The 72,089-nt window shown below is 35.0% G+C and overlaps 3 protein-coding genes across 7 annotated transcripts in view; all 3 read left to right on the top strand.

Annotated features, from left to right (window-relative positions):
• Positions 1-10,038, top strand: part of LOC131151889 (uncharacterized) — a 10,825-nt gene extending 787 nt beyond the window's left edge. Inside the window, exons 4-14 of one of the 3 annotated variants that reach the window (XM_058103353.1) lie at positions 223-369; positions 3,226-3,362; positions 3,484-3,553; positions 3,762-3,852; positions 4,256-4,325; positions 4,482-4,577; positions 4,695-4,794; positions 4,894-4,980; positions 5,090-5,181; positions 5,335-5,495; positions 9,827-10,038. In XM_058103353.1, coding sequence (XP_057959336.1) covers positions 223-369; positions 3,226-3,362; positions 3,484-3,553; positions 3,762-3,852; positions 4,256-4,325; positions 4,482-4,577; positions 4,695-4,794; positions 4,894-4,980; positions 5,090-5,181; positions 5,335-5,495; positions 9,827-9,860 — 1,085 coding nt within the window. In that variant the 3' untranslated portion in view covers positions 9,861-10,038. Of the gene's footprint in view, positions 1-222; positions 370-3,225; positions 3,363-3,483; positions 3,554-3,761; positions 3,853-4,255; positions 4,326-4,481; positions 4,578-4,694; positions 4,795-4,893; positions 4,981-5,089; positions 5,182-5,334; positions 5,496-5,590; positions 5,766-9,826 lie in introns of those variants that run through there. The other 2 variants (XM_058103352.1, XM_058103354.1) reach the window with 2 other exon arrangements.
• A 2,435-nt stretch (positions 10,039-12,473) lies between these two features.
• Positions 12,474-21,135, top strand: LOC131151888 (ATP-citrate synthase beta chain protein 2). 2 transcript variants are annotated; one of them, XM_058103351.1, is made up of 17 exons: positions 12,474-12,845; positions 13,693-13,811; positions 13,923-14,025; positions 14,252-14,317; positions 14,399-14,522; positions 14,706-14,840; positions 17,598-17,658; positions 17,755-17,831; positions 18,444-18,599; positions 18,697-18,825; positions 18,957-19,089; positions 19,191-19,318; positions 19,494-19,599; positions 19,723-19,799; positions 19,901-19,971; positions 20,077-20,361; positions 20,724-21,135. In XM_058103351.1, the coding sequence occupies exons 2-17, from the start codon at positions 13,712-13,714 to the stop codon at positions 20,797-20,799; spliced, it is 1,827 nt and encodes a 608-aa protein (XP_057959334.1). In that variant the 5' UTR covers positions 12,474-12,845; positions 13,693-13,711; the 3' UTR covers positions 20,800-21,135. The 2 variants fall into 2 exon arrangements, with proteins under 2 accessions (XP_057959334.1, XP_057959333.1); XM_058103350.1 differs by having other exon boundaries at positions 12,644-13,111.
• A 3,840-nt stretch (positions 21,136-24,975) lies between these two features.
• On the top strand, positions 24,976-69,959 carry LOC131151728 (phytochrome B-like). Of its 2 annotated transcripts, XR_009135752.1 has the most exons (5): positions 24,986-27,430; positions 28,924-29,731; positions 30,875-31,168; positions 68,986-69,259; positions 69,493-69,959. XR_009135752.1 is itself a non-coding variant. In XM_058103120.1 (4 exons), exons 1-4 carry the CDS (start codon positions 25,366-25,368, stop codon positions 69,203-69,205), a joined length of 3,387 nt encoding a protein of 1,128 aa, XP_057959103.1. In that variant the 5' UTR covers positions 24,976-25,365; the 3' UTR covers positions 69,206-69,959. The 2 variants fall into 2 exon arrangements, 1 of the variants encoding a protein (XP_057959103.1); XM_058103120.1 differs by having other exon boundaries at positions 24,976-27,430; positions 68,986-69,959.
• The last annotated feature ends 2,130 nt before the right edge of the window (positions 69,960-72,089 follow it).

The raw sequence follows: 72,089 nt of genomic DNA, 5'->3' as shown, positions 1-72,089 counted from the left end.
CAAAAAGGGTTTATGAGTAGTGTATTCTCCCTCCATTTCTGTTCATTTCTCTGCAATTATTTTATAGAGTGCAATACAAACAAGTTTCTCTCCAAATCACACAATCCAAAGGAAGTGTGAGCAAATAGTTTGTTATTTTTCTTTTTGTGAACAATTGATAGTAGTTGATTGCATTGACTGCATTTTGATTTACCCCCCTTTTTTATGACCGATTGTCTGCAGTTGATTGCGTAGACTGTGCTGCGGATGCAGCAGTGGTGAATGCAGTGAACCAGGGAATTGAAGCAGCAAGGAATATTGTACAACTTCGGAGGCCTTGGGTAATGATCAGTGTTAGCGATGATGAAGATCTTCACTTCCGTAAAGCTGGTAATAACTGCCCCACCTCTCATTTGTTATACGACAACTGATGATAATGGTAGCATTACTTTTTTATCTGGTAACACTTTCATAAATTGAATATGCAGAGCAGTAAAAAAATTTACAATCATTTTCGTCCTTCAGGTGAAATCTCTTGAAATATTGTCACTAAAGCTATTCTGCACAATGTTGCATACTAGTAAAGAAATGACATCTTGGCAAGATTGGGTGATTTTTTTTGTTCTGATCCTATTGTCCTTCCTTTTGCACCTCATGTAACAGAGAAAAATATTTTTAACTACAAGATATCTTTGTTGAAGGGGAGCCTAGGTGCAACTATAAAGTTGTCGCAGTGTGACCTTCAAGGCATGGAAACTGAATCTTGCAAAAATGCAAGGTAAGGCTGCGTACTATAGACCCATTGTGGTCCACCCATTCCCTAGACCCTGCATACGCAGAAGCTTCTGCACTGGGCTGCCTTCTTTTAACAAGATATCTTTGTTAGATTACCACTTCACCTAAAAGCTCAAGTTATTAGGTTGTGGGCCAATAATGTATATCAAGTCTTAACACTCCCCTGCACTTGTAGCTCAACAACAAGTGGAGAGATAAACAACACCCATATAGGGAATAAGATAATTCTTAACAAACAACAAGACTAGACCCAAGACCTCCTAGCTAGGGGTGTGCAATTGGCCGGTTCAGCCAATTCGGTCAATTAACCGAATTAACTGAAAAAATTTGGTTAACTATTCATCATAACCAAACCGACCGTACTACCCTTCTTACTTGACCGAACCGAATTTTTGGTTAATTTGGTTAACCAATTTTAACTGAAGCGAATTATAATTAATTATGGGGAAAAAATATGATTATATGATTTAAAAATTCTACTTTTAACAACTTGAGACTTTAACTTTGAGAGGCACTTAGGTGACGGTCACAGGCTCACGGTGAGGGCTAAGGCAACGACATGGCGATTGGCAACAGCTAGGGTGACGACAAGGGCCAAGGGCGAGGTGACTCAAACTCTCGAAGTCTCTACTCTCGATCTCGAAGCCAATTAGTCGAACGATGGGATGGAAGTTTGGATTTGGAGTAGGGGTGAGTAGTGAGCACAACGGACTGATGGAGTGGTCACTGATGTTTGGATTTAAAGGGCCGAAGGTTGGCTGGTTGGTGTAGTCGCTAATGCTAGAGGGTGGAGGCTGGTTGGTCAGCAATCGACATGGAGGCTCTCTAGAGTTGGATGGCTGGACGCTGGAGGGCATGGAATCTGGAGGCTTGAAGTCTCGATGGAGTGATGGACGTTGATCGCTCATCGCTCGATGGTTGGAAGTTGGAATGGTTGAATGGGAAGTTGGGAACCCTAATTCCCAAAGGCAAAGTGTGGAACTGGAATCATGGAATCTGTGGAGTGGACTCAGTGGAGTGCCGAGTGTGGAGTGGACTGTGGAACCCTAATTATAAATTATATAATTTATATTTTATTATTAATTAATTATGTAATTTGGTTAAATTGGTTAATCGAAATTTAATTTCTCCATGACCAAACCGAAAACTAAATAACCGATTTTACCTAAATATAAAACCGAACCGAATCAAATTAAAATTAAACCGAACCGAACTGGCCAAATTTGGTCGATTATTTCAGTTAATTTTGTTTTCACTTAATTATGCACACCCCTATTTCTAGTAACCAGCTCTGATACCATGTTAGATTATCACTTTACCTAAAAATATAACCATTTGGTTGTGGGCCACTGGGCCAACAATGTATATCAAGCGTTAGCAATCTTCTAAGAATAGAAAATATATTCCCCAATAAAAGAAAGTAACTTTCCAAAAATATAGGCATAATATTGTACATGGCAAACGAACAAAGAAAAATTGAGCGTAGATTACTTTTTTTTCTGTTCAAAAATAAATTTCCTACTGTTGAAAATATTTTTCATTCAATTACATGGAGCCAATATGATAAAAGCTGAGGGTTGGGTCAATGCCTTTATCTTGCTATAAATCTATAGGTGCACATGCACTTGTATAGAATCGAATTGAGCTTAGCCAGGATATTCAATTCTATTTTTTCATTTGGTGGTTTAGGTTGCCCACGCTTATTGATATTGTTAAGGTCTATAGCCTGTTGACTTCCTAGTAAAATTCTCTATTTGAGCCCTGTGATGATTTTTTTTTTTGGGTCTTTTTGTTTCCTTCCCCTATCTTCTTTTTTCATGATTGTTAATTCTAAAGTGCCCCTAACTTTGTTATGTAGGTTAAATTAAACAGTTATTATTTTGTAAATTAGACCAATTAGTTACTATGGTAGTAGTTTGTAACGGGGTGGTAGCATCACATACCTCAGGTATAACCATCCCAGGTAATGTGTTGATTTTATTTTATATTAGGCCTTAATTGAAGTCACAGAACCCATCTGTTTAACTAATATCATTAGAGAACTTGGATTAATTCAATTAAAAAATTTTACAGTCGTAAACAGAAAATGGGAATAATGAAATTCTTAGGTTATGTTTAGTTTACAGAATGTCTATTCTTAGTAATAGAAGTAGCTATAATAGAAGAATTTGATAGTTTGCATTAAAAATATGTTTAGAAAAGCCATTTCCATTTTCTTACCCATTCCTCTCTCTACCTCTTTCCAAAAGCCATTTCCATTTTTGTAGTTTTTGAAAAGAATTGAGTGGCATACATGCATTGTTAATGTCAATTTGCTGTTAAGGAATTCGACAGTAACTGATGAGAAGGTCCAAAACATAAATGCATAGTTCTAAGTTCAGAAGAACAAAGATAAAGTTTAGTTTTTTTTTGCTTTTGGTTCTGTGCTGACTTTGAGTAACACTTGAGCAGAATTTGATCCAGAGGACTGTCCACTAGATTGCTCAAGACCATGTGAGATTGTTTGTCCTGCTAATGCAATATCGCTGGAGGAAGGGAAATCTACAATAGACCTTTCGTATGGTATCAGCACGCCAAGCATATTGAAGGTTTTTTTATTTTATTTTATTTATATATGCGCATTATATTATTAAGTTTCCAAGTTAACAGATCACCATGTTGTTCGCAGTACTCCACATTTCAAAGTTTGAAATTTACATTGACATGCAGGGAGGAGTCATAACTGAACGCTGCTATGGATGTGGACGTTGCTTTCCTGTTTGTCCATATGATAAAATAAGTGGGTATTGTTTACTTCATGACACGCTGTATTGTATCTTGTTTTAGCTCTTTTTCTTATACATATTTCCTTCTTTCTAAAGCATGGTCGATGTTCTGACCACCTTGCATTTGAACTCATAAATTATATACCACTTATTACAAGCAGCAAGTGTTGAATTTTTAATTCTATCTTTTTAAATGATGTTTTTTTTTACCAATTGATTTAGGGATAATTACATATGTAAGAGATGCTGCCACTACAGCTGAACTCCTTAAAAGGAATGATGTTGATGCTATCGAGATACATACAAGTGGAAGGTGGCCATAAAGTTCTCTAGATGTTTATGATTAATAAAAATAGTATACGAAATTCTGTCTTCTAGTCCATGCTCCCATTGGACAAAGGGTCTCTCTCTCTGTTCCACCACAAATAAAAAAAAAAACAAATTGTTGCACCCTGTTCCCTGTAGAATGAAACAATTAGAAAAGGAAGGAGTGTTATCTATCCTTCCATGAAATTCTAGACATGATCATAAAATTTTATAAGCTCATCTCAATTTCTATTGAATGATATTGATTCATGACAAATGCTTCATGAGCCATAATGGGGATTATTTTAATTCCTGTAGTTGATCAAGATGCTTGTGTGTATATGTATATATATACATCCAGTGAACATAACAAATTGAAAATGAATGAACATGGCCATGGTTGTTTGTAGGCAGACAGATTTATTTAGAGAACTTTGGAATGGTCTGGGAGATTCCATCAGATGTTTGAGACTGGTTGCGGTGAGAATGGAACCAAACCAACCCTTAATATATGGATATTTAATGGGTACAAAAAAATAAATCTGTTAGATGGCCAGTATTAGTCATCAGATAGTATTAGCAAGATTTTTACACATTTATTTACGGGGATTTTGATATAACCTTTACTTGTTCCAGGTTAGCTTACCCGATGTTGGGGATTCAACTGTATCTTCAATGAACAAAATGTATTCCATCATGGAACATCATCTTCATTGCTACAATTTATGGCAGGTGCGCCTCATGTTGCCTAAAATTTATGAAGATTTGAAATTCTAATGACACGTGTCATCATGATTCAAAATTAGTTCTCTGACAGTCCATTTATGTGACATAATCTGTGAATCGAAGTTGGATGGCCGTCCTATGAGCGGAGACATTGGAAGAGGTGCCACAAGGCAAGCAATTGCATTTGCCAACCGTTTGGCTGCTGAGAAAGGCAGACCTTTTGGTTTGTAGATGCAATCACAATGTTCATAAGAATATATGTGCAAGCTTTGTACTTTGAATTTGGTTCCCTGAAGTTCTTTACTTATTTGTCATGTGACAGGTTTTCTTCAACTGGCTGGTGGCACTAATGCACACACTGTTGATGGGTTGAAGAAAGAGGGACTTTTTAGAACAACATCCACAAATAGTAATTCTTTTTTCTGCATTTGAATTGCTACTCTTTGTATAGTCTTTTTTTTTTTCGTTTTTTTCTTTTTTGGTTTTAATTCTATTTTTATATTTTTCTCTTCTTCTAGGGAACTTGAATGATGAAACATCAGCAACCAAATCATGTTGTTCATCGGATGCTTTAATTGGTGGGGTTGCATATGGTGGCTATGCACGAAAGGTTGGTCTTACTTCTCATCATTACCTTATAGTGTTACCTCTTTGCCATTTTAGGTCCATCCATATTTCTGCGCACTAAAAACATTTCCCATAGAAGTGAGTGAATGTCATATCGTTTGATAATTTTATCGATACTAAATTTGTTGAAGTTCAGATTGTTGGTAGGATTCTAAGTTCTGTGCAGTCCCAACACGGACTTGCCCATATTGAGGATTATCCAGAATATCTTCAAGCAGCAGTTAAAGAAGCGCTTGGCTTGGTTGGAACTGTCAAATGTTATGATCCATTTATGATTCATCATAAAATGAATGAGAGGTAGGAACATGGTTGTTAAGATGATAAGATCACTCTCTAGTTTGCAGGATTGTGCTATGATTCTACTTTACCAAAACAAACTTGATCCTATGTAGAGTTGCAAATCAGTGGAATCGGAGTGGAGCAATGGGACAGTAGGTTCATATAGGATTATGGTAGGATAGTAAGATCCTGCAATACAGTAAGCAGACAACCTAAGAAGTGGCTTTTGTTATCTAATATCAGCAAATTATAGACTCAAAAATTTATATGTAGATTGACATTCATTAAGGCTTTGTTTGGAACTCAGAAAATATTAGGGGAAGGAAAGGAAAAAACATCAAGGAATCCACATTTTGATGTTTGGTTGTCAAGGGAAGTGAGAAAGAAAATAAAAAAAATATATTAAATTTATAAACACAATTTTGATTTTACACATCATTAATAGTTACTCATAGTAAAATAAACTTTCATTTTTGATAGTATTTTATATAGAAGGAAAATAGAAGTGAAAATAAGTTTTCTCTTTATTTTTCTTTTCTTTTTCCAAATAAAATCCTTGATCCAAACGAGTCACTTAGTGGCTCAATCTTCAAACATCTGAGGATATAAATGATATTTAATACACTACTGCATTGACAATGATTTTAATGATAGGCTTGATGATGAACACTAACCATGATGCTCTTTGCAATACTGGGGAGCCAAATAGTGGCTTGAATGACAAAACAAATATATTAATGAGCAAGCTTGGTAGTTTGGTTTTTATTATTTGCTTGCTATTTTATTTATTTATTTATTTTAGATGCTTATGTGATAGAGTTGTTTGATAAGGAGTTTATGTTACTATTTGTGTTTTTTGTCGACCTAGTTCTAAGCAAATTTGGGGATGTATTAGGAGACGAATTTCATACTTTGCAAAATTTTAAATATTTGTAAAAAAAACCATAAAGCTTGATTTGGGTCTAAGCAAACTTAATCTTCGAGACGCCAAAAATGCAACAGCTTCCATTTTTTATCTCGATTTTTTTCAGTCCATTTTAAATTTTGCATAATCATCCTTTTATGTTCTCTCCTGTTAAATATAATACAAATGAACAGTGGATTTGTGCAACTTAGCAAAGTGAAAATTTTAAAATGCACCTAAAAGGTCAAAATCCTAAACAATAAAAAAAAAAAAAAACTATTGTTAATTTTTGTTGTCAAAGCAAATTATAGAGAAATTATAAATTTTTTTTATAAACTAATCAAGACTTGTGTGATACATGGTACTTTAAAATCAATTTTCTTTCATTTATTTTTGTCCATTCAATTTTATATTTAAAAAAAACAAAATATGTTATCGTTTAAAAAATATTTTTATTGAGCGTATTATTATTTCTTAGAATGAGTAATACTTTTTTTCATATGAAACATACTACATTATTATCTATCTATATTTAATAATATGTCATATTTAGTAATTTAGGGCAGAGAAAGTTTTAGAATATATTTCAAATAATCATATGATATTGAATATTTTTATGAGTATTTAAGAAATAAATAAATATGCTAATTTGTCTATGAAAAATTAGTTTAGTAATTTCATAATATTTTTATTAAATAAAAGATAATTTTTTCAATGCACAACAAATGAATCTACTAAAACAACAAACATCGAACTCAATTCTGTCATTAAATAATTACATTAATTATGGATTTTTTTTTTTTAATTTTTATGAAAAGGAAAATTAATTATGTACTTTTTTGATTTGTTTGGGAAAGAAATTAATCATGGTTTGCTTTTGGAAGGAAAATTAATAATGATTTTTTTGTTTGTAATTTTTATAGGAAAGGAAATGAATAATTAAATTTTTATTTATTTTGGGAAAAACAAATTATTATAATTTACTTATGCAGTTCAATGTATGAGACTACTTTATTGAGTTATAGAGGTAGTTCAAGTCAAGGATTTTGTTTGAAGGGAAAAAAATAAATAAGCAAGAAGCAAATTTATGTTTCATTGTGTTTTTTATTAATATTAAATTCAATTAAAAATAAAAAAATTATTTTAATGTTTTTAAAAATAAGAAAAATGAAATGTTTATGATGTATAAAATTAAAATATTATTAAAAAAAAATTTCCTTCAGCTTGCCTAGATAAACGAGCATGAAAAAGTGGTTGTTTTTTTGTATTTTTTTTCCCTAATATTTTTCAGATAATAGGCTAACCTATTACGACACGTTCGAATTTTTCATCGTTATGTTGGGGATTTGAAAATGAATTTGTGTGAATTCTCACAAATGTAAAATAAGATTGTATTAAATTTCTTTAAAATATGTATAAATCTAAATTTAAGGTTCAAAATTTTATGTTTCCAAAGATTAGGCCATAACAAATCATCAAAGGTATTAAAATTGTTGATTTTCTATGTTTTCCTATATTTTTTTGTCCCAATTCTATACACACAATGACGGGTAATTAGAATTAAAAATTTTGTCTTTGCCTTACTTTTGAAAAGATAATAGTGTTTTATTTGGACATAAAATTATTTTGATTTTTATTCAATTTCAATTATAGACATTTAAATCTGAGATCCAAACTTACTGATACTAAATTTCGATTTATGTGAATTTGTATGAAATTTAAGACAATTTTATTCTCCTTTTAATCTAATTTTATATAAAATTAAAAAGTAAGATTTAAATTCAAGTTTTAAATAGATCATAATATAAAATTATAAATACTTACGGCCTATATAGTTAGAAAATGTTTTTCATTTTTTGTTTTTAGTCTTTTAGAATTATAAAAAAATTATGTTATTTTTCATTGTTGCAACAATTGTATAAAAAATTCAAAAACAATAAATAAATTATTATCATCCACTTGTAGAAATTATAATTTTTTTATCGCAATCTAATTCTCAAATAATTGCAAAATTGTGACTTTTTTTTTTTTGTTTCAATTTTTTAAGTTTGTCAGTGTAATAAAACTAGAAACAAAATAATCTTATTGTTTTCCAATTGTCTAATTTTTTTTTTTTATAATTTATGGATTGTTATAAAGTATTTTTTAATTTTTATAATTATTTTAAAATATAAAAAACAAACTAAATCCTCTATTTTATATCTTTTCAATAAAAAATTAAAAAAATTTAAAAATAAAATTATACATTTTAATATATATATATATATATATATATTTCACAAATAAATAAGTCATTAAAAACTCTGGTTCTCAATTTCTCCAAGATTGCTATGGTCAAAGGTGGCTGATAACTGGCAGCCACAAACTAGGTTAGGCCAAATTAATCAACATACATAGTATACTGCCCAAATAAAGTATAGGTTCACATTCAATGCTTGATGTGATTTGCGCACATTAAATAAGGTTATCAATTTATCACAGGTTATTAAAGTATTAATTGTAATTACTTTTCATCACTTTGAAGTTAATTATGACATTTCTTCACCTTATTATAATATTTTCATTAGAGTGATCCACACTTAGGATTAGGATTATGAATGAGTTAAGCTAATTTTACCATTCTCAAACATTTTTATTAAATCTGTAATCGAGTTTGGGTTAAAAATCAACACGAATTAATGAATGTTTACTGAGCAGTGAGCCGAGGTAGTAATTGATCCTTTGGAACATCGTAGTAGGAGGGTTTTGGTTGCTCTTATTGAGTCATTCTAATTATTTTAAGCATTGAACATATCACTTGATTCATTACAGAGTTTGAGCTAAACGAGTGCACGTTAGCTCGTCGTTTATCAACAAGTCTCAAAATTGAACTTGAAAAATCACTCATTTTATGTAACGAATGAATTTGAATGAGATTTTATAGAACCAAGCTCTCAAGCCACTCATGAACGACTCGATTCGTTAGGAATTCTATCCATACCTTTGTGCAAATGAACACGTACGTAAATTATATTAATATTTAATTAAATTTATATAAATTTAAATTTAAAATTAAAAAATAAAATAAAAATATACGGACAAATGATAATGTAAAAACTGAAATTTTTTAAAATTGAATATTTTGCTTTATATATACATATATTCAGTAGCAGCCTTTTTAAGAAGTGGAGAAGGTTTCCAAGCATGCAAGTCAATTTTTTTCTACTAAAAATTGTCGTTCAATGGATCACATTTTTGAAAAAGTGACCCGTTAGGAGAACTGTTCCACAGTCGCCATATCATACCTTAGTGTTCCGTTTTGACTTTGTAGTCCTCTGTATTTCCATTCCTACCCTAAGGTCCCTCTATAAAGAAATAAATAAATAAATGAATTGATATAATTTATTTATTTTTTTATTCCCTTAACAATAGTTTCTTTTTTTGGTTTTTTGTTTGTTTTTTTTAGGGCTCGAGGGACACGAGGGGCACGAATGGAATAAAAAATTTAGAAATGCAAATCAGAATAAGCGGCTGCTTACACTACCCACGTTTAATTAATTTTTTAAAGGTGGCTATAGTACACTCTCTCTGTACGCTTGCCAGGTAGTGCAATTATGACATTACTGCCCCCCCCCCAAAAAATTCTAAACAGGCATGCTCCGCTGCTGTCGTCTTCAATCTTGACTGTTTGGCTACGGGGCCTCCTCTCTCTCTCTCTCTAAAAAGTTAAATATATGTATTTATAAATTAAGCACCTTAATGATCGTATTAATAAATATTTTTTAATTCTTAATTTTAACAATTTAAAGTCGAAGTCGAATTTTTATTATTATTATTAATATATTTGACCGAAAACATATAATAATATTTTTAGACAGTCTATAAGTTTTTTATATTTTTTATTTGACATTTTAGTGAAATTATATATTTTTAATGTCACAAATTTGGACTTGAAGTGCGAGCACTTCCAATGACATAATTCATTTTATTAAATTGAAAGCTCATAACTCCATTTTTTAATTACGGACATTTATTGAATTGAATTGACTCGAGGGGCATTACTTAAAAAAAAAAACTTAATGGGATAAATTAATTATGCCACTTCAATTTTATTTCTTCATTCCTTCTTTGAAATATGTATTTCTATTTAAGTTGCATTTTGCAACACCGACCAAGTTAAAAACTTACAAGTATAAATTATAATGAAATGAAATACAAATGCACTGTTCAAATTCAGAATTTTTAATTGTGAATTCTTAGAAACGAAAGTATAAATTCTTTAAGATCTCGTTTGGAACTTAAAAAATATGAGGAAAAAGAAAGAAAAATATGAAAAAATTCACTTTTTTATATTTGGTTATCTAGGAAAATTAGAAAGAAAAAAATATTAAAATAATTAATAAAATTTTTATTTTACACTATAATTTCATGTTTTTGTGCTTGAAATTTGCGATTAAAATATGATTTTTTTTTTTTGTAAAAAATTGAATGAAATGCAAAATTAAATTATATTAATTTTAGTTAAATATATAAAATTCTGAAATCTGAAATATTGAAGTTCATAAATTTTTGTCGTAATTGGGGAGCTGCCCTCAGAATTGAACAATTGATGAAGCAAATGTATTAAGGTAGAAAAGATTAAGGTTAAGCTAAGCTCTCATTTGGTGGTGTGCTAAATTTCGTTGGTCCATATTGACTTCCGGCTGAACTCCCTCACCCTCACTGACATTGATTCAGCTTGAAATGAATAAAAATAAAATCATTTTATTTTTCTACCTTTTCTGTTGTTTTCAATATTCCCCAATACGCAGACGTTTTGAATAGCCACTTTCCTTGAATTAGTGCAGAGCATTTAATCGCACAATTTCACTTTGCTTACGTGTATGAGCCAATTCAGCAGCCAAGAAAGAACCAGATGGACCATAAAAATGGGAATGGTGACTCTCGACTCCACATCACTTTCATCCTACTACTTCAAAACTTTCTAAATTTTCGTAAATCTTACTCTCAAATTTTGAACTCATTAACTAAATAAATCGAGTTCGAATGGATCTATACTCAACTTGTTAGACTCACGAGTTGACTCGTTTAATAATTTATGAATCGAATTAATTTATCATGTTATCTACTGATACATTTACTGGTTCATTAATAACTTGTGAACTAATTTGATATTAAGTTCGTGAATTAGTTTGATATCAGGCTTATAAATGAACTTGGTACTAATCGCACTAACTATTTAATATTAAATTTTTTTATTTTAAAATATAATTTTTCTCAAATCATGTTTATTAACTATCAATTAGTTTAATTAGTTTGTAATTTAGTTCGTTTATTAGTTTGAAACGAGTTTCCATCAAGTTGAGTAACTCGATTAATTTATTAATGTGAAATGAGCTCTAATCGAGTCGAATTCGATTTATCTATATACTAAATGAGTCAAATCCGGACAAAAAACTTTAAGCTTGAGTGAAACTCAATCTCAATTCGAGCTCATTTTTAAAAATTATTATAAAAGTGTTTTAAATTAAAATTTTTTTTTCTAATTATGAAAAAAGCCCCACAGTTTACAACTTATTAAGATAAAAGAATTTTTTTTTATACCGTTTACTTGTAAAAGATAAATTTTTAAAAAAATTATAAAAATAATCTATTTATATTGTTTAACATCGCACATGTTTAAAATTTTGAAAATATAAAAATCTTTTAATTATGAAAAATAAATAATTACAAAAAAGAAAATCTATTTTTTAATTTCTCATTATTTAGAAACATAAAATAGATCATACATATAAGTTTTGTGTTGAATTTATATAAAATTGACAATAAATTTTTTACGATATTTATGAAAAGGTTAGGAATTAAGCATCAAGGTTGGTGTTTTGAAAGACTACTTTTAGTGAAAAAGGTAAATATTTTGAATTAGTTTATGCATGTGAGTGGGGATTTTTTTACTAGCCTTTTAAAGAAAGAGCTAGAAAAGAAAATACAATTCTTAAACATTTCCATTCATGAACGAAGCAACTAACCGGGAATTCCAAATCCACCCTCAAGGAAAATGACAGTCATTCATTTTTTCGATTTCCCTTTCCCAGTTAAGTCGGGCAACCAGAAAATTCCTGGAATTCCAATTCTCGGGATACGTAACAACTCGCCTGGTGAATTAGATTATCCACCTCCGGGTCAAGCCCCACCTAACCACCAACCAGTACCCGTCTTCTCTCCCTATCTCTCTTCATAATTTGTATATCAATCAAGTGTGAGCTAACTAACGTGCGCCACGTGACCACCTCTCCCTTCTCCTCTTCTTGTCTGTTCCCTCTCTCTCTCTCTCTCTCTCTCTCTGGGGTTGCTGGACCGTCTTCCACCCTCTCCCCTCTATATAAGCTCGTATCGGCAATTCCGATTTGCGATCATTTGGTTTCTCTCTCTTTTTCTCTCTCTTCCTTCTGATTCCACGAGGTAGACTCTCACCGCGGGTTCAGGTACACGTTTGCTCTGTATTGTGTTTCGATTCACCTGCTTGTGATCTGGATCTGTTTGATTGTTCGTCTGCGTTTCCGATTTGTTTCGAATTCGAGGCAGTTTGCGATTTTCCGCCATTTTCGAGGTGAAATGCTTTGATTTGTCGTGTGTTGGAAAGCTTGAAGCTTTTGATTGTGGCTGCATTATGTGCGAGTGAGGGGGTTTGTTCTGTGGAATTGCTAGGGGCTGGCGTTTTGATGGATATTGAGAGTTTAGGTGTTTTACGGTACATTTGCTTTGATTTGGCTTGAGATCCGCTGCGTGTGTTTTTTTAGTGCTTTTGATGATGGAAGAAAATAGAAATAATCTGTTTATGATTACGTCTTTGTTCGTGTTAGGATTGCGGATCTGATTTATTAATTGATTTTCCTTAAATTTAAATGCAATTGATGCAGTCATTTGTTTGTTTTCCTTTTTTTTCAGTTGTCCAATTTTGACTTGTTGCAAGCAACTGCACAAGTAGTGATGTAATATTAGGAACAGTAAAGTGTGGGCATAAATGATTCTTATGTCAGTGGCAAATACCTTATCTTTTTACAGCTTTAAAAGCAGTGATCATCTCTGAATGGTGATTTCAAACATTTTTTGAAAAGATAAGTTCTAGGATTAGATTATTTGGGCTCACAATAATCGAACCACTGCAATTAATTGTTGACAGTTGAGCCTATCTAGCTCATAATATCACTTATTATCTCTTAAATATTTTGGAGGATGTTTGTGGCTATTCTGAAATTCCAGTTTATTTCTTCTCACTCCTCTAGCAGGGCATTACTCTGTATTGATGAATATTATTGTACATGCTCACAGGTATCTTTGAGTCTACATCATGGCCACAGGACAACTATTCTCCCGGACTACACAGGCATTATTTTACAATTACAAACAACTTCCTATCCAACGGATGCTTGATTTTGACTTTCTTTGTGGTGCGTACAGCTTTCCCGCCCATTTTTCATGGAAATAACCAGTCAGTGCATCTTTGTATTTGTTGAGCCGGTGTTCAGTATTAGTTTACTTATTGTTTTGTGAATTTCCAGGGAGGGAAACTCCTTCGGTTGCTGGTATTATAAATCCTGGTGCTGAGGGTTTTCAAAAACTCTTTTTTGGACAAGAGGAAATTGCCATCCCAGTTCATTCAACGTGCGTCTTTCTAACTGATTCTGTGTCTATATTCATTTTTCTATGATTTGATACCAAAAAGGTTTCTCAGACATGTTTCTAATGCAATAAAATTTATTTGGTCATGTTTGGAATTTAAAACATTTTAGTTTAACGTGATCCTAACACCAACCAGTGTATCCAAATATATATTTGAACTTGCTTTTTTCAAGTGCTTAAAATTTCTTCATTTGGATAATTTCTGCAGCATTGAAGCAGCTAGTGCTGCACATCCTACAGCTGATGTTTTTATAAACTTTGCATCGTTTAGAAGGTAAGTCTGCATTTGTTTTGTTATATGTTGTAGAAGTTCTTTTATAACAACTGCTCAACCATTACCTTGATGTATTTGCAGTGCTGCTGCTTCATCAATGACTGCTCTGAAACAGCCAACCATTAGGGTGGTGGCTATAATAGCTGAAGGTGTTCCTGAGTCAGACACCAAGCAGTTGATTGGGTATGCACGGGCAAACAATAAGGTAAATAAGCGATTTAAAGGTATTTGAGTTACAGATAATTAGAAAATGGAGGAATGACCTCGCCGTAGTTTCTTAGTTCAAAATACAGGAACTGTTTGAGACAGCGTTGGCATCTCCTTTGAGGATGTACTTGGTGTGTCTAGTGCAATCATGTATATAATTTTGTGCTAATGGTGCTTGCAGGTTGTTATTGGTCCAGCAACTGTTGGAGGCGTCCAGGCTGGGGCATTTAAGATTGGTGACACTGCTGGAACAATTGACAATATAATTCAATGCAAGCTCTATAGGCCGGGATCCATTGGTTTTGTCTCCAAATCTGTATGTTGCTGTTTTAGAACATCTTTATCTTCCTGCATTGATAATTTTATACATCATATATCAGTTGTAATTCCTGTCAATGGTTTTGAAATATTTTTCGCATAAATTGTAGACTTTCTTAGAAAGGCTTAGATTATTTTCATCATTTTCTTTTTAGTGGATGGATACTTCTGTATGATGCATTGACCATCCTTAAGTTTTTCCTCTTTCTTTTCAGAAATTGTTTAAAAAAAGAAAAAAAAAGGGGCAGCCCGATGCACAAAGCTCCCGCATATGCGGGGTCTGGGAAAGGAGCGGACCACAATGAGTCTATAGTACGCAGCCTTACCTTACATTTTTGCAAGAGGCTGTTTGCACGCCTTGAACCTGTGACTTCCAAGTCACATAGCGACAACCTTATTGTTGCACTTAAGCTCCCCTTCTCTTTTTAGAAATTGTGTTTAGCATAAATTGTAGAAGTGATTCTCCATGGTTGAATGACTCATAGTGAGGATAGAAACCAAGCTCAATCCACCCTCAATGCCCTAACCATGGGGCTGAGACAACATTGACTTAACCATTAGTTAAAAACCTGAAGGGTTTGAGGATGAATTCAAGTGTTTGTGTGTGTGTGTTTTTAAATATTTAGTTATTTCATTTGCATTTGTCCTAATAAACTGTCTTTTTTTTTTCCCCCTTATTTTGAGGTAGGCTTTTGTTTAGTAGCCCTAGATGCCTATAGATGGAGCTAGAACAATTTTTGTTAGTACATGCTTTAAACCCTATAAAGTTGGAAAAAGATTCTTGTTCTGCTAACTTCCATAATCCTCTTTATTAATATCTCTACTGATTAAAGAATGACCAGGAATTGAAGTTTTTTCTTTCCTATACCATGAACATTATTATTTTAAGAACCTACTCTTGCAGCCTGTAGGGTAATTGTTATGTGGTGGCATAGTTGTCAAATCAAGATTCGAATCATGAATTGAAATCCCCATTTCATGAATCGAGAATTGAATTGAATTGTGAGATTTGATATAAATTGAAAAATCAATTCCAAATGACTTGCATATATGTATAAGTAAATTAGTAAAATACATTGAAATTTCAATAAATATGGATCAAGCATGTTGATAATTAGAATGCTGCTTGCCTTGCAAGAAAGTTTTGTAGGTCTAAATCCTACCATGATTTAATACACTCAAAACATATATAAAGGGAAAAAACTTGCCATAAACAAGATATACCATGATCTAACATTCCACCTCTATCAAGTATAAAGGTAATCTAGTTTCTATGAAACTATAAAACATGTGCTATGCGACTCAAAACTAAAGCACCAAGTCTAAGAGTTCAAGATGCACCAAAAAAAATATATATATATAAGGACCCATGAATATTTTTTTTTATAAAAAAAATTTAACTCTATGTTATTGGTAATAGTTTACTTGTTTAAGAATAAGAATTCATGTGAAAAATAATAAGGTGAAAAATCAAGAAAAAATTAATGAAAAATTGAGATTTGTAGTATTTAAGGGAATGAAGCAATAAAAAACAAAATATTATGGTGTTCCATAAAAATAGTCATTTTTAATTCATGGGCTTCTCTAACAACTACAACAAGAAGAAAAAGCAAATAAAAAACATAAACAGAACTTATTAAAATATAAAAACTAATAAAAGTCATATTTTAAATCTGGAGTCTGGAGAAGCCAGCATGCCAGCCAAAAGCTCGCCCACCTAGTCAACTTTGGTTTTCTTCTCAAGATTTTTTTCCTTCTCTATTTCTTGTTTTCTTCTAATCTTATCCAAATGCAGAAAAGAAAGGTGAATGAGAAGGCCAAAAGACTTCTTTTGTCTCTTTTGGAGGACATAATTAACCTAAAAAACAAATAGAACACCACTGCAACAAAAAAAAAAGTTTAAAAGTCTTTAAGTTGAGTTTTAGAGGAGTCAGACCCGAATCTTACAATTCATACAATTCGATTCAGTTCATCTATTCACCAGGTGAATATGATTCACCTGGATTCACATCCCTCTTCTATTCTCCCGTGAACAGATTTGTGCCTTTCTTGGCACGAGTCATATGATTCAAATGATTCTAACAACCATGTGTAGAGGTAACACTCTGAACCGTGTTTGTAATCCATCCTGTTTGGCTTGGTTGATTACTAAAGGATTTAGCTTCAAATTGCATGGCCATGTTAGAGGTAGAGGTAGTTTACCCTGCAAGCGTACTGAAATAAACTGGACAGAAAATAGACTATGGAAATCTAATTTGCATTTGAAGAGAGGAAATGAAGAAACTGTAACTAACACCTTATGTTATCTTTCATTCATGTATGTAGTATTGTTGAAAAGATTTATAATAACTAGTGCCACTTTTCAGTGTGTATTGTTTTGTTAGGGGTAATAGAGATGCTATGATGCTGTAATGTGTATGGTATTCAATTTGTATAGTGTTCAATGTTGAGAAAATTTTGGATGGAAATGTCTATTTTCTGTTCCAGTATGAAAGTCATGTGCAACTTTAATCAGCAGAGCATTCTGTAACTTAAAACCATACTTGTGTAGCTTGGAAATTTTTACTGTTCATGAAAGAGATCATCTTTCACGATTTGAAAATGAGAATTACAATTGTTTCTGCCCAATTGATGATGTATGCTCTAACTTTTAGCAGAAATTTACTTTCTTAACTTAACAAATCCTGGAAAAAAACTTGTTTAATCTTTTGCATTTAGCGCTGATAGTTGTTACTGTTAACTTTTTCATTTGCAGGGTGGCATGTCTAATGAGCTGTACAACACAGTTGCCCGTGTAACAGATGGAATCTATGAAGGTATCCGTTCATGCTAGCTTCTTTGTTTTATTTTGCCTTCATAGCTGTTTTAATTCATGTGCAGTTAGGTTGAAATATTGTTTGGAACCCATGTAGGTATTGCCATTGGGGGAGATGTGTTCCCAGGTTCCACTCTTTCTGATCATGTTCTGCGATTTAACAATATCCCACAGGTATATCATTAATTTCATTTTGCTCCCATCATGGGCTCCATGTAATAGTTTCATCATATACTTTAGTTTTCGTTAACATTAACAACCATCTATATTATGTGTATCAACCTGTACGGATATCCTTTATACTTATTAATATGCATCATGAATGGCATAAAAATTTAAAATTTGTTGTGTTTCTCAGGATATATTCTTTAGAGGGACCAAAAAAAAGATAGCCATAGTATTGTACTATTTTGCTTTGCAATTTCTATGGTGAAGATAGATCATAGATGTAATTTAGACCATTCTGAATTTCTGAGTAGACTGCAGTTAGTAAAAAAATATTGTTTGTTTCTTAAATTCATAGCACCAATGTCTACCTTTGTGCTTTATAATCTTAATCATCACTTAGATGAGGTCCAAAAGTCCAATTTTTGGCCTTGTTCCTACTTTGGAATTTAATCATGAATGTTTAGTCCTATGCATATCTATCCAGCCATCAATACTTTATATAATGTGAAGCAGCAATATAATGGTTATAGTACCATGATTGTTTCTCATTTTCTGTGGGACTAGTCTCTGTATTTTTTTCATAGTCCTTCTGAAACTTGAATTTCTTATCTGCCTCAGGTTAAGATGATGGTTGTGCTTGGGGAACTTGGTGGCCGAGACGAATACTCCCTAGTTGAGGCCTTGAAACAGGGAAAGATCAATAAACCAGTGGTTGCTTGGGTTAGCGGAACTTGTGCACGGCTTTTTAAATCAGAAGTTCAATTTGGTCATGCTGTAAGTCCCTGAATTGTGTGGGTCTAGTCTATTTCAAGGGCAACATTTCTTATTCTCAAGAGGCAAATTTCCTAATTTTGCTTTATGTCTAAATTAGGGGGCCAAAAGTGGCGGTGAGATGGAGTCTGCACAAGCCAAGAACCAAGCCCTTAGGGATGCTGGAGCTGTTGTTCCCACTTCCTATGAAGCATTTGAAGCTGCAATCAAGGAAACATTTGAGACACTTGTAAGTTCATGACATACCTTGATTATGTTCTGCACTTACCTATATATTTGTATTCTTTCCTATTTCTGTGCTTGGCTATGCATACTTAGAACTCCATCACCATCTTTCATGTTTGGGTGCTTTTCTCTCAGGTTGCACAGGGGAAGATTACACCTGTAAAGGAAGTCAAGCCTCCACAAATCCCTGAAGATCTCAATACTGCTATTAAAAGTGGGAAAGTTCGTGCTCCAACTCATATTATCTCCACCATCTCAGATGACAGAGGTATAGTTTACGTTCATTTATGTTCTTATTTATGTTGGAGTGTTTGATGGCTTGAGCAGAATTTTGATAGCACTGCATTCTTCTTTAATCCCAATTTGCAGGCGAGGAGCCATGCTATGCTGGTGTCCCAATGTCCTCCATAGTTGAGCAAGGTTATGGTGTGGGTGATGTTATTTCTCTATTATGGTTCAAACGCAGCCTTCCCCGTTATTGTACACATTTTATTGAGGTAGGTTTTTGTGACTAAATTCTTTTTCAAAAAATGATTTTTTTGGTCAAATTGTGGTTATTTTGTAATTTTATTTGGTTTAGATGTCTTTTCCTGTTTCCATTTTCCATGGACTAAAAATGTTTTAGTGGTTTCTGAATTTAAAATGATGTCATGTATATATGGCTTTGATCAGATTTGCATCATGTTATGTGCCGACCATGGTCCTTGTGTCTCTGGTGCTCACAACGCTATAGTTACAGCAAGAGCTGGAAAGGACCTTGTTTCCAGCCTTGTCTCAGGTATATTCTAGCCATCTGATGGCTTTTGATTGTTGTGAAACTATCTTTGTCCAAAAGGAATAGATTACCTGGGCGGACCCTGATTTGGAATTGAAAGGGGAAGTGATTGAGCTTTTGAAACAGGTTTGCTTACAATTGGTCCTCGATTTGGTGGGGCCATTGATGATGCTGCTCGATATTTCAAGGATGCTTATGAAAGGGTGAGTTTCCATGTGCATTTCTATGTATATGAGAGAAGAGTTTGTGATTTGGGACTTGATGGTTCGAAGATTCTAAAATTTTATTTACTATGCTCTTCCAGAATCTTTCACCTTACGAGTTTGTTGAGAGCATGAAAAAGAAGGGCATCCGCGTACCTGGAATTGGACACAGGTGCAAAACCTTCATTGATTGCCTGTACTTATTGTTCATATTTTTAATGGCTGGTAGTCAGAAAGTCTGAATTTTGGAAACTATTGTTTACTTTTTGTGGGGAAGGATCAAGAGGGGGGACAACAGAGACAAGAGAGTAGAGCTGCTACAATTGTTTGCACGCACACATTTCCCTTCCGTGAAGTACATGGAATATGCTGTTCAAGTGGAAACTTACACTCTCTCCAAATCAAATAACCTGGTCCTTAACGTAGATGGTGCAATCGGATCCCTTTTCCTGGACCTCCTCGCTGGCAGTGGGATGTTCACCAAGCCTGAGATTGATGAGATTGTCCAGATTGGCTATCTGAATGGGCTCTTTGTGCTTGCACGCTCCATTGGTCTGATTGGGTGAGTTGAGTTTACACTTTCAGTATCATTTTATCCAGACTTCTGTTCAGCTATTTTATAAGTCCCTTATTAATGTCAACCTCATCTAGTGGAATTTAAGGCTTGGTTATGTTGTTGTCAAAACTGTTTTTTTTTTTTGGGGGGGAGAGGTGTCCTAACTATCAGCCTTGTCAGCTTTTGGGCCCGGTTTTTTATCAGGTGATTCCGTTGACGGGGTGTATTTTTTTTTTTGGGAGAGAGGGGGTGGGGGGGGGGGGGTGTTGGGGGATTCCACTTGATTTTGTCTATTAGGCCTGTAGTCGAAATGTTTATGTAAAAATATCATTTCATCTGATCCATTTCCATTTGTTCCAAAATCTCAGGCACACCTTTGACCAGAAGAGATTGAAGCAGCCGCTGTATCGCCACCCATGGGAGGATGTCCTCTACACCAAGTGATTCAGATTTCGCTGTTGAATGCTGGTCTGCTTTCGACATGCAATTTTCCTTTCGAAGCTTTTGAGTCTGCACTCGTCCGGGATGTTTGTTGAGTTATTAGACTAGTGTTTGTACTGTTGTGCTAGAATGGGGCAGGCTGAGCACCTTCTCATTTGTAACCAATTCTTATTATTAGAGAGTTCTCATCATTAATTTAGAAAGTAGGCTCCCCTTTCAATCAAAGCAACCAAGTTCTGCGTGTGAGGAGGAACAAGTAAATGGCTGCTTGCCTGTTCTGTTGGGTGTATAATGTATCTTCAGTTATGCAAAACAAATTTCATCTTTTATATTCCAAAATCCCCAAAACGACAAAAATGATAATATTTTCGGACTGCTTCTGATCGTTCTGGATGGTAAAAATTGGTCAAAATACATGAAAATGCAGTAAAAACACAGAGGCTTGGTTTTGGATAGAGATTCATTTTTTATTTTTGCATTTTATTATTATTTTTAAAATTAAAAGGGCATTTAAAAGTTTAATAAAAAAAATTCAATATTTTTGCTAAGAGGAAGAGTAGTGCAGATTCCTGTGACTGGAGCCCTTAATTTGCCATTCCATGACAATGACCCCTTGTGGTTTTGCGTACCAACAAGATGTAAAATAGGATGGCACATCCACGAAAGGCATGTATGCTGGATGCTGTACCCTTTTTGACTTTTACTCTTCTTTAATCACTTGAACAAGTTAAAATATTCACATTATTGGATTTGGGATTTTGGATAACATGAGACTTTGGAAATTTAAATGTGGGAATTGGGACAATAATTAATGGCAAGAAACAAAAGTTGCAAGCCTCCCTGGTCCCTGCCCACCACAAGGGACTGTTTAGTGGTTCCAATTTTCTATGGTTGAAGGAAAATATTGGGAAGTGGGGCTTGGATAGCTGATAAGTATTTGTCACCATGAGGGCTATACTGTAGGGGCGTGAAATAAAAGTTCAAACCTCCTTTAAAGGGAGTGGAGAGATATTGGCAAAGCTAGATGGCCATTAGCTATTTATGCTGCTTATCTCATCTTCTTTTGAGTCCTAAACCCCTGCGAGATGGTTTAAGACTGGGATTGTTTTTTTTTTTTTTGGGTTTTAGGGTAAGAGGGTGGGAGTGAGCAGGAAAAATCGAACAAATTGAACTAAACTACAAAACCAAATCAAACCAAACCAAACCAAAAAATTAGTTAACCATTTTTTCAGTTCGGAGTCCTTAATTTTCTCGGTTATCGGTTCAGTTTTGATTCGGCCCATTCAATAATCACAAGTAACCGAACCGATATACTATGAATATTCATATAAAAAATATATTATATATAATATCATGTAAAATTTTAATAATTTAAATTTAAAATGTTGTATTAATATGATATTCATGCTTAAATTTTATTTTAAATATTTTAAATTTGCATGTTGATTATTGTGTATAAACAAATATTTTAGTAATTTTAAAATTTTAAATTATACTTAACGATTTGACTTTGTTAACCATTGGATATTGGTCTAAAAACTGGTTATCCTAATTTCTGTTAACCATTTTAACTGGTTCGGTTTCAATTCTCATTTTCTAACGAACCGAAAGTTAGATTCGGTTACTGGTTCGAGGGTAACGGTTCATTTAGCCAAACCATGCCCATCCCTAGTAGGAGGGGGGATTGGGGGATGATTTGGAGAGTTTTGGCTATGATATATCATTACTATCCTTACTAAAAGGAGTAAATTTTATTTATAGCTATTGAAATATTGACTAAATCTTGAGTCATATTAAGGTCATCACATTTTAATTTGTTTCAGTGGTGTCAATAAACTTAACAATGAATTCTAATGTATTCTGTCATCAAGAGACATCCAATTAATACAATAAAAAGTTAAGGTGGACCATGACTTATCTTTTCGGCCTAACAAATTTCTCTAGGTGTTTACTTTTTCTTTTTCTTTTTCTTTATGATCTTCTCTCATCCTCCATGCGCCTAAGCTTTCAAGTACCCATACTTCCTCAAGCGAAAAAAGTGGATAGATGAAACATTACTCTAGTTTTAGAGAAAAGACACCAAAATAATAAATAAAAAAAACACCCAATTATAATTTCATATCAAACATTCAAAATTTTGGAACACAACCTGATACGTTTGGATTCTTTTTTTTTCTTCTTGAAGACCAAAAATAAAAAGCAAAAGAAACTTAAGATCCATAGAGAAGAAGACGGAAATCAAAATTCTTTTTACATGATAAGCATTTTAAATATGGGAATGATATGATTGCTTGACATTTTAAGAATTAATAAAACCTAAACTAGCCTAGCCTAGCCCTCATGAAGTTAACGTAATTTATAAGGTATGAAAGATTTAGTGAAAAACATATTCTTTTCCCCTTAATATTCCATTGTATGATAATCTTTCCATATACATCTCTGTGTTTGTTGTATATCTTTTTAAAACATGATAGAAATACTGATTTTGAAAAAGTTTCATTATGTTTAACTATGCCTTTTTTTTTTTTTATAAAATAAAATTATAATTGCCCATATCCTCCCCCCCCCCCCCCCGGCCCCACGCCTTCCTCACTACCAAATTTAGCTTTCAATACATAATTTTGTGAAGTTTTTTAGTATATTGTAGATTTTATCTTTGCAATTATAATCCTGATGTCTACTTAGCTGCAATTTTAACTTCCCTTAAAAATTGTTAATAATATGGACATCCTTCGTAAAAAAATCAACGAAGAATTTTTTTTATAACAATACAATAAAATAATCTCCTATATCATTGATTAAACCCCTAAGATAGTAACTCAATAATAACTAGATAATGCCTTAATGCTAAAAAAGAAAAGAAAAGAAAACTATGTGCATTATTGAGTGAATTTAAAAAGAAAAAGTTTATATCTCCATTTAGAGCTACTCTTATAAAAAAAAAAAAAAAAATTGCATGTAGAAAAAATAATGCATAGTGCGTGACAGACTCTCCCATTTGATCTCTAACGTCTTTATCAGAGTGATCTTCTTAGTACACATTCGATGTGGAACCGTGACAGACTTTCTCGTCCGATCTTTGATGTCATCGTCAAAATGACTTACACATCTTTATAGGATCTATTATATGATAGTACCCCTAAGGTGGATCCACTCACATGATAGTACCTCCATGGTGACTCTAATACCAAATGTCATGTCTTGTACCCAATTTGGATGAAATTTTGTCCGCTTTGGCCCATTGGATTCATAAGTTGCTCCTATAAAAGATATCTTACATAATTGGAGCCCAGATCGTCTTTATAAACCCATGATCTTTGTAGTACACATTCGATGTGGGATTGTGGCACAAAGTCATGAAAAATGTAACGACTTGTCAATAGTAAAATAAATGAACATGCCAAATAAATTATATTTTTATAACAAATGGTCTACAAGGGGAATTTAATTATTTGAAGAGTTAAAAAACATAGTCTATAAATGAAGGGAAATTTAAGGCCCGTTTGATATCCGTATTATTTCTATTTTTCTATTTTGTTTTTGCATAATAAAGAAAAAGATTATAAAAACGCTTTTGGTTATGTTGCTGGTTGCTTATGTTTCTATTATAAATTCGTTGTTGTTTGCGAAAAAATTAAAAACTAGATTTTATAATTTTCTATTGTTTTGATAATATATTATCAGAAATTTTGATATCCAGAAATAGTTCTTTTAGATTTTTTATATAACTTAAAATTAAAATTAAAATTAAAATTAACATTAAAATTAAATGATCATATAAATTTAAAATAATTAAAATAAAAATATTTATAATTTTTTTTTAAAAAATAATGAAGTCAATAATAAAATATTACTAGTAAGGTCATACTACTCTGTCATTTAATATTTAATAGATCATAATATATGTTTCTTATTTTCTTGATTTTATAATATTTGTAACAATTTAGTATAGATTTTAAAATCTTAAATTTAAATTTATATGAATTTCAACATATTCATTTAAAAATAAAAAAAAATAAAAAAAACGGAGCTGAAAGGTGGCATTTTTTAAAGTGAATTTTTAAGTTTGTCACTGCCAACATGGAGAACACATGTGCACCAATCAACTACTGAACGTTTTTTAAAAAAAATAAAATAAAAATAAATAATATTTTATATTATTTCCCAACACCGCGAGCTCTCCACGGCCACAATTAAAACTTCAGAACAGAGCATGGAAAGACTGAAGGGAAATGACACAGCGCAAGCACAATGGGTCGCCTTCACCTCCCCCTTCCCCTGCCCCTTCCCCAGTTCCCCTTCCGCTTCCCCTTCCCCTTCCCCTGTCCATGACATTACACGCCCAAATATCAAACCCAAAGAACTCTTCTTCGCTCTTGCTCCGGGTCTCTCTTACCAGCCCCTTTGATGGCTACTTCACACTTCACTCCTTCCACCACGATCACTGCTTGAAATCCTCTCTTCTCACACCGGCAGAGGATTTGGGTTCATGGGGGGGTTTCTCCGCCGCTGAAATCGACAAGGACGGAGAATTTCCAAGAAAAACAAAGATTTAGAGAAGACCCAGTTATGGCTTCCGGAAGCAGGGCAACACAATCGCACTCGAACTCCCACTACAATCATCCTCAATCTTCAGCAGCTCACCATGCGGATTCCATCAGCAAAGCCGTCGCACAATTCACCGCTGACGCCCGCCTCCACGCCGTCTTTGAACAGTCCGGCGAGTCCGGTAGGTCCTTCAATTACTCCCAGTCCGTAAAAACCCGTTCCCAATCCGTCTCCGAACACCAAATTACGGCCTACTTGTCCAAAATCCAGAGGGGCGGTCAAATCCAGCCCTTCGGCTGTACGATCGCCGCCGACGACAGCACTTTCAGGGTCGTCGCCTTCAGCGAAAACGCCAGAGAAATGCTGGGTTTAAACCCCCAATCCGTTCCCAGTCTCGAACATCTCGAGATTCTCACAATTGGGACCGATGTTCGCACGATTTTTACTACGTCAAGTAGGGTTTTGCTCGAAAAGGCCTTTGGGGCTCGGGAAATCACCTTGTTGAATCCAATTTGGATTCATTCCAGCAGTTCTGGAAAACCTTTTTACGCGATTTTGCATAGGATTGATGTGGGGATTGTAATTGATTTGGAGCCTGCGAGGACAGAGGACCCTGCCATGTCCATTGCAGGGGCCGTACAGTCGCAGAAGCTTGCAGTCCGTGCAATTTCACGGCTGCAATCGCTTCCAGGCGGTGACGTCAGGCTGTTGTGCGATACTGTGGTTGAGAGTGTGAGGGAGCTTACGGGTTATGATCGGGTTATGGTGTATAAGTTTCATGAAGACGAGCATGGTGAGGTTGTAGCTGAAAGCAAGAGAGAAGATTTGGAGCCTTATATTGGATTGCATTATCCTGCCACGGATATTCCACAGGCATCGAGATTTTTGTTCAAGCAGAATCGAGTTAGGATGATTGTGGACTGCCATGCCACTGCAGTTAGGATAATTCAGGATGAAGGGCTTATGCAGCCTCTGTGCTTGGTTGGTTCAACACTTCGGGCTCCTCATGGCTGCCACGCTCAGTATATGGCAAACATGGGCTCAATTGCCTCTTTAGCCATGGCAGTTATCATTAATGGAAATGAGGAGGAGGGTATTGGTGGGCGAAACCTGACGAGGCTTTGGGGCTTGGTTGTTTGCCATCACACTTCTGCTAGGTGTATTGCATTCCCTCTCCGTCATGCATGTGAGTTCTTAATGCAGGCATTTGGGCTTCAGTTGAACATGGAATTGCAGTTGGCATCACAGTTATCAGAAAAACATGTTTTAAGGACCCAAACTCTCTTGTGTGATATGCTTCTTCGTGACTCTCCTACTGGGATTGTGACCCAAAGCCCTAGCATAATGGACCTTGTGAAGTGTGATGGGGCTGCGCTCTACTACCATGGGAACTATTACCCGCTTGGTGTGTCCCCATCTGAATCCCAGATAAAGGATATTGTGGGGTGGTTGTTGGCCTTCCACCGGGACTCAACTGGTTTGAGTACAGATAGTCTGGCTGATGCCGGATACCCAGGAGCAGCCTCACTTGGTGATGCGGTTTGTGGGATGGCTGTTGCTTATATCACTTCAAAGGATTTTCTATTCTGGTTCAGGTCCCACACAGCTAAAGAGATCAAGTGGGGTGGTGCAAAACATCACCCAGAAGACAAAGATGATGGGCAGAGGATGCATCCTCGTTCTTCGTTCAAGGCATTTTTGGAGGTGGTAAAGAGCCGAAGTTTGCTGTGGGAGAATGCAGAAATGGATGCTATTCATTCTTTGCAGCTTATTCTGCGAGACTCTTTCAGAGGTGCTGAGGGAAGCAGTTCTAAGGCTGTTATACAAGCCCAGCCAGGGGATGTAGAGTTGCCAGGGATGGATGAGCTCAGCTCTGTTGCAAGGGAAATGGTAAGGTTGATAGAGACTGCAACAGCACCCATATTTGCTGTAGATGTTAATGGTTGCATAAATGGCTGGAATGCAAAGGTCGCGGAGTTGACAGGGCTTTCAGTTGAGGAAGCTATGGGAAAGTCCTTGGTTCATGATCTTGTTTATAAGGAATCTGAAGAGATAGTCGATAAGCTTCTTTATCGTGCTTTGAGAGGTAGGCCCTATATATCTAATAGTTATTTTCTTGCTAATTTGCAAAGTTCATTGTGGGTGTGTTTGACCATTCTTGCTATTCAGGTTTCATTTCTAATGAGGTGACAAATGTGCCCTTCAGAATTAAATAATTGCAGAAAAGGTCTTGATTTTATTACAAAAAATTAATGTCATAGCCAATAAAAATGAGAGTTGAAAATGAGGCCGTGTTACAAATCCTGTTGATGATCATATACATTGTGTGGGAAAAAACCATTTTGATGCTATGAAAAACATATGCACGTGCTATAACCAATTGGGACAATTTGTTCGCATTAACCAAACGCCCTCTAAGGTTGTAAGTCAATGGATGCAGATTTCTTTAACTTTGCAATTTATATGAAAAGAATACAAGATTAACTAACTCTTGACAAGAGTACAAGATTAATTAACTCTTGGAAGTCATAAAAAAAAAACAATATGGTTGCACCTTTATATTGGTAGAACATATGCCTTCACAATTTCATGTTGCTAGAATTTATGCATGTAAACATCAATGAGAGGGTGATCATTTTAATATTTATATTCCCTTTTAAATATTGTTTAACAAAAAAAACTGAAGTTCATGATCTATTTTTTCCCTCCTTTATTGTGTGGGTGATGTGCTCTATTTTGATATTGAGCATGTTATAAGCGATGCAACTAGGGCATTGTCACCAAATGCCATCTGTCCTGCCTAAGTATTAGGTGCCTGATGCAGCTCCCTCAACAATAAACTTATTTCTCCATGAGAGTGCTGGTAACACAAAACTGTCTTAAACAAAAGGAAATTGATAAAAATAATTGAATCCCATTTCCAAAGGTGTCATTATTCCAGTTCCAGTATATGTTATTTGTGAATCGATATGAATGGAAAGTCTAACTTAATGTTGGAAGCTGCTTGCAAGATTTGAGACATGCCTAGCGTACATAGCCCCCATGTTCTCATGTCATGCCAAAACCCATCATACGTTGACATCATTTGCCTGTTGAAGTTTCACATTCTCTTTTAAGATTTTGCTGACTAACATGACTTACCAGCCTTGGCTCGAGCATGTTAACAATTGGTGGGGCCTTTTAAGCTCATTTCTTTCATTGGTTGGACCAGCTTGTCTCTAGTTTCTACCCCTGGTTAAAGCTTAGGACTTCTACATTGGAAGGTCTTAGTTTGAACCGCAAAAGGGATGGAGGTATGGGATTTGAGATGAGCGATTTCCCATTGTGGAGATGAGCGATTTCCCATTGTGTAGCCCAGGCCCAGTGTGGGTCTCCAATTGACCAAAAAAGGGAGAGTTGTAGCAAGACTAGGAGAGTGCCCACTGCCCTCAGCATATTCTTATCCATAGTTAAATGGTTTTTAACTTCTCTTGGTTATTATTATTATTATTTTTTTCTGAAAGAATTGGTAAGGAAGGGTATTCTTGCTCAATTAATTAAGCATATGTGTGGTCTATCTCTTAAATTTGAATCATGCAGGTGAAGAAGATAGGAATGTAGAGATAAAATTGAGGACATTTGGCTTAGAGCAAGACAAGAAAGCTGTTTTTGTTGTGGTCAATGCCTGCTCTAGCAAGGATTACACAAATAATATAGTTGGGGTATGCTTTGTTGGTCAGGATGTCACTGGGCAGAAAGTGGTGATGGACAAATTCATCCACATTCAGGGTGATTACAAGGCCATAGTACACAGTCCAAATCCTTTGATTCCTCCTATATTTGCATCGGATGAGAATATGTGTTGCTCTGAGTGGAACACTGCCATGGAAAAGCTCACTGGGTGGGCCAGAGGGGATGTCCTTGGAAAGATGTTGGTTGGGGAGGTTTTTGGAAGTTGCTGTCGGCTCAAAGGCCCAGATGTTTTGACAAATTTTATGATTGTTTTGCATAATGCAATTGGGGGGCAAGACACAGAAAAGTTTCCCTTTTCTTTTTTCCACCGGAATGGGAAGTTTGTGCAAGCTCTCTTGACGGCAAATAAAAGAGTTGACATGGATGGCCAGATTACTGGGGCCTTCTGCTTCCTGCAGATTGCAAGTCCTGAATTGCAGCAAGCTTTGAAAGTCCAAAGGCAGCAGGAGAAGAAATGCTTTGCAAGGATGAAAGAGTTAGCTTATATTTGTCAGGAAATAAAGAACCCCTTAAGTGGTATACGCTTTACCAACTCACTTTTGGAGGCTACGGATTTATCTGAAGATCAAAAGCAGTTTCTCGAGACAAGTGCGGCTTGTGAGAAGCAGATGTCAATGATTATAAGGGATGTTGATGCAGACAGCATTGAAGATGGGTAAGTTGCTCCCAATTTATTGTAATCTCTTGCAATTTAATATTTAAGAAGATAAGATGCATTAAGCTGTGTTTTTGTGCTTGGATAGTGTATTTATTTATCCATTTACAAGGGCAGTTTTAAGTTGTTCCCGCTTCTGTGTTAAGTTATATGAAAAAAATTCTGTGTCATGCTCGAGGAAATGTGAATGCGACACAAGTTTTGTTCCTTCAGTTTGTTCTTGTAGTGACATCTCTTGATTTAGTCAAGTGATATCATCATCATGCAGTACAACAAAGTAGTTATATTCATTAGAAAGTTAATTAAAAGATGAATGATAAACTTGAGAATGAAAATGTGTACTCTGTCTGAAAGATAACACATATTGGGAATTTCAACAGCTATCTCTAGCCAAAAACAGTGATTATGAAAACCTGATTTATAGATTTACTTCCATGTAACTTGGTTCATAACCATGTGTAGGGAAAGTAATAGTATATTACATAATACCTGTTTTATAGATTTACTTCCATGTAACTTGGTTCATAACCATGTGTAGGGAAAGTAATAGTATATTACATAACCACATAATTTATATTTTTCATTCTGAATCACAACCCATCTCATTTTAATTTAATTGACACCTTGCTTTCTATGCATTAAACAAAATGCATTTGAGCTGCCACATCTTGTTTCTTTTCATAAATATCGATACATCATATTGGCTCGTTCATTTTCTTCATGGGATCCGTTATTTGTTAATTTAAAAGCGAACAAGATATCTAGGATGGATGGGTTTCAAAATTTGTATTAAAAAATGTGTGTAGTTCTATTTTCTGTCTGAACTGCAAGAACTGCACTAAAAACTTATCCTGAATTTCCAACTTGGCTGCATGATGATGCTTAGAAAGCCATTTATCTAATGATGAGCACCTATTGCATTTATGAATATGCATGCTAGAGTTTGTGCGTCTGAATGCTGTGTGTGTTTGCCTGCATGGTTTTGTCTGCAATTAATCCGATGTTATGGCTTTCAACGAACAGTACTTTTATGTTCAAGGAGCTCTAAAAGTTTTAAGTGCTTGGTTATGCTAACATCCCATTGAGATCTTCAGCTTAATTAACAAGATGATTGAAGTTTTCACTATTGTCTTTTGATATTAGTTCACTGGAGCTTCAAAAAGGTGAATTCTTACTTGGGAGTGTCATAAATGCTGTTGTTAGCCAAGTAATGAAATTGCTGAGGGAGCGAGGTTTACAATTAATCCGGGATATTCCAGAGGAAATAAAGACACTGGCTGTTTATGGGGATCAAGTGAGAATTCAACAGGTCTTGGCTGGTTTTTTGTTGAATATGGTGCGCTGTGCTCCATCTCCTGAAGGCTGGGTAGAAATCCAAGTTAGACCAAAATTAAAGCAAATTGTTGAAGGAAGTATGACTGTGCATATTGAGTTCAGGTATGCTAGCCTCACTCTTATTTTTTTCCTTTTCTTAGTAACATTCTTTATTATATTGTTTGATGGTTGTTCTGATAAGAAAAAAAGCCTGTGTCATTAAACTGTGACATTATCTTCTTACTTCTTAAATGCCTTACTCAATGGTAAGGGTGTTCTATCCAAAAGGTCAAAGGTTCAAATCACTAGAACAACTTCTCCATATGTGGAGGGAAGATTGCGTGCATTATGCCCTCCCAGACCCCCGATGGTGTAGGATCCTTATGCATGGGTGTTAATATTTGTTTTTGTTCTTTATTCTTTTTTTATTGTTGCACTTTTGAGCTTTTAAAGAATCATTTCAGGTGCATGAATTTTTTATTTAAGGTTTTTCACATGAGCTGGGGAATTATTTTTGTCAGTTAATTCGTGCTTGAAATGCATTTAAAGTTGGCAATGATTTGGTGACATTAAATAGTCCATCAAGTCTTGACGTGCTAGTGATGTAGGACAAGAAGCTGGACCATGGATAAACTCTTGTTGGAAACTAATTCGGAAGAATTTGTTCAAGGGGTTGTTGGGTTTAGTTAATAATTTATAGTATGTTTAGCTTAATTAGTATAGGATTATTTGTATTTGGGGGCTTGTTGTAATATTTGTGTATTTTAGGGATGTCTTTGTAATTTCATCTATCTTTAGGATATATGTGTAATTTCTTGTATTATAGGATTTTTAAAAAAATAAAAAATAAATAGTATGTGAAATCCATGTAGGTGGTTTTTGATCAATATGAGAGTGCATCTCCTTCCCCGTCTCTTCTTCTTCCTACTTCATCTTCTTCCCCTTCCCTTCTCTCCTCAGTTTCTTCTAATTTCTCTCCTGACGGCCTAGGGAAGAAATTGCCGGGGATGGGGTTTTTTTTTTTTTTGTTTTCGGGGAGGGGGGGGGGGGGGAGTTTTGTTTTCTATTTTTAATGGCATGAGTAGTGTTGGAAACATTGGCTGGAAATTAGGGTTTGAATTCAAGGAGCACGACTTTAATTTGGCTGGCTGTTGCAGGTGGTGTTTTTTTTTTTTGAACTGAAATTTCAGAGTGGAGAACAAGAAAATCAGAATCGGGAACAGGAACAGAAAATCAGTATCAAAGAGATATATAAGTGAGGGAGACAGGCACAGCAGAACAGAATAAGAGAATTGAGAGGGAGAAAGAGAGAGAAGAAGAAAAGAATGAAGAAAGAAAGGAGAAGAAAAGAAAGGCAAGGCAGGGACAGAACAGAGGAAAGAGAGAGTGCAGTCAGGAAGCAGAACAGATAAAGGGAAATTGAGAGAGAACAGGAACAGTGTAGGATAAGGGAGACTAGGCAGAACAGAACATAGAAGAGAAGGGTGGAGGAAGAAAGAAGAGAAACCTGAAAAACAGTGATGGGGGAGGGGGATTGAAAATGGAAGAATGGTGTGATCATGATTGGGCTCTGATACCAAATGATGCAGAACAGCATTCAGGGTCTGCTGCCAAGGGAGAACTTAGAAGAAACTGAGGAGAGAAGGGGAAGGGAAGAAGAAGAAGACAAAGAAGAATGGAGGGGAAAGGAGATGCACTTGGGGGGGAAAGAACATACTTTCACTTCAATTCAAATTCATCAAAAAGCACCTCCTACATGGCTTTCACACACTATTTATGAGAAAGCCTACATAAAATTACTCATATACCCCTATAGATACTATGAGATTATCCCTTTCTAAAATCTTAAGCTATTATGTTGTGGGCCAACAATGTATATCAAGATTTAACAATTTCTTGCATGTACAACCCGATAGCACGCGGAGGGATAAACAAATGATATATAACACCCATTACAGGGTATTCAATAATTTTTAAACACCTCATAATAAATGCAGGCAACAAGACTAGAACCCAAGACCTTTTGGTAATCAACTCTAATACCATGTTATATTTTACCAACAACAGCAAACCAAGCCTTCAGTCTCACTAGGTGAGGTCAGCTACATGAATCTTTTTCTGCCAATTTACACGATTAGGGGCAATTTACTTCAATGAATTTAGGGATCTTAAATCCTTACTATCTCATCCCAAGTTATTTTAGGCCTACCTTTACTCCTTACACTGTCCCTCACAGTAACTAATTCACTCTTCTTCATTGGTGCACTATTTGGCCTACGTTGTAGGTGCTCAAATTATCTAAGCTCACCCTTATCTTGTCTTCTATAGGAGTTAAGCGTAAGTTACTGTGAACATATTCATTCCTTAATTTTTCTTTTAACATTATACCACTCATTTAACTTAGCATTCTCATCTTGACAACCTTTAATTTTTTGGATATATTGTTTCTTAATCACCCAACATTCTAATCCTATAGCATAGCTGGCCTTACAACCATCCTATGGAATTCTTTTTTAATTTTAAGGGTATTCTTCTATTAAGATTTGATTAAAAATGAATGACCTAACTTGAAGATAGGTCTCGCCCTCTATACAAATTTAAATACATTCTAATGAAAATAATACCCTTGCTAACTCTCACTAATTAACATACTAACACGCCTAATAATAATAATACTAAAAGACATATATAACCTCTTAACACTTCTGCTCAAGCTGGAGCATAAATTTTATAAGCTCCTAGCTTTTTACAAATGAATTTAACATGAGCACCCCCCAACGATTCGGTAAACAAATGAGCAAGCTGCATGTCCGACTTTGTATAAGCGGTTGTAATGAGCTTCTGCACAAGTTTCTCCCAAACAAAGTGACAGTCATCTTCAATGTGCTTTGTCTGCTATGACAGATCGGGTTGGTGACAATATGTAAAGTAGCTTGATTATCACACATCAACTTCATAGACTGAGAATGCGAAAAACCCAATTCTTCCAACATGTTCTTCAACTAGACAATTTCATAGGTAGTGTGAGCTATAGCTCTATATTCTGATTCAACACTTGACCGCGACACCACAATTTGTATCTTACTTTTCCAAGAAACGAAATTACCACCAACTAAGATAAAGTACCTAGTGGTTGATCTCCGATTGGATGGTGGTCCAACCCAATATGCATCTGTATATCCATGGATATAAGTGTGACCTTGATCACGATATAAAAGACCTCTCCCAGGTGCACCTTTGAGATATCTCAAGATGCAAATTACTGCATCCCAATGACTTGTCCTCGAAGAATCTAGAAATTGACTCACAACACTTGTTGCAAATGATATGTCCAGCTGAGTAACTGTGAGATAATTCAACTTTCCAACAAGACTCTGGTATTGTCTAGGATTAGGTAGCAAATCACCCATATCCGAGATTAACTAGTTGCTAGGATCCATGGGTGTATCAATCAGTTTTGATCCCAACAAGCTAGTTTCATCTAACAGATCAAGAACATACTTCCTTTGTGACACAACAGTTGCGGTATAAGATCTCGATACTTCTATACCCAAGAAGTATTTCAATGGTCCCAAATATTTGTTCTAAAACTTAGTCTGTAGAAAAAGTTTGAGACTCTGAATACCTTTATTGTCATCACCTGTAATAACAATATCATCCATATAAACAACAAGAAAGATCCTACCCGATGAAGTATGACGATAAAGCACAGAATGATCCACAACACACCGTCAAAGACCAAACTCAAGTACTATAGAACTGAAATGACCAACCATGCTCTAGGAGACTATTTGAAACCGTATAAAGCCTTCTTGAGCCCACACACTAAGCCTGACTTCCCTTAAGAAACAAACCCAGGTGTTTGCTCCATATAAACCTCCTCCTCAAGGTCACCATACAAGAAGGCATTTTTCACATCAAACTGATGCAAAGGCTAGTGAAAAGTTTTAGCCCAGGAGATGAACACACATACTGATGTAAGTTTGGCAACCGGAGAAAAAGTATCAGAATAATCTAGTCCATACACGTGAGTGTATCCCTTAGCAACAAGATGGGCCTTTAGATGAGTCACAAAACTATCAGGGTTGATTTTCACAGTGTAAACCTAGCGACAACCAACCACAAACTTGTCAAGAGGAAGAGGTACCAAGTCCCAAGTACCATTGTCATGTAAAGCATTCATCTCTTCAACCTTAGCATCCTTCCACCTTGAATGGGCTAAGGCTTTTCAAATAGATTTAGGAAGGGTAGTAGGTGATAGAGTAGTGACAAAACAATAATGGAGGGTGATAAGGAATCATAAGAAACATATTTGGAAATGGCGTGTTGAGTACATGTGCGTTTACCTTTCCAAACAACAATAAGATGATTAACATTATGGGAAGTATGATCATTAGACGAGGAAACCAAAGGCGTGGTAGTAGAACTTAGAGGGGACTCTCTTCCTTGGAGCTGCTGTCGTGAATACACTTGCAAATTAGGATGATCAAGGCAATGAGAAGGACTCGAACTACATGGAGACTCATATGGTTGGTTGAGCAAGGACAGCAACGTAGAATCTAGAAGATTAGGCAAATGAAGAGACTCATTAAGCTCAGAAGCGCTTAGTGACTGGCTTTAGTAAGGTGTAGACTCAAAGAAGGTAACATCAACAAAAATAAAGAAGCAATGCAGCACAGGATTGTAGCAACGATAACTCTTTTGAGTATATGAGTAGCCCAGAAACACACATTTTATAGCACGAGGATCTAACTTATCCACCTCAGGAGTTAGTTGATGAACAAAGGACACACACCCAAATATACGAGGAGGAAGAGAAAATAAAGGTGAATTAGGAAAGAGAATGGAGCAGGAAATTTTACCACTAAGAATAGAGGATGGCATTTTGTTGATCAGATAATAAGCAGTAAGTACAACATCACTCCAAACACTTCAGTTACTTGCATTTGATAAAGTAAGTGGGAGTGATTTCAAGAAGATGTCTATTTTTTTGCTTTGCAACCCCATCTTGTTAAGGAGTGTGGGCACATCATGATTGATGAATAATACCAAAATGAGTTATGTAAGTAGTGAATTGTGCATTGAAAGACTCTTTAGCATTATCACTTCGAAGTATTCGAACGGGCAAACCAAATTGAGTCTTCATTTCAGAATAAAAGGCACAAAATACATGAAATAACTCAAAAAGATCTTTTATTAAATATAACCAAGTCATTCTTGAATAATCATCCACAAAAGTTACAAAGTACTAGAAACCCAACTTGGACATGACCCTACTAGGATCCTAGACATTTGAATGAACTAACATAAAAGGGTTTGCAGCCTGTTTATTAAACGGGAAGCAAAAGAAACACGATGGTGCTTTCCCAATTGACAAGACTTACAATTGAGACATGACACATAACTCAAACTAGGAACAAGACATTTTAACTTTTCCAATGAAGGATGACCCAAGCGACAATGAATTTTGAAAGGTGTGGCAGTAGTAGTGCAGAAAATAGAAGGAGATGGTGACTCAAAGTGATAAAAGTCCACCAGCTTCGCGCCCTTCACCAATCATCTTCCTTGTCTTCAAATCTTGAATAACCATAGAATCAAGGAAGAATGTCACTGAACAATTCATGGATTTAGTAATTTTGTTAACAGACATAAGATTGAAAGGAAATTTGGGAATATATAAAATCGAAGGAAGAGAAATAGAAGAAGTGGGATTTACAGTCCCAATTGCCTTGATTGCAATAGTGGATCCATCAACAAGAGTAACACAAGGTAAATTTGGAGGATATTGAAGAGTGGAGAAAAAGCTAGGTATACTTGTGACATGATTAGTGGCAGCGGAGTCTATGATCCAAGGACTAGGACGAGAAGTACTAGATGACAGACATACTGTGTGATTACCTGTTTGGGCAAGAGAATCTTGTTGTGACGCTTGATACCGCTGGAACTCGGAATACTCTTCCTTTGACATAGAGATAGTATGTTGCCCCCTACTCGACCCCAAAGGTGAGGAGTCGGTGGTGGCTACATTGGATTGGCTGCCCCCAAAGGTGTGACGTCAGTGGTGGCTGCAACACGTGAAGGTTTGCTATGAAGATCCCAACACTGCTTAATAGTATGATTATTCCATCCACGATGAGTGCACTTTCGAGGATTACCTCTGACTCGTTTGTCTCTACCACTGTGACTACTTGAACCGCCGCAATAACTTTTGCGGTTGTTTGGTAGAGAACTAGAATCACTCTGCATAGCAAAGGCTGTCCTCTCAAAACCTAATGCAAGAGCAAGAGAATGCATGCTAAAGGAAGCACGAAGGGCACAAGAATAAACATCAGCAAATGATGACAGCTCGGCACTACTGAGTATTTGGGACTGAACTGCCTCAAACTCAGGTCTCAAGCCTGCTAGAACATGAAAAACTGTCATTTGCTTCCTCTGCTTCTGCATCCCACGAATGTCCGCAGTTATAGGTTGCACAACGTTAAGCTCCTCATGAATACGTTTCATCTCTCCAAAATAATTTGCAATGCTCGTCTCCTTGTTGTAGCTGAAAGTACTCCTAGGATAAATCATACATATGTGTAATGTTACTAGAGTATAGAAGTTTGACATAATCCCAAATCTCCTTGCATGTATCTAGATGCATACACATTCGTGCAATCTGTGGCTCCATCGACTTCCATAAAAGGGAAACAATCGAGGCATATTCCTGAACCCATGCATCTTTTCTCTTCTCATCAAAAGAATTAGATTGGAGCAAGTAGCCAGATTTCTCTAATCCTGCTAAATAAATCCGAATAGCTTTAAACCATTGAACATTGTTCTTTCCATCTGAATTTTGAGTTGTTATTTTCGGTAGCGATGTAGGAAACAAATTTTTGGGATTCATAGATTCCATCCCAACACTCACAAATAAGCAATCACACGAAAAACAAGAAGAACAATCAAAACTAATCGGGACAATCACAAACTATGTAAAGCACTGACACAACAACAGACAAGGTGAACAACGCACCGATGGATATAGTGCTGCCGCAGCACTCACAAGTCAGCAATCACACCAAAAACAAGAAGAACAATCAATAATCGGAACAATCACAAACCATGTGACGCACCTTTGCAACCACGGATGAGGTGAAATGTGAACTCACCGATGGATATAGCACCGTCACAGCCTCACAACTGAACATATGAACGCTGCCACGGTTCCAAATAACTCACTAAGAAACCTTCACAAACCCTGAACAGAAATTAATAGAATACCATGAGTGCATGGTTGCTAAAGGATGAATTTTTGAGGAAAAAACTGGCCTAACAGCTTGATAACATAGTCTAAAGAAGGAAACAGAGCATGGAAGAAGAAAAAAAGGAAAAAAATGGCCATAATTTCACTCATGCTCCGGCGGGTGGTGGCGCGTGGAGTTCCCTCTAGCAATGGGGTTTTGTGGGGTGGGTCGTTGGTTTGGGGGGGGGGGGGGGGGGCGGGATTTGATTTTGGGCATATGGTTGGTTTTGTGATTTAGTATGGGATGGAGGTGGATTAGGGAAGAACAACTATGGGAATGGTGTTTTCTGGCGACGACTGAGGGAAATAGGGTTTAGATAGGATCATGGTTTGATACCATGTTAAGATTTGATTAAAAATGAATAACCTGACTTGAAGATAGGTCTCTCCCTCTATTTATAAAACAAATTTAAATACATTCTAATGACAATAATACCCTTACTAACTCTCACTAATTAACATACTAACACAATAACAATAATACTAAAAGACATATATAACCTCTAACATCTACAATCACACGGGACGCTCAAAGTACTTCTCCATTTTATCTAGTTTGCTTGAACTTTATGCATTACATCTTCAATTTATCCTTCAACTTGCATAATAGATCTAAGGTATCCAAATCTACTAGAGCTATTGATTTCTTCACCATCAAGTTTAACCTTTTCTTCTATATTTTTCGTACTATGACTGAAATTATATTTCATATATTCTGTTTTATTCCTACTTACCCTAAAGCTCTAGATTCTGAAGCTTCTCTCCATAATTCTAACTTATGTTTTACTCCACACCTAATCTCATCAATCAAGACAATATCATCTGCAAACAACATACACCATAGAATCTCATTTTGGATACTCTTAGTTAGTTCATCCATCACTAAAGTAAAAAGATAAGAGCTCAAAGCAGATCCTTCATATACACTTATTGTGATTGGAAATTCCCTTGTCTCTTCACCTTGTAGTCCTAACGCTAGTCATTACTTGCGAATATCCTTAATGACATCAGTATCCCTACTACATACACCCATTTTTTCTAAAGCCCACCATAGAACTACTATAGGTACCCTATCACAGGCTTTCTCTAAGTCGATAAATACCATATGTAAGTCTCTCTTCTTTTCCCTAATCTTTTCCTATTAATCTTCTTAAAAGATATATAGCCTTTGTAGTGGATGTCCTAGGCATAAAATCAAAATTGATTTTTAAGACCTTCGTATCTAACCTTAATATTTGTTCAACTACCCTTTCCCATAGTTTTATTGTAGACTCATAAGTTTAATTCCACGATGGTTATTACAATTTTGAATATCTCCTTTATTTTTTTAGATAAGTATGAAAGTGCTTTTCCTCCATTTATCTGATATTTTCTTAGTTTACTTGTGTTAAATAAATTAGTTCACCTTATAATTTTGTTATCATCTAGGCATTTCCAAATTTCAATTGGGATGCTATTCGGTCCTATAGTTTTTCTATTTTTCATCTTTTTTTTAATGCAAACTTAACTTCATTAACTCTAACTTACTAAAGTAACTCCGTCATTTTTTTTTTTTTGACTTCTTACTTAACCAAGACAATATCATCCTCACTTTTTGTACATTTTACATTACTTAAGTCCTTACTCTTTCTTTCTCTTGGTCTACCAAGTTTAAATATATATCTTTTCCCTTCTTTTGTATCTAATCTAGCATATAAATTATTAAGCTTCACTGATAACCTTTTTTTGCATCTTATCTCACTTATTTATACTTTTCAAAGTTTTCCATGTTTCTACATTTTTGCCATTTTTATACCAAATTCTTTTTATCTTTACAGCTTTTTGAACATCTTAATCCCACCACCAACTTTGTTTGCTACATGAGAATCATCCTCTTGATTCACATAAAATTTCTTTTGTCATTTTTTTAATATAGCTAGCTATCTCACTCTTAAGAATTCTTTTGTCTACACCATCCTTTATTGGCCAATCACCATTTTTGATCATTTTATCTTTAAATTTTATTATATTTTCTCCCTTTAGGTTCCACCACCTAGTTCTCTTGTACAAATTTATATTATCCTTTCTCTTCCTTTTTAATACATATGTTTAACACTAAAGCTCTATGAGTTAAGCTTTCACCTAGGATAATTTTACAATCCTTAAATGATAAATAATCTACGCTCCTAGTCAAGAAAAAAAATTATTTGACTTTTAATTTGTCCACTTTTGAAGGTTATTAAGGATCGTTTGAAACCACTTATGCAGAAGTACTTTTCAGAAATGATGTTGAATTTAATAAGTGCTGAACTAGAAAAGTTTTGAATTAGAAAAGTAATGAAAGTTATAAGTGGTGTTTGGTTGTGTTTAAAATAAGTGGTATTTAGGCACTTTTATTATAGGGTACTATAAGATTATTTTAAAACATATTTTGAATTTCAAATAATTATATTTTTTAATTAACAATTTCATTAATAATTATTTTAATTAAAATTTTAAATATTTTCTATCAAAAATAATATAATATTATTTTTAATTAATAATAATATTGTTATTAATGTATATTTATAACATAGTACTATCATATTAAATTATGATGAAAATAATATTTTTAACTAAATTTAAATTTAAATTTATTTAATGTTAATTTAAATTAATAAATAATTCTTGTTTAATCCAAAATTGCATTATAATAACTAATATATATTTTTAAATATATTTTAAATAAACTATTAATATTTTTATATTTAAAAATTTAAATGATAATTATGTTATTTTTATAATTAAAATTTAAAAATTTTCTATTAACTAAAATAATATAATATTATTTATTAATTAACAATAATCTTGTTATTAATATATATTTATAACATATGATTATCACATTAATGTATGTTAAAAATAGTATTAATAATTAAATTAAAAAATTTAATTTATTTAATATTAATCTAAATTTATAGATGGATTTTTTTTTTTATTCCAGAATTTAATTATATTTTATTAATAATTAATTGGTTATAATGCATACTAAAATAATATATGATTAATTTTTAATTAAAAATTTAATTAATAATTATTTTAACTACTTTTTTAATTGATATTTAAATATTTTTATTAAGTAAAAAATAAAATATTATTTTTTGATTAATAATAATCATGTTCTTAATATATATTTATAACATATGATTATCATATTAATTTATGTTAAAATAATATTATTAATTAAATTAGTAATTTTAATTTTAAATATTAATTTAAATTTATAGATGATTTTCCTTCTTTATTCCAAAATTTAATTATGTTTCATTAATAATTATATATTATAATGCATAATAAAATAATATATGATTATCTTGTAATGTTTTTTTAAATTACAAAATGGTCACTAAATTTTCTTATATTTACAAAATTGATCCTTATTATGAATAGTATGACTTATAAGTGGTAAAAAACTATCCTGGATTGTTTCTCAAAATTCACTTAAATAGTTCTCAAAAAAGTAGTTCTGGAAAAACACTTATTGCAAGAAGTGTTTGTTATAGTGCAAGCCAAACGCCACTTTTTTGTAAAAGTGCTTATTTTAAGTGGTAAGTGTTATAAGCACTTTTTCTTTTTAAGTGCTCCTAAATGGGAACTAAGTTTTCTTCTCTTTTTTTGAAGAAAGTATTCGTTGTAATAAAATCATATGACATGGCAGAGTCTAAGATTATATCACTAGACTCATTTTTATTTCCATATCCATACCCGCCATGTATCCTCTCATAATCTTATTATCCCCTTCCAATTTGTCTATTTAAATTTACTCCTATGAATATTTTCTTAGTTCTTGATATCCCTTGTATAATACTATCCATATCTTCCCAAAATTGTCTATTAAGGTTTGCTGCTAAGTCTGTTTGGGGAGCATAAGTACTAATTACATTTATCTCTTGGCCTAAGACGGTCTTGATTTTTATAATTCTATCCCCTACTCTTTTGACATCTACAACACTATCTTTTAAGTTTTTATCTACAATCATACATACCCCATTATTATGTTTTTCTTTTATAGTCAAAGTTTGAATCTTGAATTTTCAATCTCTGCCCACCTAGTTTTTTGAAGGCAGATTAGATTAATTTTCTAATCATGGTGTCCATTACTGGCCAACAATGTATATCAAGCTTTAATAGATACATGAAATTAAAAACTCACCCCTAAAATACACAAATATTACAACTAAGCCCCTAACCCAACAATCCCTCGACCCAATTCTTTTGAAGAAGTCTCCAACAAGGGTTTACCTATGGCCTGACTTCTTGTCATACATCCATTAGTTTTGGCATATAAGTTGGACAGAATACTAGTTTCTTTCTCTATTCTTATTTTTATTTGTTCCTTGCATCACCTATTAAATCTTTGTTTTAAATGACAGGAATGTTGACTACTAGAGGTTCAAGTAAAAGAAAGTTTAGAGATAAAAAAAATTGAAGATTGGTTTTAAATATGACTTGATCTTAGAAAGTTTAGAGATTAAAAAAATTCAAGATTGGTTTTAAATATGACTTGATCTTACTTTGAAACTTTTGTAGTCTATTCTATTTAAGTTTTCTCTTTATGTTAGTAAGTTCTTGATTTTTTTCTTCTTTAAATTTTCTTTGGGTTGTTGAGTAGGGTAATCTTGGGTTGTTTCATACTAGTTTGGTGTGAGCTGCACTTTCTGCCTGCTGATCTGCTTAAGCTCTCTTTATGTTAGTAGTTGTTGGGTTTTAATATGTGGCCTTTATTAGTAGTAGATTTTGTTTGACTAGTACCTGCTATTCAGTTGTTCTAGTCACAATAGACTTGGATTCTTCCTAGATGCTATTCATATCTACCTATCCCTTGGTTCACCGGAGAACGGGCAATAGTTTTGCTTTGCAGGATTGTGTGATGCAGCTCTAAGGTGGATGGGAGATATGTGTAAAAAATAAACTAAGGAATGAACACATTTGAGGTAAGCTTGGCATAGCCCTTGCAACATGGGAGTGGTTGAAATTGGCTACTTGCAATGTAGGCCAAATAGCTCACATGTGAGGAGTGAGCCAATTAATGTGAGAGGCAATAGGAGAGGTCGAGAAAAAGGAAAATTTATACTTTCTTCTTTTTCTAAACACACTTTAATTCATAGCAAGTCCTTGTTGGCTAAGGAAAGCCCTAATCCTTTTTATTGTAGATAAAAACCATGTGCAAGTGCCTTGCTTTTCCTTAAACTTTTCCATTAATCTTTTTCATTGGCGTATTCCTTCTATAGCTGATTTCCTTAGGTGTGTACAAAATTTACTGAAAAACTGAAAACCAACCCAAAATCGGACACAAATGAGTTTTGGTTTGATTTTTTGGTTTTCAACTTCGGTTTCAGTTCTTAAAAATAAAACATTTCAATTTTCAATTTTGGTTTTAGTTTCCAACCCAAAATCGATCCGAAAACTTGAAATACCAAAATATCTTTTATTAAATTAATTATAAATCCTAATATGAAATATAGATGCCACCAATTGTAAATTTATGTTAATATATCTTTCAGCAATTCTTTTTATCTATGATTGTGTTCTTATACTGAATTTCTATAGATATATTTTTTTTTCCAGCTTTCCTCGGGATATGAAAGGATTGTAACTCCTAAATAAAAGTGGAGGGTGAAAGGGTATGACCCTTTATGGGCTTATAACTGTTAAGATTTGATTAAAATGAATGACCTAACTTGAAGATAGGTCTCTCCCTCTATTTATAATGCAAATTGAATACATTCTAATGACAATAATACCCTTACTAACTTTCCCTTGCTAACTTTCATTAATTAACTTACTAACACACTTCAACAACAACAACAACAACATAAAAACCAAGCCTTAGTCCCACTAGGTGGGGTTGGCTATATGAATCCTTTTCCGCCAATTTATGCGATCATGAACCATTTCTTTTGATAGATTCAAGGATATTAAATCCTTACTCACTATCTTCTCCCAAGTTATTTTAGGTCCACCCCTACCCCTTCTACAGCCCCCCACAGTAACTAAGTCCCTCTTCCTCACAGGTGCACTATGTGGCCTACGTTGCAAGTGTCCATACCATCTAAGTCGTCCCTCCCTTATCTTATCTTCTATAGGAGTTATACCTAACTTACCACGAATATATTCATTTCTTAATTTATCTTTCAATGTTATACCACTCATCCATCTAAGCATTCTCATCTCGACAACTTTTACTTTTTGGATATTATATTTCTTTGTCACCCAGCATTCCAGTCCATATAGCATAACTAGTCTTTGTCCTATAAAACTTCCCTCTCAATTTTAAGGGTATTCTAAGATCATAGAGCACACTTGAAACACTTCTTCATTTTACTCAACCTACTTTAACTCTATGCATTACATCATCTTTAATTTCTCTTTCAGCTTGCATAATAGATCCAAGGTATCGAAATCTACAAGTGCTATTTATTTTTTCATCATCAAGTTTATCTCTGTCTCCAATATTCCTCCTATCAGTACTAAAATTACATTTCATATATTTTATCTTATTTCTACTTATCCTAAATCCTCTAGATTCCAAAGCTTCTCTCCATAATTCTAAACTCAACCTCTATTCCGTCCCTAGTTTTGTCAATTAATACAATATCATCCGCAAACAACATACACCATGGAACCTCCTTTTGAATACTCTTAGTCAATTGGTCCATCACTAAAGTAAAAAGATAAGGACTCAAAGCAGATCCTTGATGTACACCTATGGTAATTGGAAATTCTCTAGTTTCTACATCAATAGTCCTTACACTAGTCAACACTCCATCGTACATGTTCTTAATGACATCAGTATACCTACTACATACACTCTTTTTTGTCTAAAACCCGCCATAGAACTTTCCTAGGTATTCTATCATATGCTTTCTCAAAGTCAATAAATATCATATGCAAGTCCCTCTTCTTTTCCCTAAACTTTTCCATTAATCTTCTTAAAAGATAAATAGCTTCTGTGGTAGATCTGCCAGGCATAAAACCAAATTGATTTTTTGAGATCTTCGTTTCTAATTTTAATCTTTTTTCAACTACCCTTTCTCATAGTTTCATTGTATGACTCATAAGTTTAATTCCACGATAGTTATTACAATTTTGAATATCTCCTTTATTTTTGTATCTAGGTATTAAAGTGTTTTTTCTCCATTCATCTGACATTTTCTTAGTTTTTACAATTGTATTAAATAAATTAGGTAACCATATAATTCCGTTATCACCTAAGCATTTCCAAACTTCAATTGGGATGTTATCTGGTCCCGTAGCTTTCCCATTTTTCATCATTTTTAGTGCAAACTTAACTTCGTTAACTCTAATTTTGCGAATAAATCTTATATTTTTAGTCTTTTCCTCATTTGACAATTCTAAGTTTAAGCCTTCTATTTGGTTTTCATTAAACAACTTACTAAAGTAACTTCGCTAGCTTTCTTTAATGTCTTCGTCCTTAACCAAGACAATATCATTCTCACTTTTATACATTTTATATTTCCTAAGTCCTTTACTCTTCCTTTCTCTAGCTTTAGCAAGTTTAAAAATATCTCTTTCCCTTTCTTTTGTACCTAATCTATCATACAACCTATTAAATGATCTATATTTAGCTTCACTAATGGCTTTTTTTTTGCATCTTTTCTTGCCTTTTTATATTTTTCAAAGTTATCTTTGTTTCTACATTTTTGCCACGTTTTATACCAAATTCATTTTTCTTTATGATTTTTTGTACATATTTATCCCACCACCAACTCTCTTTGCTATTCGAGAATTTTCTCCTTGATTCACCTAAAATCTCTTTTGCTATCTTTTTAATAGAGCTAGTTAATCTATTCCAAAGAGTATTTGTATCCATCCCATCCTTGATGGTCTAATCCCTATCTTTGATCATTTAATCTTTAAATTTTATTATATTTTCTCCTTTTAGGTTTCACCATCTAGTTCTCTTACTTGGTTTATTTTATCATTTTTCTTCCATTTTTTAATACATATATCTAACACTAAGACTCTATGTTGTGTGGTTAAACTTTCACCTGGAATAACTTTACAATCCTTGCATGATAAACAATCTACCCTCTTAGTTAAAAAAAAAAAAAATCTATTTGACTTCTATTTTGTCCACTTTTAAACGTTATTAAGTGTTCTTCTCTCTTCTTAAAGCAAATATTCATTATACTAAAATCATATGACATAGCAAAGTCTAATATCATCTCCCCAGACTCATTTTTGTCTCCAAATCCATATCCTCTATGTATCCTCTCATAATTTTTATTATCCTTTCCAACATGTCAATTCAGATCTCCTCCTATAAATATTTTCTCAGTCCTTGGTATGCCTTGTATAATACTATCCATATGTTCCCAAAATTGTCTCTTAAGATTTTCGGCTAAACCGACTTGAGGAGCATAAGCACTAATGATATTTATTATTTCTTGTCCTAATACCATCTTGATTTTTATAATTCTATCTCCTACTCTAGTTACATCCACAACGCTATCTTTTAAGTTTTTGTCTATAATAATGCCTACTCCATTCTTATGTTTTTCTTTTCTAGTGTACCAAAGTTTAAATCCCAATTTATCAATTTCTCTAGCTTTCTCCCCCACCCACTTAGTTTCTTGAAGGCTAATTATATTAATTCTTCTTCTCATCATTGTATCCACAATTTTCATGCTTTTACTCGTAAGTGTCCCTATATTCCAAGTTGCTAATCTAATTTTAGTTTCCTAAACTAACGTCTTTACCTGCCCACGTCCAAAATGATGTAGGAACCCTTGCACATTTGACACCGTACCTGGGTGCCAACACGGCGCGTCGCTTCGGAGTGACGACCTAGCCCACCCTCGCCCACTTCTTGCTACACCTAGGTGGTTCAAGTGCAACGCATCGCTTGTTGAGGATCACACAGCTCATTCCACCAAGGCTTCCCAAATATAGCTGCATTGACCCCCATGATTGTAGATATTTCATTCATTCTAGGATATTAGTTTCCATTATATATCCGGTATCATTTAATTGTAATTATTCTTTGTAATTATAAATATAGTATTCACACCCACGTTAATGTGTGGTGGTTTCTCAAAATATTCACATGGTATCAGAGCAAAATTGATCCTTCTTTAGCGCAAGAAAAATTTCCCCGTTGCGCTTTGTTCACACCAAAACCCGACGTGCTGCATCCAAGTGGGAAGTTCGAGGCTTATCCATGAATTGGCTCAATGTGTGCAACGCATATGCCAAATTTGGTTTAGTGATAGTCAAATATATCAGTTTCCCAACCAGTCTTTGATATAAAGATGGATCCGAGATAAGTTCTTCATCCGTCTCACTAAGTGCCAGGTTTGATTCAATTGGTAGGGTGTTGTAGAGTTTTTCATAGGGAGATTTCCTGCCCAAAAGAGGAGTAGGGGTTCTGTTGATCAAATAAGTGACAGTAAGAAGAGCATGACCCCAAAATTCTTTGGGCATGTTGGCCTGAAATAGAAGAGCTCGGGCAACATTTAAAAGATGACGATGTTTACGTTCCGCAACCCCATTTTGTTGAGGAAACTGATATATTTGACTATCACTAGACCAGATTTGGCATATGTGTTGCACACATTGAGCCAATTCATGGATGGGCCTCGAACTTCCCACTTGGATGCTGCACGTCAGGTTTTGCGCTATCTCAAATAGTCATCTGGGCAAGGAATTCTTTTGTCAGCTTCTAGTGGTATTCAATTACATGCATCTTGTGATGCCAATTGGGCTCGGTGTAGAGATACTCGGCTATCTATTACTGGGTATTGTATTTTACTAGGAAAATCACCAATCTCTTGGAAAACCAAGAAGCAAACAACAATTTCATGATCCTCAGTTGAAGCAGAACACTGCTTTATGGCATCAACTTGTTGTGAAATTACTTGGTCAAAACAACTTTTGACAGATCTCCAAATAGCTCACCCACAACCAATCAAGTTGTATTGTGATAATAAAGCAGCTATTAACATCGTATCTAATTCAATTTTCCACGAGCGAACAAAGCATATAGAGATCGATTGCCATCTTGTACGGGAGAAGCTCCAAAACCAAGTTATTCAAACTATTCACATACCCACAAGTCAGCAGTCTGCGGATTTATTCACAAAAGCACTCGGACCCACACAATTCATCCATTTACTAAGCAAGTTGAGTATGATCACTTTCTACTCCAACTTGAGGGGAAGTGTTTAGGATCACACAGCTCATTCCACCAAGGTTTCCCAAATATAGTTGCATACTTGCATTGACCCCCATGATTCTAGATATTTCATTCATTCTAGGATATTAGTTTCCATTATTTATACGGTGTCATTTAATTGTAATTATTCTTTGTAATTATAAATATAGTATTCACACCCACATTAATGTGTGGTGGTTTCTCAAAATATTCACATCGCTCGTAGTGGACGCTCTAGCAAATATTCGGTGAGGATTCATATCATAGTGATATGACAAATTTTACGCTAGCTGTCAGCTATCTAACGCAACTCTTCTCCTTTACCCGGGCTTGGGACCGGTTGTGTGTGAAAAAATTAGGACATTGAGTGCATCACAGGCGTAGCATAAATGTCATATGCTCCTAGCTTGTTACAAATCAATTTAACATGAGCACCCCCAACGCTTTCGTAAACAAATCAGCAAGTTGCATGTCCAACTTCACAAAAGTGGTTGTAATGAGCTTTTACACAAGTTTGTCCCAAACAAAGTGGCAATCAACTTCAATGTGCTTCATCCGCTCATGAAAGACCGGGTTGGAGGCAATATGAAGAGCAGCTTGATTGTCACACATCAACTTATAGGCTGAGAATGTGAAAAATCCAATTCTTCTAACATGTTCTTCAACTAGACAAGTTCATAAGCAGTGTGATCCATAGCTCTATATTCTGATTTAGCACTTGACCTTGCCACTGTAGTTTATTTCTTACTCTTCCAAGAAACCAAATTACCACCAACTGAAATACAGTGCCCAGTGGTGGATCTCTGATGGGATGGCGATTCAGCCCAATCTGCATCTATATATCCATGGATATAAGTGTAACCTTGATCACGATATAAAAGACCTCTCCCAGGTGCACCTTTGAGATATCTCAAGATGCGAATTACTATGTCCCAATGATTTGTCCTTGGAGAATCTAGAAATTGACTCACAGCGCTTGTTGCAAAAGATATATTTGGCCGAGTGACTATGAGATAATTCAACTTTCCAACAAGTCTCTAGTATTGTCCAAGATTAGGTAACAAATCACCCATATTCATCATTAACTTGCTGTTAGAATCCATGGGTGTATCCATGGTCTTAAATTTCCACAAAATTGTCGAATTTTTTGTCGAAATTTCTGATTTCCGTCACCCTCGAATTCAAAATAGCTGTCGGTTTTTGTCTTGCATAAATTTTGTCGAAATCTCAACAAATCATCTAAAATTTATCGAAATCTTGAAATTTTAGCGAAACTTGTCGAAATTTGAACTATGTAATGAAATTTCCTCGGAATTAAATTGAGGGATTTAGGAGTAAAATGAAAATTCTCTTTTAATTTATTTTTATCGAAACAAATGATTATTACAATTGCTTTTGAAATTATATGAAAAAATAAACTTACAACAACATTTTATTTAACCATTCATTTCTAAATTATTGTTATTTGTATAATAAATAATATTTAAATGATTTATGAATTTCATTTGTATTGACTGATTCACTAAATATGTTTAATGTACATTATCTTACAAATATGTTTGACACATATTATATTACAACATCTCCAGCTTATACACAACATAGATGTATTTACTTGTAGTATATTAGTCCTAAAATGTATATTATTATGTCTATTAATCATTTCTAAAGCTTTATAAAAGAATTTCATGTTCTACTACTAGTTTCCATTATTTTTTCAAATCAAAATCGAAATTTCTGTTCTATACTTTTGGAGCTTTGAAATTTGATTCGAAATTGAAATTTAAGATCTTGGGTGTATCAACCAATTTAGATCCCAATAAGTCAATTTCTTCCAATAGATCAAGAACATACTTCCTCCGTGACAAAACAGTTCTGATATGAGATCAAGATACTTCTATACCCAAGACATATTTCACTGGTCCCAAATTTTTTTGTTTGAAACATAATTTATAGAAAAAGTTTGAGCCTTTGAATACCTTTATCATCATCACCTTTAATAACAATATCATCCACATAAATAACAAGAAGGATCCTACCCGATGAAGTACGACAATAAAACACAAAATGATCCACAACAACCGTCAAAGACAAACTCAAGTACTACAATACTGAAACGACCAAACCATGCTCTGAGAGATTGCTTTAAACCATATAAGGCCTTCTTGAGCTGAGACACTAAGCCTGACTCCGCTTGAGCAACAAACCCAAGTGGTTGCTCCAAATAAACCTCCTCCTCAAGGTTATCATGCAAGAAGGCATTTTTCACATCTAATTGATGCAAGGGCCAGTGATAAGTAGTAGCTAAGGAGATGATAGACGTACTGATGTAAGTTTGGCAACTGGAGAAAAAGTATCAAAACAATCCAGAACATACACCTAAGTGTATCCCTTAGCAACAATACGAGCTCTATACGAACCAAAAAAGGGATATTGTTGTTTTAATTCCACCCCATAACCGAACCGACTGAATTGATCTCTTTAACCGAACTGTACCCGACCAAACCGAATTTTCGGGTAATTCGGTTAACCAAATAAAATTAAAATTATGGGGAAAAAAATTAAAAGGGACTAAACTCAAATTCAATGAGCATTCAAACAAATATGAACAAAGAACACTGTTTAAATAAAAAAAATGACAAAAAGAATAAAATAATAGATGATAATAGTATCACTAATATGTGGGGTTAGAGAAGGGAAGAAGAAAAGAATAGGGCACTGGACTTTAACTACAACAAAAGTAAGAAAACACAAATATAAAAAAATTAAAAAGGGACAAAACTCAAATTCAATGAACGTTCAAACAAATATGAACAAAGAACACTAAGAAACCCATTTTAAAAGGGAGATTGATCAACATGAATATAATAACTTGGAGGAAATATTCTCTCATACATTTAATCAAACACATTGTGCTCATCCTAAGGTATTGTAAATTTCAATTAAGATCAAACTACATAGACTTTTGAACACAACGGAAAAACGAAAAAACTATCACAATTCACAAAAGAAGGAACCAGGATATGGACTATGAGCTTACAATCAGAAAAATATTTATTGAATTGGAAGTGCCAACTCGCTGTTGTCGACTACGTGTGAACTGTGAAGTGGGAAGGAACTAGGAAGTGGGAAGGGAACTGGGACTTGGAATGCCGGCTGCCGGCGTGCCGTTGCGTGCAAAGTCGCAAATTGCAAACTTGGGAAGGGAAGAGGGAAGTGGGAAATGGGAAATTGGGAATGGCCAAATGGAACCCTAGCGGCCTAGCCTAAAATCATAAATCATATAATTTAATAATTTATATTTAATTATTAATTAATTAAAAATTCAGGTAATTCGGTTAATCGAAATATATTTTCCCTATAACCGAACCGAAAATCGAATACTCGAATTTATCCCATTCTAAAACTGAACCAAATTGAACCACAAATTAACTGAACCGAGCCGGCCAAACTCGGTCGGTTAATTCGGTTAAAATTGAATTATGCTCACCCCTAACCAAACTGTGTCATATAAGTTGTGAATTGTGCATTGTGCATTGAAATAATCTTTAGCATTATCACTTCAAAGTATTCAAATTGGGAAACCAAATTCAGTCTTTATTTCAGAACAAAAGGCACAAAATTCTTGAAATAACTCAAAATAATCTTTTATTAAATATAGCCAAGTCATTCTTGAATAATCATCCACAAAGGTTACAAAGTACTAAAACCCAACTTGGACACAACCCTACTAGAACCCCAGACATTTGAATGAACTAAAATAAAAGGGCTTGCGGCCCGTTTATTGACTCGGGAAGCGAAAGAAACACGATTTGTGCTTTCCTAACTGACAAGAACTTAAACTAGGAACAAGACATTTTTAACGTTTCCAATAAAGGACGACCTAGGTGATAATGAATTTGGAAAAGTATGGCAGCAGTAGTGCAGGAGGCAGAAGGAGATAGCGGTTCAAAGTGATAGACTCCACCAGCTTCACGCCCTCCGCCAATCGTCTTCCCCATCTTCAAATCTTGAATAACCACAGAATTAGGGAAGAATGTCACTGAATAATTTAGTAATTTTGCTATCTGACATAGGATTGAAAAGAAATTTGGGAATATATAAAACCAAAGGAAGAGAAATAGAAGTGGGATTTACAGTCCCAATTCCCTTGACTGCAGTAGTGGATCCATCAGCAAGAGTAACACAAGGTAAATTTGCAGGATATTGAAGAGTGGAGAAAAAGCTAGGTATACCCAAGGACTTAAATTTTGATTTTGATGGTCTCAATTTACGGAAATTTTAATGGAAATTTCGATTTCGATTTCGATTTAAAGAAATTATGGAAATTTATATTAAATGATGGAAATTTACAATAAAACTTTAGGAAATATTAGAATAGATGATTATGCTTAATATGACATCAAAATACATTAAAAAAAATGCATATATGACAAGTTTTTAGTGTGTACGATATTAAACTGCATATCGCGATACAAACTATGAAGTGAAGAACAGTCAAATGATTATAAAGTTTTGAAGCTATTCCTTTAATGATTTAAGACAACAAATTATCATTTAAATAACTACATTTTCAATAAAAATCATACATTTAATGATCTAATACCACATGGACTTTCTTGGTGGCTCAAAGTCATCTCTCCTATCCCTATCATTAGGATTTCGAGATGACATATATTGTTTACAATAATCACTCCATGTCATATAATTTCCAAAATATTGAGTATAGGGTGTATATGTGTTGTTCATTCTCCTCCGTAGTAATCTGGTTCATGGCAGTTTCTACTCGGCTAGAAGATTTTCGTGTACTTGGATGTCTTTTTGTAGGTTCTACTTGTTGTGTATGTCCATAGGATTGTTTTGCATTTGCATACTGGTCATACCCATATTCTTGGTCTGTTTGTCCATACCCATAGGCATGTGGTTTCCAATTTCCATATTGTTGTGCCTGCTCATTTGCAAATGAAAACGGTTGGCCATATGTAGATTATGAGGAGCTGTTTTGTGTAGATTCATAACCACTATAACTATTAGAGTCATGCTCTGTTCCTATACTCATAGATTCCATACTAAGGAAAAGGTATCCTCTTCTATTTGATACATCTTCCCTTTTCCCTTTCTACGACTGTACTGCCTATCAATTGGACGTGTTTCTCTTTGTGGACCCTCATCTTCTCAAGTACAGATGCTGAAGATGTTTCAATTGTAGCAAAGAGCCTCTTATGTTCCCACCCAAACTAGACCTCTTATAAGCAGCAACCAAAGACTCATAATAATAATAATAATCACCATCATCATGAATAGGGGATGGATAGAATATTGGATTGGAGAGGTTGAGATGGATGACATGGCCAGTGGTGTTGTGGCAATGAACTCCTGTCCACCTACAACAATCTTCACCAACCCAAGAAGAGAGGCGGTTGGAAGGATCAGTGAGAGATTGCTTAAAGTCCAGAAGGGCTTCTCTCTGCTCTGCCCTACAATGGGTGGCATTTGAATTTACTCCATCCCAAGAAATCAATGTCAAAACAATCCCCAAAACTGTAGCTAAGTATCTCATTGAGATATACCAACAAAATCCAACTTCTTCTAGGGAAAGGAGTTGTTTTGTTTTGTTTTTTGAATTTGAAGATAAGAAGTAGCTTGCATTTACATTTATATATAGGGTGGGGAAGGAATGAAGCCACTGCTAGAAAATTATTAATTTGATGTTCTGAGTCAAGGTCCGTATATTTGTAATTTCAAAATATGGTTTATCCACAAGAAATTACGTGTATGTTCCACTTTTGGTCTATAATCTTGCCATCCTTTATTTCCTCCATAGCCCCCACCATCACCACCTTGCCCACTGCTACCGTTGGGGTTAGATCCGTCACCACTAGCATCATCGTCGTCATTTTCATCATCACCACCAGAGGGCATAGTGGATGAAGTTCCATATCTAGACCCAAGATTCATTTGTGAATCATCACTACTAGATATTACTTCTTCTACCATCACCTAATTAACATCAATGCCAAAGTCATCTCGTGCATGCTTGGCCATTTGTGGATGGGGACTTCCGTCTCGTTCATCAAGATGGGATTGTCTAATCCACTGAAAATGTGGATACTCATCCTCATCACCCAATTCAACTGATATGTCAAGAAGGTCCAGGGGATCTTGTTCAGCCACTTTGTCCATTTTGGCCTCCATATCTCTTATTCGAAGTTTCATGTTGTAATAACAAAAAACAAGCTACTGAGGTCTGGTGTAGGCTAGTCTATTTCTTTTCTTTGTGTGAATGAGTGCAAATGTGCCCCAATTTCATTCACAAGTTGATGAAGATGCGGTTTGTGACAAAATGCGCAATGCTAGGTTCCTTAGGATTGGAGCACTTGATCCATACATCATCCACCAATAAGCTATGCAAGATATTTTAAGAACACAAGTTAGTACTTTGAAGATTGTACTTAAAGTTTGTAACTTTGTATTGTACATTTATATATAAATACTTACTAGGTGTCATGGTTGCCCTAGTTGCTTTAGCAGCTACTTCTCCAAAGCTTCTTTTAGCATCTCTAAATAAAATAATCTAAAAAAAAGAATTGTTATTGAATAATTAAACATGGATTAAGATTTATTTTATTTAAATTTTATTTTAAAAAATACCTAATTTCCAATTTGATTCAGGCCCGAGGAATGTATCTCAAGGGTGTTAAAAACTTTGTGAACTGCATCAAGAAAATAAGGACCTTCCCCAACACTTTCTTTGTATTGACATTTTGGATTTAAAAAATAACCTGTCAATCAAATAAAGTAAAATATAAATATGTAATAAGTATTTTGTTATATGAATTTCTTGAAATTTATAAATATTTTATAGATGCTGCATGAAGAGGATGTTTAAAGGTTCTTTCCCACAGGTCATTGATTACTTTGAGAACCTATCTTGCACTTCTTGCACTTACTTCAATGGCTTCTTTCATCACCCTTATTGCTTCAAACACAACTCCTAATGTTGGTCACGCTTCACTATCGACTATACGCAATACTCGATATATAGGCTCATAAATGTTACAAAATTTTGCCACTCTATCCCAAAATTGATGGTTAATAACTGTGCTTTCAATTTCTATGTCCATTTTTGTTCGACTAAGAGCATGCTTAGCCCATTCATCAGATGTGAATAGAGATTTTAAACCTACTCTTTTTTTTTTTTGTAGGCTATCAAGGGCAATGTAGTTTGTAGCAAATCGTGTGGCCCCTGGATGCACAATATTCCCTTGGCAGTGCTCCCTCATTTTAGCAAGCAACCATCCATGATTATATATAAAATTAGTGATCTATCTCCCCTGCAAGATCACTATGCTTATTGCCTCTCTTTTTTCGATCTCCTAAAAAATGAGATCAATATAATGGGCGGTGCAAGAAGTCCAATACAAGTTGAATTTTTTCATTAATTTTAGACCCGCTTTCTTGTAGGCACTGTCATTATCTGTCACCACTTGGACAACATGTTGCTTTCCTACCTCTTGCACAACATGTTTTAATAGGGAATATATGTATTCATGGTCTTTTATTTTGTCAGAAGCATCTACCGACTTTAGAAAAATTGTGCTTCTTTTCGAGTTAACCATGAAATTTATGATGGATAATTTTGTAGGGCCTGTCCATCCATCACACATTATAGTGCAGCCATACGTGGCCCACTTTTTCTTCACTTCTTCTACGTGACCTTCTGTTTCTTTTACCTCTAAATCAAGGTATTTTGTTCTAATTTCATAGGGTGTCAGTGGATTGACTACCGTTCCAACTAATTGGCAACCCCATACCATGTTTTTAAAATGAGGTGATTTTGCCTTCTCAGGAGGAACATTATCATATATAAAATACTTTGAAATCAACCTATTCATTTCTTCTTTTATTTTACCTCTTTTGAATAAATTTTTCAAGCTTTTTTGTTTTTCTGCGTCTGACTTGTAATATTGAGAAGTCTTTGAAATATATGGCTCTGTTTCTGGCTCTTTCACACTTTGAGATCACCTCATTAGAGGTTGCCCTCCACTACCACCAGCCCCTGAACTGCCTCCTTGTTGGCTTCCTACAAACCTACGAGATTGGTCTCTTTCTTATTCCGTCTGTTTTGAAGCATAGAATGCTTGACGATATGCAACCTTTCATAGGAAGAAATGTCAGGCGGGTATGCAATATCGTTGACATCATCAACTTCATCAATTTGTTGTGGTTGCTTCAAGTTCCCACGCAATTCATTTTTTATTTGATCCATTCTTTCTATTTTTTTGGCCTTAGTTGTTGTTTTTCTTTCTAAAATAATTCTCATTTCTTGCTTAACTTCTAGAGGTACTTTGTCACAGAATTTTATATTATGTTGCGGGTCATAATTTGCTAAGTGCATTTTTAGACTTGTTGCACCACCACTCTTCGTTTGTATTCTGCAGTATTTGCAAATAAATCCATTCTTTTCATTGGGCATCGAGTACTCATGTTCTCCTGCTGGATCTTGTTTTCTTCCTTCAGACATTTTTGTAGATAATTTTACTTTCTTACAAGGTAACAATGAATAAAAAATTAGGTATTAAATTAGTCAACAATTTTAAAAGAAAATTATTTGAGATTTTTTATTATTAATATAAAATTAATAAATAAGACAAACATTAAAATATTAAATTAAATTTACAAAATTTAATGATAATGTACAAAATTACTAATAAATTAAGGAAATTAAATTAGTCAAATAAATGAAATAATTTAAACTATATTAAGCTAATAAGTACTTTAATTTATTTAATTACTACGCTATAATAATTAGGTGTTAATTACTCTAAATTTGTAAAAAAAAATATATATATTTGGATGTTTCTTTACAATTTTAAAATAAAAATATTTTGATGCTAAATAAAGATGAATTAATAACTAAGAGAAATATTAAATTATTAAATTAAAATTACAAAATTAATGATAATGTTTATAAAATTATTATTAAGTAATAAATTTTTAAAATGAATATATTTAAATAAATGAAATAATTTATTAATTTATACTATAATAAGATAATAATAGTAAATTATTCTAATTTTATTTCGTTACTAAACTTACTAGTTATTAAATTATTATTTTACTATACTAGCAAGTAGCAGGATTAACTGATTAAGGGGTAAATGGGAGAGGAGGGCATTGTCGTAAATATATTGGGGGCAAGGGAGATTTTGAGTAAATAAAAAAACTTAAAACATGGCATTTAAAACATAAACCACAAATTGCCTTTAGTTTAGCCCTTTTATTTCGTGGAGTTGGCTGCTGCTCGTGGAGGGGGGGCGACAGTGGACAATCTCTCGGCTTTTTGCTCGCAGCTCTGCGAGAGCCTCAGTCGAAAGGAAGATTGCAGGCTTGCAGCGATGGGAGTTCTTACTGCTAGCTGTGACTGTGAGTGTGCGACAACGATGGAGGTGGAGGGTAAAGCGGTGAAGCCGAAGGCTAGAGGCAGAGGCTTGAAGGGTCAGAGTAGGAGGGGATCCGAAGGCTAGGGCTTTTCGGAGTTCGAACTTTGAAGGTGGAGGCAGGAGGCAGCTGGAAATTTGGAATCTAGGGTTTTTTTTTTTTGAAGTTTGAAGATGGAAGAAGAAGAAGGCTTTGAGGTATGCACCCGTCTACTTCATGAAGTTAATTTATAAAAATAAATTGTGTAGTGGTAGCGGTGGAATTATTGGGTTGAATGAATGAATCTGCAGAGCATCTCTACAAGATATTTGTTTTTCACCGTATACACTCATGGGTTGCACAACATGCACAATCACGTGGGAAAAGCAAAATAAAGTCTGAGAATACTTGGAACAGCACTAAAATTCCTCCCTCCAATTTTTTTTTTCCCTAATTTTCCCCTATGATTTCCCGAAAATTTTGGAAGAATAGCCTAAATTTTCAAAATTTTTTGAAATTTACCGAAAGCTCGAAATTTTGGTCGAATTTTTTCAAAATCGAATCGGTCTCTCAATTTCCTTTTGGGACCCCTCGAAATTTGAAATTTCAACATTTCGACCAAAATTTAAGTCCTTGGGTATACCTATGATATGATCAGTGGCAGCAGAGTCTATGACCCTAGAATTAGTGCAAGAAGTACTGGATGATAGGCATATTGTGTGATTACCTGTTTGGGTAAGAGATGCAATGGGATGACAAACATATTGTGTGATTATCTGTTTGGGTAAGAGATGCAATGGGATGTGAAGCTTGTTGTGACGCTTGATACTACTGGAACTTGGAATACTCTTCTTTTGACATGGATACAGTTGATTTCCCCTTACTCGGCCCCAAAGGTGAGGAGTCGGTGGTGATTGCCTTGGTTGCCCCCAAAGGTGTGAAGTCAATGGCGGATGCATTGGCAACATGAGAAGGTTTGCCATGAAGATCCCAACACTGCTCAATAGTATGATTACTTCGTCCACAATGAGTGCACTTGTGAGGAGTACCTCTACCTTGTTTGTCTTTACCACTACAACCACTGCAATAACTTTTGCGATTGTTTGGTAGAGAACTAGAATTACCTTGTCTAGCAAAGGTTGTCCTCTCAGAGCTAGATGCAAAAGCAGGAGAATGTGTGCTAAAGGTAGCACTAAGGACACAAGAATAAACATCGGCAAATGATGGCAGCTCGACACTACTGAGTATCTAGGACCAAACTGCCTCAAACTCAGGTCTCAAGCCTACTAGAACACAAAGAGCAGCCATTCGCTCCCTCTGCTTCTGCATCTCATGAATGTCGACAGTTATAGGTTGCACGACGTTAAGCTCCTCAGGAATACAATTCATCTCTCTTAAATAATCTGCGATACTCCTATCTCCTTGTTGTAACTGAAAGTACTATTGGGATAAATCATATATAAATGTAATGTTATTGGAGTATAGAAGTTTGACATAATCCCAAATCTCCTTGCGTGTATTTAGATGCATACACATTCATGCAATCTGTGGCTCCATCGTGTTCCATAAAAGGGAAACAATTAAGGCATCTTCTTGAACCCACGTGTATTTTCTCTTTGTATAAGAAGGATTAGATTGAAGCCAGTGGTTAGATTTCCCTAATCCTGCTAAATAAATACAAAAAGACTTGGACCATAGAACATAGATCTTTCCATCCAACTTTTTAGTCGTTATTTGTGGTAGCGATGTAAGAAATTTTTTTTTGGGATTCATAGATTTCATCCCAAGACTCACAAATCAGCAACCACACCAAAAAAAGAACAATCAAAACTAATCGAGACAATCAAAAACTATGTGAAGCACCGACACACCCACGGACAAGGTGAACAACTCACCAAAAGATATAGCACTGCTCGAAACTGAACATATGAATGCTGCCATGACTCCAAGAACTCACGAATAAGCCTTCACAAACATTGAACAGAAATTATGGAATGCCGCGAGTGCATTCTTCTGAGCAAAAAACTGGCCTAACAACTTGATAATATAGTCTAGAGAAGGAATCAAAGCATGACAGAGGAAAAATAAAAAATAAAAAAGTGGTTGAAACTTCACTCAGGCGCCTACGTGTGGGGGCACGTGGGGTGTCCTCCAGTGATGGGGTTTTGTGGGGTGAGTCTTTTTGGGGGGGGGGGCGGCGGGGGGGGTGTTGTTTATGGGTGTGTATGGTACGTTTGCTGAAATAATATGGGATGGAGGTGGATCTGGGAAGGACAGCCACGTGAATGGTGTTTTCCAGCGACGACTTAGGGGAATAGGGTTTAGGTTAGATCATGCTCTGATACCATGTTAAGATTTGATTAAGATAAATGATCTAACTTGGAAGATAGGTCTCTCCCTTTATTTATAATACAAATTAAATACATTGTAATGACAATAATGCTCGTACTAACTCTCATAATTAACATACTAACACGGTTAATAATAATAATATGAAAAAACATAAATAACCTCTAACAATAACTTTTACAAATTAAAGGCCCCTAGCATTCAATGCCAAGGAGGGTGCTTCACCTATAAAAGTGGTTTTTGAGGAAGGTAAAGGTGGGGAGCACATCTTTTATACTGTTTCCATATTCATTTTTATTTCTTCAGTCCTTGACTTAAGCATTGGAGAGACGGTACATCTCGGGTCCTCCAAGCTTTTGCGACCTTCTTTTTCAAAACATCAAGTTTGCGGATTAGTCTAGCGAATTTTGGAAGCAACAATTTGGCTTTCACTATGGGGTCGAAAATTATTGTTGATGCAAGATCATGGCAACCTTGCATAAATTCTAGTTCTAGTCATTCAGAGGGTCAAATTGATTGCCACCGATAAAGGCCAAACTCAAGTACTATAGTACTAAAACGGCCAAACCATGCTCTTGGAGATTGTTTTAATCCATACAATCTTAAGCCGACATACTAAGGTTGAATCCCCTTGAGCAAAAAACCCAGGGGGTTGCTCCATATATACCTCCTCGTGAAGATCATCATATAGGAAAGTATTCTTCACATTTAACTGATGTAGAGACCAAAGACAAGTGGTGGCTAAAGAAATGAACAAACGTACTGAGGCAATTTTAGCAATCAGGGAGAATGTGTCTAAATAATCCAAGCCATACACTTGAGTATACCCCTTAGCAACAAGGTGGGCCTTTAGATGAGCCACAGAACGATCAGGATTGTCTTTTACATTGTACACCCAACGACAACCAACCACAGGCTTATTAGGAGGAAGAGGTACCAAATTCCAATTATATTTATCATGTAGTGCACTCATCTCTTCAACCATTGCTGTCCTCTACCCAGAATGGGATAGGGCTTCAGAAATAGATCTTGGAAAAGCAATAGAAGACAGAGTACTAACAAAACAGTAATAAGAGGGTGACAAGAAATCATAAAAACAAAATTAGAGATCGGATGTTGGATACAAGTGTGTTTACCTTTTCGAACAACTATTGGAGGATCAACATCACGAGAAATAAGATCATTTGACGAGGGAACTAAAGGCACAGTAGTAGACGCTGGAGGAGGCACTTCCCCCTTGAGTCGCCGTGTGTATTGCAAATTGGGATGATTCAAGCGACGAGAAGGACTCAAACTAGATGAAGACATAGGAGGATTGGGCACAGATACTAGGTTTGGATCTAGAAAGCAAGGCAGAGGGAGGGACTTATCAAGGTCAACATAACTTAAGGTATTAGAGTAGTATGGTGTAGACTCAAACAAGGTGACATCAACAGAAATAAAGAATCAATGTAAAGTAGGACTATAACATCGATATCCCTTTTGAGTGTAGGAATAGCCCAGAAAAATACATATGATAGCACGAGGATCCAACTTATCCTGGGGAGAACTGATGGACAAAGAACACAACCAAATATATGAGGAGGAAGGGAGAACAAAGAAGCCTTAGGAAAGATAATTGAATATGGAATTTTACCGCCAAGGACAAAGTATGGCATTTTATTGATGAGGGAGCATGCTGTGAGCATAACATCACTCCAAAAGACTTTGGGGACATTCATTTGATACAATAGGGTACGAGAGACTTCAAGAATATGTTTGTTTTTCCACTCTGCACCTCTATTTTAGTGTGGAGTGTGGGCACAAGAGGACTGATGGATCATACCAGGGTTAGTCATATAAGTACTGAATTAGGTACCCCTTAGCATTATCACTACGAAGTATCTTGACTGGCATGTCAAATTGAGTCTTTATTTGGTAACATAAAGCACAAAAGATATCAAACAACTCGGAACAATCTTTCATTAAATATAACCAAGTCATCCTAGAGTAGTCATTAGCAAATGTAACAAAGTACCGACACCCCAACTTTGACGTCATGCGACTAGGGCCCCAAATATCAGAATGGACAAGCATGAAAGGACTATTCACCCATTTGTCGACTCGGGGAGCAAGGGGAACACGATGATGCTTACTCAATTGACAGGACTCACACTCAAGATTAGACATAGAACTCAATGTAGGAACTAGCTGTTTCAACTTGTCCAAGGATGGACGACCAAGACGACTATGGATTTGAAGTGGTGTAGCTGCGACTGTGCAGGCAATGGGGGGAGAAGGCGACTCAAAGTAATAAAGTCCATGAGCCTCACATCCTCTGCCAATTGTCCTTCCCGTCTTCAGATACTGAATAACTATAGAATCAGGAAGGAATGTGATGGAACAATTTAGTGACTTTGTAAGCTTACTGACATAAGATTAAAAGGAGATTTAGGAATTTATAAAGCAGAAGAAAGAGAGATAGAAGGAGTAGGATTTACTGTTCTTATCCCCTTAACAGTAATAGTGGACCCATCAGCAAGGGTAACTTAAGGGAGATTTTTAGGATATTGAAGATCATAAAAGAAGTTGGTTGCACTTGTTATATAATCAGTGGCAGCAAAATGGATAACCCACGAACTAGTAGGAAGGATGCTAGATTTTATTTTATTTTTTGGAAAAAAAGGGCGGCACCTCCTATCTTTATTAGAAAACCCTTCACTTATGGTGGAGGAATACCTTGGTTCCAACCTTGAGACTTGGGGAAAACAAAATCAAACCCAAAAAATCTAAAACTGACTTAACCAACTAATTCAAAACCAAAAAACCAATGACCAACAACCAAACAAATAAATAAGAACTAAACAATTATAAGTGGAAAACAAACAAAATTCCGGAAGATCTCGAGGAAGAAACCAACCACTCCAACCTTCACAAACACTAGCACAAAGCATCACGAGCGCAAGGAAGGAAATCCCAACAAATCCAATCGAATCATTCCCCTGACTTGCTGTGGAAGCTCATCCTGGCAACTATATGATTGAGATATACCTGATTCAGCCTGTTTGGCAAAGAAATTCGCACTTTGATTCGCCTCCCTATAAACATGTTCCACTTTGTAATGTATGCCTCTCAATGCTAACACAAGCTCTTCCCACAATTCCCATAAGTTCCAAGCCGAACACTTCCCAGAATTAATCCACTGAACCAACAAAGCAGAGTCACAGGCAATCTCCACTTGATCAATTTCGAGATCTTTGCATGGATTAATCCCTATAATAATCGCTTTCAATTCAACTATATTATTGGTTCCATAACCCAGTAATGAGGAAAAAGCTACTTTAAATAATCCTCTTTCATCTCTTATCACGCCTCCACCACCACAATTACCTGGGTTACCTTTACAACTTCCATCCACATTCAACTTAACCCAACCTATCCCAGGTTTACACCATATGACTACATGAGGAAGACGGACCCTCACATTATTTACTTGAATATCCAAAGTACGAAGGACTGCAATATCCGTGCAAGAAGCAAGTGCACATTTAGTTAACTTGTCCGAAATGGATCTCAGCCAATATTTAATATCAAGCCATCTCTAGGCAAAAGAATCAATGTGATAAAATGCTTGTTGAGACAATTGATACTGTAGAAACCTGGAATACTCCTATGATAGAGTCACGGTACGTGGTTCACTCAAACAAGTGACTAGTGAAGGAATCATACTTTTGGGATTTGCAAACGCCACCATCCCAACATTCACAAACTCAGACCAATGATCATAAGATTAATTGTTGGAACAATTGGACCAACCACGAACAAGGTGACCCACCATGAACAAGCCACAGATATATCAGTACAAGGCTGCCATAGCACCAAGAAACTCACACGCAGCCCCAAAAAAAGCAACACTCAGCACTGGAACAATTGGAGAGGTGAACCACTGAAACTACCATGAACACATCACCAACAACCTCAGATGCAGCCCCAAGAAAGCAACACTGCCACAGCCTCGCACAAAAAAAAAACAGCTTATGAGCACTGCCACTGCCCCAAGACGGTCACCAATGACCATTACTATCACCAAAAAAAAACTAATGAATTACCATGAGTGCATTGTCACAACAAAGATTGGATCTTTGAGCAAAAAACACATGCCCAACAGCTTGATATTTTGGTATATGGAAGGAATTAGAATAGTGAATCTCAAAACACAGCAAATCCAACTGTTTTAGACCCAATAAACTCATTAACAATTAATATACAGCTTCATGAAGCATCAAACAACCATTCCTGCACTGCCACGGACCATGTTAAATTATCACTTTACCTAAAAGTTTAAGTTGTTAGGTTGTGGGCCAACAATGTATATCAAGTCTCAGCAATTATAACTTACAAGGCATTTTTTTTAGTGATATTTGCATACAGAAAAATAAATTTCTAATGACAGATCGAAAAGGTTGTAGGACATGGCAAATAGGCTCAATGAAGAAAACTGGCAGAATGGTTAGGTGGCATAATGCTCAAGGACCAAAGGCCTGAGCTCCAACTCGGATGAAAGAACAAAGCTCTGACTTGAATGCAAAAATTAAGCTCTTCTCGTATTCAATAAATGAGCGCAGCTTGTATTTGACAGACGAGCTTGCTTATAGAAATTGACAACTGAGCTTTGCTTATAAGGATTGATAGATGAGCTTTGCTTATATTCAATAGATGAGCTCTGCTTATACATGGCATGAGCTTTGCTCATATTTGGACAGATGAGTTTTGCTCATATTTTGATGAATGAGCTCTGCTCATATTCTATCAATGAGCTCTCTTTTCATATTCAACATATAAGCTTTCTGCTCATACATGACACATGAGCTCCATTCATAGAATTTACAGATGAGATTTACTTGTCTCAAAATATGAGATTTCTTCATAAAATTGCATGGCTATTTAGTTCAGTTTGGATGGTAAATTCTGTTCAGCCACAATAAAAGGAACCTCATCTCAAAATTGCATGGCAAGGCGTGCTTGGCTCAGATTTTTAATGTCCTAAGCTTGAATATAATTCCAAAGCTCAGAAATGGGGGCAAATACATATGGCCTAGAAGGTGAAACGACACTTTGACCTGAAAGACAACTTAAAGTAATTAAATTTGGGAGATGAAAGGTGTAACTCCTAAATAAAGGAGGAAGAGTAAAAAATTTATGACGCTTAGGGATTATAATTTTTACAAACTAAAGGCCTCTAGCATTGAAAGCCAAAGAGGGTGCTTTGCTTATAAAAGGGGTTCTTGGGGAAGGTAAGGGGGGTGCACTTTATACTGTTGCCTTATTCATTCTTACTTTTTCTGTCTTTAGACTTAAGTATTAGAGAAATCTCTTAGAGTACACTCTGGGTCCTCCAAGTTTTTTTTACCTTCTTCTTCAGGAAATCAAGGTTGTGGATCAGTTCGTGAATTTCAAAGGCAACGCTTATAATCTTGTTAAATAAATTAGTTAACCATATTATTCTGCTATGACTTGAGCATTTCCAAACTTCAATTGGGATGTTCTCTGATCCGACAACTTCAATTAGATAAAAGTAAATGTACCTATTGATCACGATCATGTTCTAAGGGATGACTGGGAGGCTATCCTTACTTGCAGAGCCTTTATCAAAGGCTGCTGTGTCTGTAAAGTTCAGCTGCATCCGAAGTTTTAAAAGGTGTGGCAAGGCACATTACATGCCTCAAGTTGTGCTTCAGAGCAAGGCAAGCATAAAACACACAGGCTTGCCAAAAGTGGAGAAAAGGAAGTGCCAAAAGGCATATCATAGGCTGGTAAGTATGATTTGGATTGCTAGTGCTGGCTGCTCTTTGAAAGTGCCTAGGATTGAGCTTGGGATGGTTGTGTTTGAAAATAGCATATTCTACAACAACAACAAGCCTGAAGCCCCACTAGGTAGGGGTGACTATATTAATTTTTTTCTATCTATTCACATGATCAAAGGTAGGGGTGGAAAACGGGTGGGCAAGCTGGGTCTGGGCAGGTCGCCAACGGGCCGGGCCATAAACGGGTCAATGTTAAATGGGTCACACACATGCCAACCCTAATTCACCCGTTTAATAAACGGGCGGGTCACAGGTCATCCGTTTAAAAAATATAATTTATTTATTTTAATATTTTTTTAAAAAATTTCATATAAATGACATTTTAAAAAAATAATGCTGCATATTATTTATTAATATTTAAATAAATGGCGTGGAAAGGAAAAGAAGAGGGAAAACAAAAAAATTCCCGAAAAAATGTAATTTTTTTGGTATTAAGGAAAACAAATGGGAATGATATTATTTACTAATATTATTGACATTAATTCTGAGTTTTTACAAAATACAAGTGAAGAATTTGAAAATATAAGAAGGAGAAAAGAAGAATAAGAAGATGAATTCCCTGTGGGGGACGAGCAGCTATTGGATCGAAGGTGAGTGCCACTAGCCTGGCAGTGGGCGGTGCAGCACCTGATGACGGCAGTAGTGGTGATTCTTCATGGAAGTTGAGTACGGTGAAGATCCTTTGTGGATGAGAGGAATGGTCTCCGGTGGGACAAGTTGGCTGTGAAGAAGCAGGCAGCAGCCATGGCTGTTGCTTGAGGCGGTGCCAGCATGCAGAGGTCGAGCGATGGTGGTGGAGTTGTGATGAGGGCTGTGAGTGGTGGCCTCAACCTTGAGAGAGAGAGAGAGAGAGAGAGGATACAAGAATGGTGCGGCGATTGGGTTACAGGCACAGCGGCTGTAACTCGAAGAGGAAAAGGAAGGGACCATAGGAGAGGAGGAGAGTGAGAGGAGAGGAGAGCCGAGAGCCGCGGCCCGCGTGAAAGCCTGAAAGGAATTAGGAGGATTAGGGTTTTTTGTGTGGGTGGGTGGATTATGAAGTATATAAAGGATCCAACTAAATGGGTCACCCGACAGGTGACCCGACCCGAACTTGGTTGAACCCGTTTATAAACGGGTCAACTCGTGACTTGCCCGTTTATTAAATGGGTCGACTTTTCCTAAACCCGAACCCGTTTTAAATGGGCGGGGTCATGAGTGACCCGACGGGTTATGATTCGTTTTGCCAGCCCTAATCAAAGGCATTTTCCTGGGTTATATTAAGAGCTATTAATCTTTTTTCACTATTTCATTCCAAGTTATTTTAGGTATATTTGTATCCCTTGTACTACCATTAATAATAACTATGTTATATTAAGTGCCATTAAATCTTTTTTCACTGTCTCATTCCAAGTTATTTTAGGTATATTTATATCCCTTGTACAACCATTAATAATAAATATCTCACTCCTCCTCACTGGTGCACTACTTGATTTGTGTTTTAAATGTACAAATCATGTAAGCTCTTATCTTAACTTTTTGTTGGTGCTATGCTAAAATATTGTGCATATGTTCGTTCCTGAATTTATCCTTTAATGTTATACCATTCATTCACCTTAATATTCGCATTTCAACAACTTCTACTTTTTGGATATGTTGTTTGTTAGTTGCCCAATATTCTGATTTCTACGTAGCATAGCTGGTCTTATAGTCATTCTATGGAACTTATTTTTTAATTTTAAGGGTATTTTATGATGGCACAACATGTCTGAAGCACTCCTCTGTTTTATCCAACTTGCCTTAACTCTATGTATTGCATCCTCTTCCATCTCTTGTTCTACTTGCATGGTAGATCCAAGGTATCGAAATCTAATAGTGTGATTAATTTCTTGATTATCAAGTTTAATCTAATCTCCAAAATTTCCCCTCAGGTGGCTGAAGTTACATTTATATATTATGTCTTATTTCTACTTATCCTAAAGCCTTTAGACTCAAAAGTTATTTTCCATAGTCTTATATTGTACACCACTACTACTTTCAGCAAATTAGAACAATCCAGTCATCACTAATTGAAGCAAAATGACCTTATAGATTCCTATTGATTAAGATGTTTGGGTGAAGAGGGCTTTAGGGGAAACCCTCATTTATTTATTTACAATTCTCCAAATACTGTGCACTCTCTCTTTTGCTTAGTCGACCATTCATCATATTTTAAAAAAAAAAATTTTATACATTGCCTCGTGTAGTAAGAAGAAATAATGATAAAATAAATGATAAATTATGCTTAGAATATCCTTAAAATTAAAAGGAAAGTTTTATAAGACTGTTATAAGGCCAGTTATGCTTTATGGTTCAGAATGTTGGACAATTAAGAAACAACATATACAAAAAATAAAAGTTGTTGCGATGTGAATGTTAAGGTGGATGAGTGGTTTAACATTAAAAGACAAAGTAAGAAATGAACATATATATATATATATATATATATAAAATAATTTAGGCATAGCGCCGATTGAAAACAAGATAAGGGGCGGTTTAGATGATTTGGGCATTTGAAACACAGGCCTAGTAGAGCACCTGTAAGGAGGAGTGAGTTAGTTATTGTGTCTGACATAAAAAAGAGTAGGGGTAGACATAAAATAATTTGGAATGAGGTAATGAAGAAAGATTTATTAGTTTTTAATCTAATAAAGGAAAACGCTCTTGATCGGGTGAATTGATGGAAAAGGATTCATGTAACTGACCCCACCTAATGAGACTCGAGGCTTTTAATTGTTGTTGTTGTATTTCTTCTTATTTGTGACACAGCTCATTAATGCATGAGACACTCAATTTACTGACGTGAGTTTTTTCTCTTTTCTTTTGGGTGAAGGATTGTATGTGCCGGGGAAGGGCTTCCTCCTAATCTGGTTCAAGACATGTTTCACAGCAGTCGATGGGTTACTCAGGAAGGCTTAGGGCTGAGCATGTGCAGAAAGATCTTAAAGCTTATGACTGGTGAAGTCCAATACATTAGAGAGTCCGAAAGATGCTATTTCCTAATTACCCTTGAACTTCCAGTGCCAGGAAGAGGCTCAAAGAGTGTTAACTAGGCTAACTATGTTGAAGACTCGCTGAACTTTGTACCCTCCTCAAATTAACCCGAGGTATCTCATCCCAACTTTGGCCAAGGATGTTTGGCATAAACCCACTTACATCACAGGGTTCCAAATACAAGAGGTGGGCGATATCTGCCTAATGAGCGCCTTGTACAATGCTTGTGACAAGTGCTGAGTCATGCTTACGTTTTTGTCAGTACCAGTTGGAATGTACCTATCTACTCTTGTACATAGGATTAGCTGGGTAAAAACTTGTGTAACTCCTGCATCATATCTGACAGGACTATGCCCGACCCCGGTGCCATGGTGCCCTAACCAGCGTTGTCCTTAAAGAGGGGCAAGTGGGGGACTTAATGGGAGAACGCTGGCAAGGTTGTGTGGATAGCAGGATGGAATTGGAAACATCAGCATCACACCCCGCCAAAGCATGTATTCCAAATCCAAATGTATTGTTTGTGTCATATATTTTCCATTTCCAACAATAACTTGAATATTTGGTATTACTTGGAACACTGCCTTAGAATCTGGAATCCCCCACCCTTCTTTTTTAATGCTTTTCCTTTTGTTCTTTCTTTGATTGTATAATACAACAAATTGTGCTGCCTGACAGTCAAAATACAGCAAATTGCCCAGCTGTATAAATTCTGACAGTGTAATCTATATTCCCCCCTCTCTCATCCATATTCCCCTCTCTCTCCATAAGACCTGCTTTATGATTTGGTTATAAAATCTAGATACTTTGATTACAGTCTAGTGATTTAAGTTTAATACTTTAATCAGTAGCTAAGCTTTATTGTACATGATGATGAGAAGGAAGATATATATATATATATATATATATATATATATATATATATATATTTAACATTATAGGTCAACTGAGCAGGTCAATGTGGGATTTTAAAATTCCTGGGTTTGGGGTTTGCTTTATCTTCTGGACAGCTACAGCTAGACTCATGCACGGTGGGGGATAAGGATCCTCACCATTTTAAAAAAAAAGAGGATAGACCCACGGACGTAGTTCCCCTGTGCAGCGAAAGGGTTGATTAGGATTTGTAGTATGTACAGTCTTATCTTTAAATTTTTGTGAACCCTAATCTGAATTTTTAGATTATATCGATGCACATAAAGTCTCGTTAATATTGTATATATATATATATATATATAATTGGTGATTTAAGGAAATGAGAGGATGATGAGTGGATGGTGTGTCCATTGTCTTAATCACACACGCCTGTGCGAGTGCAATCATGCTCTGCGCCCAAACAATGCCTCCCCCCTATTAAATACAGTGAGAGAGAGAGAGAGAGAGAGAGAGGGGAGCCGGGGGTGGCAGGCAACTTGCAACTTGCAACTTGCTTCCAAAAGATGAAACTGACGGGGGGGAAAAAAGGAGAATAAAGCAAGCCAAAAAGAGTACACATACGGGTTTATATATAATTAACTAATTCTTTGTATTATTTTATTATTCTATTATTATAATTTAATTATTTTCTTTTTGAATGCATCCCACTCTTCCTCCCCTATAAAATATATATATATATATATATATATATACACACACACACACACACACACCGACATGGGTGTTTGAGGTTTTTTGAAGGCTTTGATTAAATCCCAAGCCTTTTACTTTTTCCTACTTAAATACCAAGATATATCTTAAATAAAAATTCTTAAAATTCGAACCATTACAATTTAATTAGGAACAGTTTGGGTTTATTGTTTGAGCCAAATATAAGTTATTATAAATTAGCGAATCAAATATAATTTAGCAGTTTGTGTTAGGCAGAGTACAGGTTTTAGGTATTGAATTTGGACTTTTGAGTGAAAAAAAGTACGATTTTATATTGTATTTTTTCAAAATTCATACAAATCTAAATCTAAAATATGAATTTCTAATTCTCATGCAATAGACTAATTAATAGTAAATTATATGATTAGATTTGGAATTTTTATCCGTATTTTAAAAATTTAAATGTAAACAATAAAAAATTGAGTTATAAGTTATCTATTGGCTATATATAAATTTTAAGTGCTTATAAGTTGTTAATTATTTGATTTATATAGGAATATTTTAAGAAATGCCATTAGGAGACGTTACAATAGAAATGGGCATCTTCGAGGGGTTTCGAGTGCAAACCTTTAAAGGGGCTAGAAATGAGCATGAGATGATGTTTGCCGCATTGTGCTCTAATAAACCTTTAATAAAATTTAAAAAAAAATTATAAATAAAAAATGAACAACAAAATTAATAAATCCCCCTCTTTGAAAAGTGCTTGTCACAACTCATGATGCCATCGATTGACAAGGTGAACAGGTAAGGCTTGAGCCCCACACAGAGTTGCACGGGCCCACACTTTATTTATTCGCTACGTCAATCTATGACTATCACGAGCTCTGTCAAATAACATTATTGTTTTTCTCTACACACATACGCTCGTACAAAATGAAACGGAAAAAATTTGATATCTTAATGCATAACAAAGAATTCGTACTTGCAATGGAGAAATTTTATTGGTACCTTTATATATATATAGCCAAGGAGTTCGTACCTTTAAAATTCTTGTCAAAACATGGACAAATTGAGGACTCATAATTTTTGAAAGGAATTCATCCATGCATGAAATCAATTGGACCACTTGGTCAAGGTAATTAGTTGAAGAGTTGAAATCAAAGCAAAAGGAAGTAAATTAGGGAGTCTTTCATTTATATATGATACTTTTTTTAAGGCCAACTTGTTCATGCAAGATTTGGACAGCTTAGACGACATTAGTGCATTTTCTTTTGACTTTGTAAGAAGCCATGAGGCCATCAACTTTCCATATAATATTATCCTATTATCCCTAAAAAGCCAAAAGGATGCCTCATAAATGAC

The sequence above is a fragment of the Malania oleifera genome, chromosome 3, assembly GCF_029873635.1.
Source record: "Malania oleifera isolate guangnan ecotype guangnan chromosome 3, ASM2987363v1, whole genome shotgun sequence".
In the NCBI taxonomy this organism is placed as follows: Eukaryota; Viridiplantae; Streptophyta; class Magnoliopsida; order Santalales; family Ximeniaceae; genus Malania; species Malania oleifera.
This window is presented reverse-complemented; position numbering and strand designations above follow the sequence as displayed.

What these genes read in the sequence shown, in the direction of transcription:
- LOC131151888 (XM_058103351.1), top strand. Translation starts at nt 13,712, where the DNA reads ATGGCCACAGGACAACTATTCTCCCGGACTACACAGGCATTATTTTAC. An exon ending in AAGTTCAATTTGGTCATGCT is followed by an intron (nt 18,600 to 18,696) that starts GTAAGTCCCTGA and finishes TGTCTAAATTAG; the next exon opens with GGGGCCAAAAGTGGCGGTGA. An exon ending in TCAAGGATGCTTATGAAAGG is followed by an intron (nt 19,800 to 19,900) that starts GTGAGTTTCCAT and finishes ATGCTCTTCCAG; the next exon opens with AATCTTTCACCTTACGAGTT.
- LOC131151728 (XM_058103120.1), top strand. Translation starts at nt 25,366, where the DNA reads ATGGCTTCCGGAAGCAGGGCAACACAATCGCACTCGAACTCCCACTAC. An exon ending in TCTTTATCGTGCTTTGAGAG is followed by an intron (nt 27,431 to 28,923) that starts GTAGGCCCTATA and finishes TGAATCATGCAG; the next exon opens with GTGAAGAAGATAGGAATGTA. An exon ending in GCAGACAGCATTGAAGATGG is followed by an intron (nt 29,732 to 30,874) that starts GTAAGTTGCTCC and finishes TTTTGATATTAG; the next exon opens with TTCACTGGAGCTTCAAAAAG.